At 42.4% G+C, this 72,089-nt stretch overlaps 1 protein-coding gene across 1 annotated transcript; it reads left to right on the top strand.

The window, feature by feature from the left end:
- The first annotated feature begins 47,951 nt into the window (after nucleotides 1–47,951).
- Nucleotides 47,952–50,744, top strand: LOC145417801 (uncharacterized). Its single transcript, XM_080286415.1, has 4 exons — nucleotides 47,952–47,976; nucleotides 48,541–48,632; nucleotides 49,013–49,192; nucleotides 50,301–50,744. The coding sequence occupies exons 1-4, from the start codon at nucleotides 47,952–47,954 to the stop codon at nucleotides 50,370–50,372; spliced, it is 369 nt and encodes a 122-aa protein (XP_080142541.1). The 3' UTR covers nucleotides 50,373–50,744.
- The last annotated feature ends 21,345 nt before the right edge of the window (nucleotides 50,745–72,089 follow it).

Raw genomic sequence — 72,089 nt, 5'->3', positions numbered from 1 at the left:
ACCCAACAGTGTTATTTACATTGTAAACCTAAGGTTATTATAGAAAAAATATATAAAAACTTATCATTTCCCCATGCTGGCTTCAAAGGGTTAAACTCAGTATGTCCAGACATCTCAAAATTATCAGATCTTGAATATGGTGTTCCATTATCTTTATATTTTTTCTTAGAGGAAGTTTTCTGGTTTCTAGCCTTTGGTTCCTTCTTCCTTGCATAACACACACACACACACACACACACACACACACACACACACACACACACACACACACACACACGCTGGCTCAGTGGTAGCGTTCTCGCTTGCCATCTGGTAGATGGGAGTTCGAGCCTCGCTCAGGTTGCGAAAAGTTTCACTGACGAAATGGGCGGTTACTGTCCCCCTTGAGCAAGGGGACGGGTGTGTGCGTGTGTGAAGGCCACAGCCTTGCCCTTAGATCGGACTATATGAGCTCTCAGCTCCCTTCCGGGAGGGTAAAAGCTGACGATCACGACCATCCAGTGATCCTGACCGACCCGGTGAATTACAAGTATGTAAAAACAGTTCATCATTCACACTAAACCCCTGAAACACTGTGACTTTCTTTACAGGCAACTTTGTTCAAATCTGGATGAATCTCTACTAAATGACAGGCAAATTGACGCGATATTCATCATTCGACTCTTTAATCTGTTCAGGACAGTAAGACCTTTTTATTCTAACTGGGCTTCTGCCAAACGATTCTGTACAACTCTGGATAGATCTCCAATAGTGAAGGGGTTTATGAAGGCTGTATATAACCCCTCATGTTGAACAATACGTACCTAAAGACTGATAACATTGTCAAGGGACACCATAAACAAGTTACTAATTACGCCACTGGACTGAAAGTTCAGGGATGCAACGAATAAGCTTCTAAATATATCACTGGACTGAAGGGTCAGGGATACCACGAATAAGCTACTAATTACATCATTGAAATAATCTATCTATCTATCTATTGCCAGACGCCTCAATCCCGTTTGGGGTGGCCACAAACAAATCGCCTCCAAGTCGCCCTGTCCCCCGCCATTTCACTGCCCTGCTCCCAACTCACACCCCCCTCTCTCATATACCTCTCCACCCCATCTCTCCATCTCATCCTCGGCCTCCCCCTCCCTCTTTCCCCCTCCACCTCACTCACATACACTCTCTTCGTCAGTCTTTCACCCTCCATCCTCTCCACATGGCCAAATCACCTCAGTGTGTTCCTCATAACGCTTCCTATCACATCCACATCAACACCACAATGCTCCTTTATATCCTCATTCGTCAGCCTGTCTCTCCATGTGACTCCACAGGCTCCTCTTAAATAACTCATTTCCACGGCTCTCACTCTTGACTTGTGTCATTCCAACAACGTCCACGCTTCACTTCCGTACGTTAGAGTTGGTATCACAATACTGTCATGTAGTAACTTTTTCACTTCCATGCTCACTTCCCTGTTTCTTATCACTGCTTTCAAAGAACCAGCAACCTTTCTTCCCTGCTGTACCCTTTCAAGCACTTCACCCTCCAAACCTCCATCCTTACTCATCACACTACCCAAATACTTAAACGTACTCACATTTTCCAATTCCTCACCAAATAATGAGGATAATAATTATGAACTGCCCAGTCTCGATACCTTAGGACATGATCATCTTTACCCCAGTATGTTAGTTACCTTAACTCCTTCAGCCCGGTTAAGTGGTTTCAATTTATTCTTGTTGTATGAAGACGATTTTGTTTAGCAGATAAGAGAGATTTTAACTGGAAGGATTACATATGCCCTTCAGTAGCCACATCCTAGTTAGAGGTCTTCTCTACATTAAAATTAATATCAAAGCATTGAGACGGCAAGAAGAAAACAGAGAAAAAAAAATGTATCTACGCAGTGAAGGGAATTTCAACAAATTTTCCCCTAACTGAATAAAATCATCGAGCGGCTGCAAAAATAAGAAATGAACACTACGCCAGGGAGACGGAAAACTGTGATACCTATTCCAGCCATAAGGAGTACAGATTATTCCCACAGGACGGTACTCAGTATTCAGTACGTCACGAGTAACGTATCACTGCCACGTAACGCTCTTTAGTGATTCCCACCTCATGAGGCTGATGGACAGTTGACAAGAAAATTCCTGTCGCCTCTACTGTTTTCTTTCCATCGACTTAGCCACTTTGGCAAAAGTTGGATTGAAACAAGGATGTGTCATGTCTCCATGGTTGTTCAATCTGTATATGGATGGGGTTATAAAAGAGATACAAGGTAGGGCAGTGGATGTTGAAGCGGCCCTAGTGAGAGAGGGCAGTGTTTGGAAACTACCTGTACTGTTGTTTGCAGATGATACTGTGTTGTTTAAGTGAAGGCGAAGGGGAGCCGCAAGGCTTGGTGGATGAGTTTGGGAGAGTGCGTAAGAAATGGAATCTAAAGGTGAATTTAGGGAAGAGTAAAGTTACGGTCTTCGAGAGAAGTGAAGTCAGTGAATGTACGGTGAGGCTGGATGAGTAAGAAATGCAAAATGTGATTGCGTTTAAGTACTTGGGTAGTGTGATAAGTAAGGATGGAAGTTTAGAGGGTGAAGTGCTTGAAATGGTACAACAGGGGAGAAAGGTTACTAGTTCCTTGAAAGCAGTGATAGGAAACAGGGAAGTGAGCATGGAAGTGAAAAAGCTACCACATGACAGTATTGTGATACCAACTCTAACGTATGGAAGTGAAGCTTGGACCTTGTTTGAAAGACATAAGTCTGGACTGAGAGCAGTGGAAATAAGTTATTTGAGAGAAGCCCGTAGAGTCACTTGGAGAGACAGACTGAAGTGAAGGAGTGTTGTGGTGTGGATGTGAATGTGACAGGAAGCGTTAGGAGAAACACACTGAGGTGGTTTGGACATGTGGAGAGGATGGAGAATGAAAGACTGACGAGGAGAGTGTATGTGAGTCAGATGGAGGGGGAGAGAGGGAGGTGGAGCCCAAGGATGAGATGGAGGGATGGAGTTGAGAGGTATATGAGAGAGGGGGGAGTGAGCTGGGAACACGACAATGAAATGACGGGGACAGGGCGACATGGAGGATTTTTGTTTGTGGCCATCCCTTACGGGATTAAGGCGTCTGTCAATAGACAGATAGATAGTTTGCCAATAAGCTTCTTGGATCCGCAACGACACTGGTGACTTTATTTAACCATAGGTCATTTGTCGTTGGTGTCGCTTGCATAGGATTCATTAAACCACTTTTCAGAGTTCACGGAGGGATAATCAGAAGTGGCAGAACTTATGTTGCACGCTTTTACAGTCGCCTGCACTTCCCCGTTAACAGTCAGGCATCTAATCTGGAGCAATGTAGCAGCGCTGCGTCTGTTTATTCGACTGGATGGACTTATTTATAGGAAACATAGCTAATGTGGAATCTAGATGGCTTAGAAACTATAGGACATCAGGTGGTGCCAGGCACAACAAACCTCGCCTTACATCAGTTATTTTATTTTCAACCGTTTTCAAGTTATAGCCCTCCAAAAGTCCGTGATCTTGCTTTTGACCTTTCAACATCACTCAAGGTCAAAGGTCATGGTGCCAAGTGAAAGCCCATATGAGACTTCCTATATCATGATTAATAGTAAATATCTTTATGTTCAATCAGTTTAGAGTTATAGCAACCTGAATATCCGTGACTTTGACCTTTCAAGGTCATTTAAGGTCAAAAGGTCATGGTACCAATTAAAAACTCATATGGGACTTCCTATAAGTCGATAATAGTAAATATCTGTCTGCAGCCAGTTTCGAGTTATAGCCCCTGAATATCCGTGACCTTGAATTTGATCTTTCAGGGTCACTCAAGGTCAAAGGACTTGGTGTGAAATTAAAACCCATATGGGAGTTCCTGTATGTTGATAGTAAATATCTCTTTCTTCAACCGGTTTCAAGTTATAGCCCTCTGAAAATCCGTGACCTTCATTTTGACCTTTCAGGGTCACTCGATTAACTCCAAAATTTAATAATTTCCTTTTGGGACCAGTATCCGCATAGTCTGAAAGTTTCATGTAATTTCATACAGCCTTTTTTCCGTAATATTGCTAACAAACAAAGACACAACCCAAGAAACAAAGAAACTCGACCGAAAATAATACCTCGCCGGAATCCGTCCGGTAGAGGTAAATGTTCTGGATTACAGATATTGCCCGAACCTTGAAGCCTGCGTGTAAACAAGGAATTGGGGGAGGGGGAAGGCGTGACAGTGCATAAGTGAGAAGAGTGTCTGTGAATGTCCAACGTACTTGTATTGTTGTGAAATACTGTGGCTGATAAGGATAAACAAATACAGAATGTTAAAAAAAAAAACAAGTCGTTGTGAAGTAGAAAAAACTACCACATCATACACACTACCACACTAAGCACACTGTCACACTACACAGTCACAGTACACGCTGCCATACCACACAGCCATACCATGAACTATCACACCAGACACAGCAAACTTCACACCACCAAGCAATATTCTGTCACAGTACACACTGCCATGCCACAACACTGGTCGTATTCTAAGCTGCTTTAAGGATTTTATAGCACCTCCCGTATGCTATTTTTTCTGTACAGTATCGTTTTATATGCTACTGACGCAAGCTGTGTCGATATCACGGCAATACAGATTATATAAGACTATTAACCCATTAGCTCCCAGAGTTCCTGTGCGAGGGATTTTGCTGGAAAGGTCCTGGGCTTTCCGCCCTCCGCCTATCGGCTCATAGTCGCGAAGCTCATAGGTCCGTACCCCGGGGTTCCCGTCTTCATCAGATTTTGAATACGCCCAGGTCCGTCCTATATTGAGGACACTGGGCACTAATGGGATAAAGTATAATAAGCAAAATAACAACTAAGAAGGATGTGTTACGAAGCCTCTTATGATACTTAGAATACGGGCTCAGGTCACGCCACACACTACGCTGTGACACCACACCACACCACACACAACGCTGCCACACGCACACACACACACACACACACACACACACACACACACACACACACACACACACACACACACACACACACACACACACAAATTCCATAATACGTACAGTTTTTTTTTTTTTTTTTTTCCAGTTTACGAGACTCTTCGAACTGCAGATGTTAGACGTAGAGTTCAGTTCATTCGTCTCCTTTGTTAAGGGAATTCTCTTAAACTCATTAAAATCGTCTAGAAACAGTGACAAAAGAAACTGGAAAAATGCGTACTCAGATTCAACAGAGTGAAATTTCCTACGGTACGTCCCCAATATGTTTCGAGAGCGACCCCATCTAGAAACATTCATATTATTTTTTTTCCCTACAAGATTCGGTCCCTAATTAAGTACACATGAGCGCGTAGTGACACCTGTAGCTTATATATTTATCTGGAAATCACCTCACCCTGGCTTACAATTCATGACCATTATTAATCCGGAATTCATGGCATTCCCACTATGGCCTTAATTAACATCTGGTGGCACCGAGAAACTGGGAGAGGCTGGTGTGCTGTGTGTGTGTGTGTGTGAGAGAGAGAGAGAGAGAGCAAATTAAAGGAGACAGAGAAGTGGGCAGAGCGGGTCAAGAATGTAAGCTTTTGCCAGTGTGAGAGTGTTTGAATGACAGGAAACACTGAGGCCTAAGTGGACCAGAGAGGGATGATGATAATGATGATGATGATGATGGAGGTGACTAGAGGCTGGATAAATGGAGTCAAGTGAGAGATAAGAAAAAAATAATAATTGAGGTATGATGTGTTACTTAGCCTTTCAGCTCGTGGATGTCTCTTACCGGTTTATTTTACTGCTACCGGACACCTTTTTTTTTTTTTTTTCTTTTTTTCATACTAAACTAATATCCTGACAGTGACAGGATTTAAAAAAAAAAAAAGATCCGTATATCTCATCTCCAGGTCGACTGTCCATCCAATATTGAATAAAATGTTGGGGAGATGGCAAGAGAATATGACGTCCCTGGGTAGAATGGAGCTTTCTTTACTATGAAGATGTGTTTTCCTTTCATTCTTGCCCTACCATGACAGCCATATTCAGATTAGAGGAAACATATCAAACTGAAGAAGTTAGCTATAGCTTTTATTAAATGTTGTACTACTAAACGTCCTTCCAAACTTCACCAGTATCATCCGAGGTGGTAAGGATAAATAACGGACATCTTCGGCTCGAAAGGACTTAAAAAAGGCTTTATGTAACTCCTACAGTGAAAAATGTTTCTTATCCGTCAGGAGGTGGCAAGAATAGAATTGAAAAGACTACGTCGTGTTGCAGGGGATAAATCTGTATGAGGAAGGAGAAGCAGCAGGAACCGGAGTCGTAAATACCTGCATATATTGTCGTTGCGGCCACAGGAAATTAAAAGTAAAAGAAGTACTGGAAATCTTAGCGATATGCTGCTTTTTGACGTTTTTTGTCTACTGATTTATCTATCTGTATTTCTTAACGTCAATTATTATTTATTTATTGATTGAGTCGCTAATAATTCCATCAATCAATCAATCAGTCATTTCCTGTGGCACCCCAAGGGATGCACAGGGCCTCGATGAACTCTCTCCACCAATATTGATTTTGTGTCTTGCCATCTCTTTCAGGTCCCACCAACACTCCTCTCCTGCTTCTCTTTTCATTGTCCTCAACAAGGTTTCCGGCCTACTCTGCCTCTTCTTCCTCTAGCAGTCCACTCTGGTACATTCTGTATTAAGTTAGCTTCATTTCTATATATGTGCCCCAGCCCTTTCCAGCGAGACAGTCTCACATATTCATCAACTGGATCCACTCTCGTAATATCCCTTACTCTTGCATTTGTAACTCTGTCTTGCCACTTTACCCCAAGAATCCTACTCGGTATTTTTTCTCAAATCCTAATACTTTCTGATCTGTTGCAATTGTACTGTACCATGACTTATGCCCATAAATTAAAACTGGTCTAACTATGGACTTGTAAATTTTTAATTTAGTATGTACCGAAAGCATACGATTATTCCAAACAGATTTCAACATCCCAACAGCTCGCCAAGCTTGTCCAATCCACTCCTCAATTTTATTGTTTAATGATCTATTAGATGATACAATCGTTCCGAGATATTTAAAATTTTCTACATTCTTCGCCACATTATTTCCAATTACACAATCGATTTGGTTCTCCACGTTCATATTAATAATTTCAGTCATTCCACAATTTATTACCAATCTCACTTTTTCTCCTTACTCCACCAGACAATCAAGCACCCTCTGCATCTCGTACATACGTCCGCAAAAGAGTACAATATCATCAGCATAGTCCAAATCCATCAGCCTCTTATTTTCTTTCCCGTTAATTCCTGCACCTGTTCTCCTTACAACCTTACTCATAACATAATCCATAACCAAATCAAACAGCAAAGGCGAAAGAACTCCTCCTTGAATCACTCCTGACCTAACTTCAAATGGATCACTCAAAGAACCACCTACCATTACCTTACAAAAAGTACCTTCATGTAGGCTTCTAATAATATTTACAAACTTTTCTGATATACCATAGATTCTCATAATTTTCAACATAGTTCCACGTGAAACACTATCAAACGCCTTTTCAAAATCCACAAAACACATACTAAGCGGTATTTTCATCTCATTAGCTTGTTGCATTGGACGCCCTACAGTAAAAATCTGATCATTACAACCTCGACCCTTTCTAAATCCCGATTGTCTTCTCTTAAAATTTTATCAATTACTGGCTCTATTCTGTTGAACAAGATTTTGGAAAATACTTTTGCAACTATAGGTTTCAACAAGTGTTCGTGGGCCCTTCGGGCCCTCTTGCACTTGCTCCTGCAGAGGGCTCTCGCGCTGCGCGCTCGCTTTCTCATGCCTCGCACTCGTTTCCTCATGCTTCTCACTCATTTCCTCATGCTTCTCACTCGTTTCCTCATGCTTTGCACGCGTGTTGTGATCATTTCAGGTAATCCGAGTCACGTTTATGTGCTGTTCTAGTCTAATGTTGTCACTATCAGCCATCAAGGTGACATCGATGGGCCCATGAGGGTTCGTTTATGTGCTGTTCTAGTCTAATGTCGTCACTTCCAGTCTATAACTGCTCGATTGGTAATTTTTTAAAACCTGAAATGATGACAGAAAATTCATCTCACCTTTTTATGAAAAAGTGCGCCTGTCTTCGATGCTTTTCGCCGTAGCATATTAACAACCACCAAGGCAACAGCACAGGAAATGCACAGTAAAACTCTCATTTCAGCAGCTCTGATCTTCTAAAAAGTATAGGGTCGTGGCACATGGCTCGAGTAGACTCGATTTCTGAAAGTCCCAGTACTGAATGAACTGTTTTCTGAACCAAACTTTGATCGCTCTAAACTCTAATAAAAAATTATCAATCGAGATGGGACCAAGTTTTTCGACATCAGCGAATTTTCTGCGATTTTCATGCCAATTTTGGTGCACCAGGACGCCTCCGTACCGAAGAAAGGCACCTTCACCTCGCTTCGGGAATGGAACCCAAGTTGTCCGCACGCAAGTCCGAAATATTAACCACTCGGCCACCGCAACCGACCGGGCGCCAGGAGCGGCGTTATTAATCAAAATTTAATCACTCATTAAATATAGTAAAAGTTTTTCAATCGTGATGGGACCAATTTTTTTCACATCAACAAATTTTTTGCGATTTTTGTGCCAATTTTGGTGTGATTTGAATGTGTAGTTTTGGCTGCCCAAAATACACACACACACACACAGCTACTGCTATAGTATATTAGAAGTTATCCCCCTCCAATTTCCAAATATACTTAAATCTCCCTTTTTTGGTATTTCTATAATCATTCCGTTTTTCCACTAGGGGGAGGCGGTGGCTCAATCGGTAAAGAGGTGGCCTGCAGTCCTGCTGGACACCGGTTCAAATCCCCGCTGGGGCAGAGAACAGTTTAAGGATTTGACTTTCATTAAATCAGACTTTACTGATCTACCAGAAGACCCGCCGACATGTCGTATCCCCGCTAATACCAATACACCAGTCCTGTATGAGACAGCCCCAGCTGTATTCAATATGGACGGTGGGTGTTAGCGCCGAAGTGGTGGCATGTAGAGGTGTATGGAATGTAGGAGGACTACTGGGCCTTGGGAGCAGGCTGTAAAGCCTATGCCCAGAGTCGGACACATTAAAAAAAAAAAAAAAAAAAGGCTGGAATTCCACATTATCCCAAGCCACATTCAAAAGTTTCAAAAGTGCATTCATCAGCTCATCATTTCGCACCTTAAGCATTTCGGGAAATATTCCATCCTCTCCTGGGGCCTTAAAATTCTTTAATTCCTTTATAGATTTTGCTACCTCCTCCAAGGTTATATCCCCTGTTTCAATCTGCAAATATCTCTCAGCTAGCATAATGTCCTCTTCAGCTGGAACTGGTCAATTTAGAACAGATTCAAAATGCCCTTTCCACCTTCCTTTTATATCCAGATCTTTAGTCATCAAGTTACCATTTCTGTCTCGGACAGGTATTTCCTTCCTTTTCTTTTCAGTCCCAGTTAACTCCTTCATGACCTGATACGCTGCACTTGTGCTCTGATTGTCATTTTTTACTTAATTTGTGTCTCTGTTGCCTTTTCATCGTATAGCCTCCTCTTATTACGTCTAACAAGTCTTTTTACTTCAGAATGTACTTTGCTCTATGTACTTCAACTACCTGGCCATCAACATGTTGTTCTTCACTTCTTAACTTTGCCTCTTTCCTTTTCTGAATTGCATTCCATGTTTCATCTGGCATCCACTTTTTCCTTCTCGTTTTTCTTTTTGTCTTAATAGCAACCTTAGCACTCTCATGCAAAACCTATTTTACCTCTCTCCATATTTGATTAATATCATTGTCTTCAGATTCCATCAAAGTCTGCAGGACTAGAAACCTGTTCGTACATTCCCACCGAAACTTTTCCTTCGTGTTCTCATCATTTTTCAGCTCATCAAAATCATATTTATTGCCCATAGTGCTGTAAAAATGTCTACCATACCTAAGGTGCCGTCTATAAAGCTGATTGGCAACTTATCCTAAATTTCAACACCAAATTTCCGGAGAATGGTTATACATAGTATTCGAAGCGGCGGAGAAGAAGACTTGTTATGAATGCTTGTTAACTGTTCGAAGGTCATTAACCCATTATCTCCCAAGGTTCCTGTGTGAGGAACTGTGCTGGAAGGGTTCTGGGCGTATTGCCCTCTGCCTTTCAGTTCATAGCCTCTAAGCTCATAGGCCCCCACTCCGGGGTTCCCTTCTTTATTAACTTTTAAAAATGCCCAGTTCCGTCCTGTATTGAAGACACTAGGTGCAAATGGGTTAATGCAGACAGTCAACTTTGCCAGGTCATAATATTCACCAAGAATATGACATGCAACAGTCTAATTTACCTGTGCTGGGTGAACATACACAGAAGGAAAGCAAGTTTCATCCGCGAATCTACCCGGTCCGGGTATTGAACTTGGATTTATCCAGTGTCGGATTATATGTGTCAACCATTACTCTTTCGGCACCGCTAAAAGAAACTCGTATCTCATCGAATGTTTATACTCCGCAAACACACAATGCCTCTGTTGCGTAAGCGTGAGTGTGATGTCGGCTTCGTCACTCCTTTATATCTGCCCAACATATTTTTCAAGGACTGACATTAGGATCAACAAATGGACACTGTGGTTTTTTACGAACTGCCATAAACTGCTGCAACAAGTGGATCGTCAGAATACAAAAGTAAGGGATTTTCATGCAATTAACAGAACCTAGGGGGGGAAAAAAATCTGCAGAAACAGCTCTCAGGATGCATTAGTCTTTTGTCACCCTCCCTCTATGGCATGGTTTTGGGATACGAAACCCCTGTGGAACTGGAAATATGGATGAAAAACGTCGAAGGGAAAGTATTGTTTTAGTCTCTATCTCCAGTTTGGTTGTGAAGTCCGGCATAACACGTCCCTTTTCCTCAGTACAAGTACATAGATTTTTTTTTTTTTTTTTTTTTTTTTGTGCCTGCACTGAGACATGCCCTTGTGACACAGAGTTCCCCTTAGAAGCACATCACTCCTGGTCGCCATAGCCAACCTTATGACAGAAATGAAAATAGTACTTAGGTTGTTAGGTTTTCAATAATACTTCCAATTCTGTAAGGCTCTTATATCCCAAACCAGGGGAAAGGGTTATCTGTTCTATAAAAAAAAAAAAAAAAAAAAAAAAATGTAGCAATAACCCAGCTGTTTTAATGGTGATAGGTTTTGCAAAATCACAATAAAGATGGGAAATATTAGTGTCCAGGTGGTGAAACTGGATGCCTCTGAGTTTGTTTTTTTTTCCCCAATTACTCTATAGACTTATTTGTCACTATTAAGGGATGAGAAATAAGCAGTATAAAGTGAAACTGAAATATTTCATCCCTTGTACAACGTAACCCTGTCAGAACAGTGACTTTTTTTTTCAGGTGTTCCTTGTTATCTCCAGCCTATTTATTTTAACTCATAGGCCTAGTAATGGCAAAAACTGGCAGATTTTAACCTCTCCGGTTCGAAAAAGTTTCTAGCACGCTGAATGACATCGGCTAACAGTAGCAACAATAAGACGAAAAGTACGTTGTCGCACTGAAGATATTAAGTATATAAATAATTCACAATGAAATATATACATTTGACGTGAACATTAAGGAAGCGAAATAATCAGTAAATGCAATAACTTATAGTATGATGGAACAATGCGTTGTCAAAGATTATTAGATTAAGGCATTAGGTACATCGAAGTCTCATAATACTTGGCTACATCTGCAGTAAAGAGGAATATGAAATAATGAACAAGGAAGCGAAGAGGTGGATAAATGTTACATAATTATAATTGTATGATGGAACGATGGGTGATCAAAGATGATACAAGACCAGTTAGATTAAGACAATGCATAGATGAAAGCCTGTAACAGCTTGCCCATACCTGCAGTAAAGAGTATAATATTATAATGGACTTCAGGGTACTGATGATATTTTTAACGGGGAAGCAAGGAGTAAGAGATCAAATGGCTACTCCAAGACAATGTTGTTTTTATTGTTGTTTTTGTTGTTGTTGTACTATCCATGTCTGTCTGAGCAAGCCACCGCCTCTGTAGAGCCATTCTCTGCAGTGAACCGATGTTCCCATGTTACTTACGGCGCCTTGCCACAGAGGCATGGAGACTAGTGTGGAGGTTCGGTTCCTGGGTGGACGCCACATGTGCGTCCCCACCCAGTTAAAGAGGGCAACATAGCAGGCTCCACGTCACCTTATTACTTGGTTATATGGTTATCACTCGGTGCTGTAAATGGTTTCCTGAGTTGCAAGAGACCATTTGGCTTGCCACTCAGTGTAGAGCCACGTGAAGTGGAAAGACGAGTAGTAAATAGTAACAGGAAGGAAGGGAGAAATAGGAAGAAAGGAGGACAGAGACAGAGAATGAATGATAGACATGAAGGAAACAGTAGGCGGCACTACATCGAATAAGTAGATGATGGTCGTCCCCACATTTGAGCTTCAAAAATAATGTAGACAGACATGCGAGACAGTCAACTTGGCAAGAAAGAAAAGGAAAAAAAAAAAAAAATCGTTCGTTAGACGAAGGTCTTTATTTTGAAATTTTTCGCGATTTCTTTGAGAGCATTCAAAAGATAAGTCTTATTTCTGCCACTGAAACTATGTAATTCCTGATACAGTAATAGAATGTTTATCTGATTTTTGATAAGATAATGATAAATTTGATCTGTTTTAAATAATACTTGTAAAAAATATTTTCTCTGCGAAATTTGAACAGAAAAATTTTCTGGTTCCCTTGAAGATTTGTTTTTTCATATTTTATTATACTGTTATGAAAATTGTATGATTTCTACTGGATCAACAAGATAGTACTGGAGGGAGAAAGTGCCAGAATATATAGGTGAGGATGGTGCGTTTGTCTCGGCAAAAGGAAACGTTACTGAGGAGGGACAGTAATGTCTGCAGATGTTTCAAGTGAAGGCCACTCCTTACAGGATGGGCGTCAAGGAGTGCATAGATAGCCGAATAGAATGGTTGAGTAGCTATTTGATTGATTGACTGATTGATTCATTGGCAGACAGACAAACAGACAGACAGATAGATCAATACATAGAGAGACAGATGGATGTAGTGAGGTGAATCAGACTCTCAAAGAATTTACACCATGTATTCTGACCTGGTGTATCCAGAGCTGCACTCACATTAGTACCCAAAGTTCTACGTACTAAAACACCATCTCACGCTACCAATATTTTCAGCTGTGGGCAGACTTGAATCAACTTGCGTGTCACCACCAACACCATCACCACCACCATCACCATCATCATCATTATTATTATCATCATCACCATCATCATCATCATCTCATCTTTTTCTCCCGCCTTAGAATACGTATGGCTTCCACATATTTTTTAAGCTATGTACGCCTAAGAGGCATTTCCTATTCTTTTCTCTTTCATTCCTGGTAGAGAAACAGGATTTCCGGGACTTGACTGATGTGTGAATGACTGTATGGTCCAATTCACAAGACATACCGTTGATAGTTCGCACACCTTTGTGTATATTCTCTATTCTAGTTTCTGGATCTTGGATCATCCCATCTTTAAGTGGGAATAAGGGTTAAGTTGATGATGATGACGATGATGATTTTATTGTAGGTCGCCGCACGTAGCATACTTTTCCTTTTCATCCCATCGTACGAAATGTTCTTGTCAGTTCTTATCTACACTGCATGCTGTTTCTTCTCAATTTTTCCTCTTAGTCCTGATTGAAGGGCATAATTACTATGGCGTAGCCTTCTTTGTGCTCGCTATTTCCTAGTGAGGGCAGACCCTCGGAAAGGGGCTGCCTAGCATGTGTCAGCCAACAGTCTTATCTTATCTACACTGCATGCTGACTAATAAACTGACATCAAAAGGACAGTCTACTGACTAATTTGTAGGTATTTGGGGATTGACTGCCGCACTGAGCAACCAATGATTTATTTTATTGATGATGTTTTGGATATAACTATACATAATTGAATATTTATTTCATTGCTTTGAGTACTCTTTAGGGTGTGGCATGAGCAAATAGAGCTACCGTGCCCTTTGAATAATTGGTTATAACTGAATATTTCTCTGTGCCCTTCAAATTTTAATTTGCAGTACTCAAATTTAGAAATGCCTATATAATACATTTGTGACAACAACAGATTCGGCCTTCGCAAGGACCCCCTTCAGATGTAAGGGGCGGGGAGAACAGGAGGTAGGTAAGGCACAAAGCTGTAGATGTGGAATTTTACAACTATTATGCAATATGTCTGCCTTTTCAAGCATTTCTCTCCTCTACATCTACCTCCTTGTGCTTCATCTACCTCCTGTTCTCCCCGGCCCTTTCTCACTTGCCATCCATTTGTATAATAAAGGTCTACCTGTTCCTCATTCCTTAGTTACACGTGAAGTGGGTCCATGAGAAGGTCGAGTCTGTTTTGTTCTCAAGAACAGGTTATATTTCACACAAACACAATCCTTACACAATACCACCTCCCTCACACAACACCACAGTACACACCAACACAATCCTCACACACTATCACAATCCCCACACACCACCACAGTCCTCACACACCAGCACAATCCTCACACTCCACCACAATCCTCACACACCAACACAATCGTCACACACCACCACAGTCCTCACACACCACCACAGTACATACCAACACAGTCCTCACACACCACCACAGTACATACCAACACAGTCCTCACACACCACCACAGTACATACCAACACAGTCCTCACACACCACCACAATCCTCATACACCACCACAGTCCTCATACACCTCCACAGTCCTCACACAACACCACAGTCCTTACACACCACCACAATCCTCACACACCACCACAGTCCTCACACACCACCACAGTCCTCACACACCAACACAGTCCTCACACACCACTACAGTCCTCACACACCGCTACAGTCCTCACACACCAACACAGTCCTCACACACCAACATTGTCCTCACACAGCAAAACAGTCCTCCCACACCACCACAGTCCTCCCACACCATCGTTGTCCTCACACACCAAAACAGTCATCACTCACCACACACGTGTATAAATAATGAGAATAATCTTTTACTTTTATAATTCATTATTATATAGCAGTAATGACATTTGAAAAAAATAATGTAACCACTTTCTAAACTCTAAAGGGAGGAGGTTGGGGAAAGTGGTTGGTGGGATACCGTACATAACGAGTTGGATCCTCGCCCCGTATCCTGGTAACACTTTTGAGTGTGGCTGAAACTCGCTTAGCTAAATATTATATTCAATCATTAGAAACAAATATATGGTAGCATTCTCATCATCATCATTATGTACTTTTCATTTTTAGTCCACTGCAGGACTGGACTCTTCACTTAGGGAGGTTTTAGTCAGGAAGCCCTAACCCATGGCCCTGCACAGTCGTTGACTTAATTCACGGGTATTATTCGCCCCTGTGTAGAGCACAGCTCTCATGTGTGGGGAGGCTTTTCACACACAGTTCTCAACAGGGTGGAGTGGAAGGCTTTTCGTCTCATTAACTCTCCTCCTCATACTGGCTCCCTTCAACCTCTGTCTCTTCGCGGCACTGTTGCATCAATGTCTCTTTTCCATCGCTACTTCAGTGGTCACTGCTTCTCTGAACTGTCTGCTTGCATCCCTCCACCACTACAGTGGGCACGTAGCACCCGTTTAGCAACAAACTCATCCCTTTTCTGTCCAACTCTCTAACGCAAGAGCTAACCGTTGCTCCCAGTCATTCATATATGCAACATGTCAACTCTAGAATTGTCTCCATCTCTGTTTTTCTTGCTGCCTACGGTCTCCAGTCTCATACGCAGTGTGTCCAGGCATCTCGAAATGAATGGATCTTGAATTTGGCTCTGCTGTCTTGTTTTTGCTTATTCTTGCTGGGAGCAATTTGCAGGCCCCTGGCCTTTGGTTCCTTCATCCTTGCATTAAAGAAAAAACAATAATAATAACTGCATGTATAACCAGTTATTGTTTGGCACTGAATACTTACTGATTAAAGAAATAACTACCTATATCATTTACAAGCTTACATTATTAGACTTCCTTGACTAATACCTCTTTCTCCATCAACTAGCCTATCTAGTAGTGGGAAAAGTAAATCCACTGAAAGTGGGTTTAGGAGTTATGATGGTGAGGGAGAAAAGGAGAGTATTAGTGGTGGAGAGTTAGGGAGAGAGATGGTGGTGAAAAAAAAGCGGTGGTGGTGAGACAGGGAGAGTAGGGTAGAAGGGAATATAATGGTGAGTGAAATGCGTAGATATGAACAACATAGTGCCCCCAGAAACACAGTAAGAGAGAGACAGGCAGAACAACGTAGTGCCCCCAGAAACACAGTGACAAAGAAACAGTGTAGTGCCCCCAGAAATACACCAACACCCCTACCCGGACCCCACGGAGTAGCCACGCCTACACCAGGAGATCCAATACGACAACGGCATAAGCCAGCCCGGGCCGTGTGCCCTTATCACACTCAGCCGTCGCAACGCCACCATAGCAGACGGGGGACACTACCTTCGGAAAGTAGGACTGCCGGATCAGACTGGGGTGGAACTGAGATTTCAGTTCCCGTCAGCGCCCCTCTGGAGACGGCCAATTGCCGCTCCCGCCTTTGTCAGTTGGCCAAGCATCGCACTGAAGGTGTTTCTGCCGAGATGGCCTATTGCCGCTCATCTCTTCTGTCCCCAGAGATGGCCTATTGCTGCTCCACTCTCCTGCCGAAGGAGACGGCCGATTGCCCCACTGGAAGCGCCTCCCCTGAGATGGCCTATTGCCACTCACCCCTCCTGCTGAAGGAGACGGCGATAGCCGCTGTGGAAGTGCCACCCCTGAGACAGCCTATTGCCGCTCACCCCTCCTGCCAAAGGAGACGGCCAATTGCCACTCTGGAAGTGCCGCCCTTGAGACGGCCTATTGCCACTCACCCCTCCTGCTGAAGGAGATGACCGTTTGCCGCTCCAGAGGTGCTGCCCCTGAGACAGCCGATTGCCACTCCCTCCTCCTGCCGAAGGAGACGGCCGATTGCCGCTCTGGAAGCACTGCCCCTGAGACGGCCTATTGCCGCTCACCCCTCCTGCTGAAGGAGACGCCCTATTGCCGCTCACCCCTCCTGCCGAAGGAGACGCCCTATTGCCGCTCCATAGGTGCTGCCCCTGAGACGGCCGATTGCTGCTCCACCCTCCTGTTGAAGGAGACAGCCGATTGCTGCTCTGGAAGCGTCTCCCCTGAGACGGCCTATTGCCGCTCACCCTTCCTGCCAGAGGAGATGGCCGATTGCCGCTCTGGAAGTGCCATCCTTGAGATGGCCTATTGCCGCTCACCCCTCTTGCCGAAGGAGACGGCCGATTGCCGCCCTGGAGGTGCTGCCCCTGAGACGGCTGATTGCCACTCACCCCCTCCTGCTGAAGGAGACGGCCGATTGCCGCTCACCCCTCCTGCCAAAGGAGACGGCCGATTGCCGCTCCAGAGGTGCTGCCCCTGAGATGGCCGATTGCCGGTCCCTCCTCCTGCCGAAGGAGACGGCCGATTGCCGCTCTGGAAGCACTGCCCCCGAGACGGCCTATTGCCGCTCACCTCTCCTGCTGAAGGAGACAGCCTATTGCTGCTCCATAGGCGCTGCCCCCGAGACGGCCGATTGCCGCTCCCCCCTCCTGCAGAAGAGATGAGCCAACGGCCTCTGGAGAGACGACCAGAGGTGTGCTGACTCCCCCACAGAGCCACGGCCTATTGCCGGGCCCCACGGCCAGACAGAGGTGCCGACATCGCCCCTGCGTGAGACAGGCGCCCAGCTCCCCAGCACCAGAGAGACCCCACGAGGCCTGACGGCTTCACCTGGCCTCTGGTCCCTATGCCTGGCCCTAGAGAAACATTCACCTGTCGGGCCCCAGTACGAGACGGTGCCGCAGCCCTTCCCTGACGGCGCCCCTTGATCTTGGGGACCGCAGCCCTCAGCCTTCTCGGGCCCTCCCCCGGACTCCTGGGCGCAACCTCTCCACGCCCAAGAGACGGCGACGGACCTCCACCTCTGGCTGCGACAGGAGCCAGAGACTCCTAGACCTCTTTGGCCCCAGCCCTGAGGGTCACACCCCTAACCCCAGCCCGGAGACTATGGGCCTGTACGCCACGTGCAGCCCTGGACGAGAGACGACGCCCTTGCGAGCCGTCCCGTGCCCTCTCGGCACGCCTTTCCCTGGCGGTGCCCCTAGCCCGGCTAAATAGACGCCGACGTGTCTCCCAGCCGCCCCCACGACACGAGTGAATATATGTCAAGTGTGATATTGCCCTAAGACTAGTGACGGAAATTATATTAAGTGTGACGTTGCCCTAGAAAACAGGTTACAGTGGTATATGACTAAATGTATGTTCAGTAGCAGGGCGAGTGAAATCACGGGCGAGTGAGTAAGGGTGAGAACAGGGAGTGAATCCCGAGAACTCTGACTCATAAGTGACGCCCTCGTAAGAAACCAGTAAGAACTCTTCCCCTGAAGAAGTCTCTGTAGTGAAAGTATACATATGTCCCTTGCTGTCAGAAAACCATGGAAAGTGAGAATAATATCCGTCCCTTTGTATTACCGTAAATACAGTGAATATCCAGTGTCCCGCTATTCCCTCTCTCCCTCTAACCTCTCCTCCCCATAACTAACGTAATATAAACGAGTGATAGATCAAATGTCAAAACCCCTTTTCTATCAAATGATACTAAGAGTAACTTAGAAAGACGTATCCTTTCCCAATATTACTATAACCTAAGTCTAATAGATAAGGTCTCCCCTCGCGCAGCTTATCCGTGACGTCAGCAGAAGTGTGTGTGTGTGTGTGTGTGTGTGTGTGTGTGTGTGTGTGTGTGTGTGTGTGTGTGTGTGTGTGTGTGTGTGTGTGTGTGAGAGAGAGAGAGAGAGAGAGAGAGAGAGCAGAAAACGGGAATGAGAAAATTATACGCTACAGAGAAAACGAATATGGTGGACTATGTTTAAGGGGCAACTTTCATAACCATCACAATCCACTATCTCCAATCTCAGTCATTATCACTGCTATTAATCAGTATCACTCATCATTATCAGCATTACTATCAGGCCCATTTAAGTCATTATAACCACCAATAATTATTATGATAATTTCAGTTAAAACTACTAATGTTTGCAGGCTACTACTATCATTGTTACTTTTGACTCTTGTGCAACTCACCTACATATATTATGTCAATACATCACTCAAAGTGTTATTAGGAAAGTGGAATTCTTCAATAAGAAACAGGTGAGAATGTGAGTTTTACTTGACCAATTTTTTTATCTTGTTTCTTATTTTACATGATGAATATGCTATCTTTCTATTTAATATTCTTAGTCTAAAAAATACCCTACACCGAACAAAAAAGTGTATTATATCAGCTGGTAAACTGACATATTTAGTCATCTCCTCTGACAACCTTTTCATGGAGTGTATTTCTGGCTTTAAGGTGTCTTTTTCCATGGTAACAAAGAAATAGCTTCTCCATTAGTCTTAAATCTTTAAAAAAATCATTTGTTGGTGTCATGAGAGCTTGATCTTTTCTACACATTGCTCCTGTCCAGGTTTTGTCTCCTTTCTCCACATGACTTCCTAGAAATGAGTATTGAGGAAACTTTTTTGCAATGTATCCCCCAATATATTTCAAGCCTTCTGTTTCCACTGAGTCCTCTAGGCTTTGTTCTGATTCACTGCTAAAATCTCTATCTACATTTTCAACATCAGTTGCAACACTCTCAGCCCCTGTATCCTCAATGTCCAAAGAAGAAAACAACATGGCCGACATCATTAACTCAGAATTGAGTTCTTCTTCTACATTGTTATTGGGAGTTGGACATAGATCCTTCTCAGAAAAAGATGCCTCTGTAAGAGATGTGTCATGGCTTTCTCTTTGTATGTTATTATTGTTTCCTACCAAATCACAATCCTTACCAAGAAGATATGATTTGATCCTGTATTTGACTTGGATAGGAGATGGGTGTTGGTAGCAACCTCCCATTTGTCTCAGACACCCAAAGAAATGTTCAAGGACATCTTGATTAAGCCGGTATGTCATAATGTCCTTGACATTAAATTCTTCATTCAAAAATTCATATAATCTGAGCAAAGACTGGGATGAAACAATGAGTCCTTTCTGGAAGGGATATAAGCTTCCTTTTCCACCAACTCTCACTGTTTTGGCAGAGTTTAGCATTTCATTAATCACTTTTTGCTGTTTTGGTAGGTGAATGCCATATGCAGATCTTAGGACTTTTGCATCATTAGGTGTTCTTGAATTAAATACATCAAACCAAGAATCAACTAATGCTACAAACTTGCTTGTATCATCCCAATCTTTACTCTTAAGGAGACCTTGCTTTCCAAAATGCTGTTGTCTCAGACATAAGCTGTGCAGCGAGTCTAACATTCATTCTCCTGGTTCTTGCAACATCAATATGTTTCTGAGACAAACGATGTGTTGTCTTACAGTTACTAACACTTCTCATAATCAGCTCCCGAACACTGCCACTAGTTATATTTAGTAATTCACTGTTTAATGCAAAACCCATGATCTAGGAAGTTGTTTCTAATAAGCTTTAGCAGATGTGGGGCATCGGCAAATGCATAAGATTTTGCGATCAGAAGCAGCTGGATTTATGAAAGAAGAATTGTGAATATCAACACCCAGAGAATTCCACAGCTTTACATTAGTAGGGCACAGATCATTCACTATAGCAACTATCAGAAATCCAGCTGCCTCTAATCTTACAATAAAATCAAATATGTCCTTTGTCATGTCTGTGTCAAAATTGTAGAAAACAAGCTGTTTCCATGCCCTCGTTAACCCTCTGATCATTGCACACTGATATTTGTTCTTAGGTGCATAAATGGTGTCAGTGGCTTTGTCATACGACCATTCATGTGCAACACTCACTTCATCAAAAGATAAAACACAGAGACGATCAAATTCTGACAGTCTGAGCTTTTTGTTGCAGAAAATGAATGACCGAATGCAAAACCCCTGGTTCCACATTAAGTTTTGACACCCAACGGTTAATGGTAGTTAAAGAGGGCAAGGGAAAAAATGCCTGTTTTCTTAGGTATGTAAATGTTTTTGTGCTTAAGCTTCTTAGAGTAACTGCCCGACTTATGTCTTCCTCATGCCACTTTGTTACTTGTTTACCTGTGAGCATTGCTTCAATTTGTGTATTGGAAAAGTATGAACTTAGATTTTTTCTTATGTCGGCACAAAACTTTAGATTAGCAATGTCCAGTTGTTTTCTCAAGTTAGCTATAAGTTCTTCACATTTTTTCTTTTCCACAAGAATTCTTTCTTTCTCCTTTTTTCTTTTTCCAGTTCACACTGTAAATGTCTTATTATGCACTGTAAAGCACCAACATCTTCAGCATCTGTTTGGGGTCGTTCACTTGTCACCACAACATCAATTTCTTCATGGCATCTTTTTGTTCCCCTTTTTTGGCCGCTCAGTGTAACCGTCGATTGGCCTGTGGTAAAAAAAAAAAAAAAAAAAAAAGTGTTTACCTAATCTCTCACTCTAACTCAAATTATATATATATATATATATATATATATATATATATATATATATATATATAGACACGGAGAGAGAGAGAGAGAGAGAGAGAGAGAGAGAAAGCGCACAAACTGCCAACATAAATATTGACACCAAATTTTTATCTAACTTTACAGTATTTTTGAGTGCAAGGAAATTATATGAAAATGAATACAATAAGAATATGAAGTTCTCATTGGCCGAACATATAAGCCTAAGGATGCAAAGCTTGGATAAATGGGCAAAATATTTCTTCTAAACTTCCAATATTTTTTTGGCAACACTCATTCCCATGAAACGACATTACAGGTGGATTTCCTTAATTACTAAACTTCCACGGTTAGCACCAACGTGACTAAGTTCTAGTGTGCATCCTTGAATACTAGATTTTCATTTTATGATGTTGCTATTAATATATATATTTCTTACCTCTCTGATCAAAAGAATCTAGTCTGTCTCCAGTAACATGGGCCCCCTCCAGTTCTCTCTGGCTACCTTCATTGCTATTTCCCGCTGCCTCTGGGAGGTCTGCAATATTTGATTTTTTTTTTTTTTTTTGCTTGAGTTCACACACACACACACACACACACACACACACACAAATATATATATATATATATATATATATATATATATATATATATATATATATATATATATGTTACATAGAGAAATTAGTTGGAGAAGAACAGGGAGGCTTTAGGAAGGGAAGAGGTTGTGTAGATCAGATATTCATTCTTAGATCTTTAGTGGAAAAGTTTCTAGAGAAGGGAAAGAAGTTGTATGCGGCTTTCATGGATTTGGAGAAAGCATATGACAGGGTGGATAGACAAGGATTGTGGAAAGTGTTAAGAATATATGGAGTAGATGGGAAGTTGTTGAATGCTGTGAAGAGTATGTACGATGGTGCGAAGGCTGCAGTGCGTGTGGATGGTGAACTAAGTGAATTTTTCTCTTTGAAAGTTGGTTTGAAACAGGGATGTGTCATGTCTCCATGGTTGTTCAATCTGTACATGGATGGGGTAATAATAAAAGAGGTACAAGGTAGGGTAGTGGATGTTGGAGTGGCCCTGGTGAGAGAGGATAGTGTTTGGAAACTCTCTGTACTGTTGTTTGCAGATGATACTGTGTTGTTGAGTGAAGACGAAGGGGAGCTGCAAGGCTTGGTGGATGAGTTTGGGAGAGTGTGTAAGAAACGGAACCTAAAGGTGAATGTAGGGAAGAGTAAAGTGATGGTCTTTGAGAGAGGTGAAGTCAGTGAATGTACAGCGAGGTTGGATGGTGAGGAATTGGAAAATGTGAGTACGTTTAAGTATTTGGGTAGTGTGATGAGTAAGGATGGAGGTTTGGAGGGTGAAGTGCTTGAAAGGGTACAGCAGGGAAGAAAGGTTGCTGGTTCCTTGAAAGCAGTGATAAGAAACAGGGAAGTGAGCATGGAAGTAAAAAAGTTACTACATGACAATATTGTGATACCAACTCTAACATACGGAAGTGAAGCTTGGACATTGTTGGAAGGACACAAGTCAAGAGTGAGAGCAGTGGAAATGAGTTATTTAAGAGGAGCCTGTGGAGTCACATGGAGAGACAGGCTGACGAATGAGGATATAAAGGAGCGTTGTGGTGTGGATGTGGATGTGATAGGAAGCGTTGTGAGGAACACATTGAGGTGGTTTGGCCATGTGGAGAGGATGGAGGGTGAAAGACTGACGAAGAGAGTGTATATGAGTGAGGTGGAGGGTGGAAGAGGGAGGGGGAGACCGAGGATGAGATGGAGGGATGGGGTGGAGAGGTATATGAGAGAGGGGGATGTGAGTTGGGAGCAGGGCAGTGAAATGGCGGGGGACAGGGCGACTTGGAGGCGATTTGTTTGTGGCCACCCCAAACGGGATTGAGGCGTCTGGCAATAGATAGACAGATAGATAGTTACATAGATATGATTTCATCATCCTTTGTGCAATTTTAGAGCACAGTATGCTGCATGTTTGATCACGAGCGTGTTCTGCCTCAGTCCCCCCCTTCTACCGTTATAGTAGAGTAAGTCGTCATTTCTGTTGTTGAGTGCGGGATTGTCAACTCTTTGTCCCCATGGCTTCATTTGCGCGTCCTTCTTACAAGTTGTATCAAGCTCTGCTGGCCCCTATATAATGAGCTCAGTCTCTGCATCATTGACACTTAGATCTGCTCCTCATTTTGTTCACATCTCTGTCCTCCCCTGTACAGTTATTATTATTGTGAGTGCTCAAGAAGTCTCCAAACATCTAGCAGCTGTGTGTAATTTGAGTATAACTGTTATTGCATTTTTTCTTGTACTGTGTAGCGCAAGGTTGATTCTTAGGCCTAGTGAGGTTTTTGATTAATGTTGGGTTTTATGTCAGTCATTTTTGATAATAGTTTGTATCTGTAATAATTTATCTGGCATTCACTGAGTATTATCTGGTATCTCATTTTATCAGGGCTGACTTAGATAAATTTACTCTTGCTAATTTCGTGTTAATAGAGGCTATTGCAGTTAACCATATATTTAACCTGTTTATTTGCCATTACATTATCCTTATGAGTCCTGAATGTTTTGTTGTTAGTTTGAGCATTAAACTTTAACTTGTAATTTTACCTAACTCTTTTGTTTTGAACCTGGAACTTTACGGGACAGTAGTGATTTTTTAGCATTCTCACTTAAAGTGTACATTATCTTTCTCTGTTCCGTAACATAAATTTGGCGACCTCGCCAGGATATTCAGGATATTATCATAAGGATATTGCTTGATATTTTGTGACTGTTACTTATTCATTATGTCTACTATTACTACACTTGATGAAGCCAAAGATTTTTTGTCAAATGTGCAAACAGTGTGTGATGTAGAAAACAGAAGAAAGAATGAACTTAAGCTTGTTGCTCAACAATTGGGAATTGCTGTTCGCTCTCATCATTCTAAAGATCAAGTTGTTGACATGATTAATGAAAGCTTGTTTAATGTAACTCCTCCAAATGAGCAAACGCAGATTGAATTAGCTATGTTACAGCTAGCCCTGCAGGAGGCTAAGGCTAAGGAGGCGGAGTCTCGTGTTAAGGAGGCTGAATATCAAGCACGTTCTAAGGAGGCTGAGGCACAAGTTGAAATTGCTAGGATTCAGGCAAACCATGAGTATCGCATGAAACAAGGTGGAACTGGATCATCTAGCTCTGATGATTTTGATGTGGCTAAAAATGTTAAACTTGTCCCTCCTTTTAATGAATCTGATTTAACAAAGTATTTTCAGTTGTTTGAGAGGGTAGCTACAGGTTTTAGTTGGCCCAAGGAGTATTGGCCAGTACTCCTTCAAACTGTTCTCACCAGTAAAGCTCAAGTAACTTATGCATCTTTGCCTCAGGATCAGTCTGATAATTATGATGTAGTTAAGAGCTTGATTCTTAAGGCCTATGAGCTTGTTCCTGAAGCCTATAGAGTAAAATTTAGGACAACTTACAAGCAAGATAAGCAATCCCATGTTGAGTATGCAAAAATCAAAGAAGATCTGTTAGAGCAGTGGTTAAATTCTAAGAATGTGGATTCTGATTTTGACAAATTTAAGCAGATGCTTTTGCTGGAGGACTTCAAAAGGTGTATTAGTAAAGATGTATGCCTATATCTTGATGAGAAAAGAATAGATAATTTGTCTGATGCTGCAGTTTTAGCTGATGAGTATGTTCTCACTCACAAGAGATATTCTAGAGAAAAAGGGATAGCTGAAAGTAAGTACGTTGCCTCTACTCAGAGTACAGGTAACAGGAAAGAGAATAGGGATGATGTTTCTCAGGAAGTAAATACCAGCTTCACCTCTAGATTTCAGAAAAGTAAATGTACTTATTGTAGTAAGCTTGGTCATACTACGGAGAGATGTTTCAGGAGACAGCGTGATGTGAACAAAAAGGAGTCTTTAAATATTCAGTCAATTGGTCTAGTGTCCATTCTTGAGAGTTCCCAGAATTCTTTAACTGAGTTAACTGAACCTGCTTTGAGGGGTAACTTAAATTCTCATGATGGAGCTCCTCTTTTGAGCAGTAACGTGGGTGACACTCTCAAGAGTTCATGTGCTAATTTCCTGTCTGATGCTTTTGTCAGTCCTCTGGACAGTAATGACAGGAAATCAGTTCAAATATATCGTGATACAGGTGCTTGCCAATCACTTATGCTGACCAGTGTTCTAGGCTCTAATGTTAATTCCTCTGATGAAACTGTAATCTTACAAGGTGTAGGGAATAATTACTTCTCTGTCCCTCTGTGCAGAGTGAATTTAGAGTCTGGTTTTGTTAATGGTTCCGTTATGGTTGGGTTGGTTGAGACACTCCCAATGTCAGGTGTAACTTTCTTACTTGGAAATGATATTGGTGGAAGTCAAGTGTGTCCAGCTCCTCAGTTGTCTAGTGAGCCAGTGGCTGCGACCCAGGACTGTGATGTCCCTGATGTGTTCCCTGCATGTGCTGTCACTAGGGCTAAGTCTAAAGTTACTGGTGATTTAGAGGATAATGATGATGATGATGTTATCCTAGCTTACACTTTTCTTGCTAATTTGGACCACTCACCAGATGAGGCAGTACCCCGTAGTGTTGATAATTTGTCTCGTCAAGAGTTGGTTGAGTTGCAGGTTGCTGACCCTGAGTTGAAAGGTCTAGCTAACTCTGCTTACAGTGAAGAAGAGTCAGCCGGTGCTTCTACTTGTTATTATGTAAAGTCAGGAGTACTTATGAGGAAGTGGAGACCCCCAACAGCATCAGCCGACTGTGAATGGGAGGTTGTACATCAAGTTGTCATCCCTCGTGTTAGTAGGCAGGATATCATTCGAGTGGCTCATGATTCCATTTTGGCAGGACACCTTGGAGTGAGGAAGACTGTGGCACGCATTTTGAAACACTTCTACTGGCCAGGTATCTTCAGGGATGTTTCCTGGTATTGTAAGTCTTGTCACACCTGTCAAGTTGTGGGGAAGTGTAATCAGACTGAAAGGGTTGCACCTCTAGTTCCCATTCCTCCTTTTGAGGCACCTTTCACCCGTGTGTTGGTGGATATTGTGGGCCCTCTTCCTAAGACTTCTTCAGGATTTTCTTATGTGTTGACCCTCATTGATATGGCTACTCATTATCCTGAAGCCATTCCACTTAGAAATGTCTCAGCAAGGAGCGTGGTTGGGGAGATGCTAGGGTTCTTCACAAAGTTTGGTCTGCCCAAGGAGGTACAGTCAGACCGGGGAAGTGATTTCATGTCGAGCGTTTTCAACCAGTCTCTGAAAGAGTTGGGCATCACCCAGATCACGTCTTCAGCTTACCATCCCCAGACCCAAGGAGCGTTGGAGAGATGTCATCAAACACTCAAATCGATGCTCAAGAAATGCTGTTTGGAACATCGGAAAGACTGGGATAAGGGTCTTCCATTCGTTGTGTTTGCCGCAAGAGAATCTCCAAATGAATCACTGGGCTTCTCACCTTTTGAACTACTGTTTGGCCATGAAGTGAGAGGACCCCTTAAGCTACTCAAGGAATGCTGGCTGTCGGAGGAAGATGACGTCAACCTGCTGGAGTATGTGATGAAGTTCAGAGAGCGGCTGTCCACTGCTTTGCAGCTGGCGAGAGAGAATTTGGGAGCTGCTCAGGAGAAGATGAAGACGTGGTATGATAAGAAGTCTAGGTTGCACCACTTTCAGCCAGGAGATCAGGTTTTGATTCTGCTACCAGTTCATGGGCAGCCTCTTCAAGCCAAGTTTAGTGGTCCTTGTTTCGTGGAGAAGAAACTCAGTGATGTCAACTATGTCATCGCCACACCAGATCGTGGAAAGAGCAAGCAACTGTGTCACATCAACATGCTAAAGTTATATCACAGGCGGGACGAAAATAATCCAGTCTGCACTGTAGCTGTTCCACCCGAGTCTGCAAGTGAAGCTCTCCCATGCAGTATGAGCCTGAGTGATAGTTTGGGGAAGAATCCTGATATCATGAATGATCTCCAGACTAAGCTTTCTCATCTGCCTCCCAAGGAAAGGCAGGAGTTTTCGGCATTACTGCGGGAGTGCCCGCAAGTGTTCCGTGCTACTCCAGGAAGAACCGCTGTGTTGGTGCATGATGTCGATGTTGGAGACGCAAAGCCAGTTAAATTGCCTCCTTGCCGTGTGAACCCAGTGAAAGTTCCTCTCATCCAGAAGGAGCTTGGCTACCTGTTGGACCACAAGATGATTGAGCCCTGTCAGAGCGAGTGGAGTTCTCCTGTCACTCTAGTCCCTAAGCCAGGTGGGTCACAGCGGCTTTGCATCGACTACAGACGTGTTAATCAGATAACCAAAACAGACACTTACCCTCTCCCTCGCGTGGAAGATTGCATAGACAAGATCGGAAAGGCTGGGTACATAAGTAAGTTTGATTTGTTAAAGGGATACTGGCAAGTACCTATGACTCAACGTGCTAGGGAGATCTCATGTTTTGTAACACTAGGAAAGACTTTTGCATGTTCTGTAATGCCATATACAGATTGTTTTAGAGTAATAAGAAATTTCCTTTGTAAATTTCTTTTTTCTTTGTGGGGAGGTGTTACATAGATATGATTTCATCATCCTTTGTGTAATTTTAGAGCACAGTATGCTGCATGTTTGATCACGAGCGTGTTCTGCCTCAGTCCCCCCCTTCTACCGTTATAGTAGAGTAAGTCGTCATTTCTGTTGTTGAGTGCGGGATTGTCAACTCTTTGTCCCCATGGCTTCATTTGCGCGTCCTTCTTAAAAGTTGTATCAAGCTCTGCCGGCCCCTATATAATGAGCTCAGTCTCTGCATCATTGACACTTAGATCTGCTCCTCATATTGTTCACATCTCTGTCCTCCCCTGTACAGTTATTATTATTGTGAGTGCTCAAGAAGTCTCCAAACATCTAGCAGCTGTGTGTAATTAGAGTATAACTGTTATTGCATTTTTTCTTGTACTGTGTAGCGTAAGGTTGATTCTTAGGCCTAGTGAGGTTTTTGATTAATGTTGGGTTTTATGTCAGTCATGTTTGATAATAGATTGTATCTGTAATAATTTATCTGGCATTCACTGAGTATTATCTGGTATCTCATTTTATCAGGGCTGACTTAGATAAATTTACTCTTGCTAATTTCGTGTTAATAGAGGCTATTGCAGTTAACCATATATTTAACCTGTTTATTTGCCATTACATTATCCTTATGAGTCCTGAATGTTTTGTTGTTAGTTTGAGCATTAAACTTTAACTTGTAATTTTACCTAACTCTTTTGTTTTGAACCTGGAACTTTACGGGACAGTAGTGATTTTTAGCATTCTCACTTAAAGTGTACATTATCTTTCTTTGTTCCGTAACAATATATATATATATATATATATATATATATATATATATATATATATATATATATATATATATATATATATATATATATATATAATCACACCAGTTCTACCACACATTAAATAAAATTATTTGGCATGAATCACAGTCACATAATAAAACCGAGGTAGTTACTATGAGCGCTAATAAAGTTTGTATATTGCCCAGAGGTATCGGAATTTTTCTTTATCTGAAGAGAATTGTCATAAATAACACCAGTAATATGACTTACCTATTGTAGGTGCATGAAGAGTTGGTACTGCTCCAGGTTTGAACCTTTTCACACGTGGAGGTTCAGGTATCCCAAGCAATTCATACTTCAGGTTTCTCTCATATGCAGTTGTTTCAGTGCTTACTACATATGTAGGAATTGGCAGGATTAAAACAAGGATCTGTTTTTCTGCAGAACTTGACCCATTTATTTCTGATTTCCACATCCTTAGGAAATCTGTGGAAGCTTATATTAATGCCTTTAACCCGAGAAGTTCTACACCCATTTACTGCACAAAAAGTGGGTATTTTACCCCCCCAAAAAAATAAATAAATAAATAAATAAATAAATAAAAATAAAAGAAACCCTCCCTCAATATTTCGCGAATTCACAGAAAACGGAGATCCTTCTTGGTGTATGGGTCAGTGGAGACTGATGAACTGACTTCACTCAGGGCTTTAACTGACACTTCTTGTGACGTCATGCGCACAAGGGGTGAAAACTGGTACCTCGATGGGCAGACCTTATTTATTTCTAGACTATAGCTGTTCCGGCTTGTCACGAGTCTTCCCCCCCCCCCCGGGTGAACTCCCGCTCCCGCGCTCTCACGCGCGCCTGTGTTCTCTGTACACCTGTTCACTAGACTTTCTGTATTGGCAACCGTAGTGGTTAAGTCAGTATCCTGCGAGATACTAATATCCTAAGTAAGGTTTTACTTCTCTGTCACTTATCGTGTTGTAATATCTGTATTTTGTCCTGTGTCTGACTGTGGAGATATACGTGTAAAAGGTTATTGCCTAGAGTTTTTGTGTCCTGCCTCTCTTTCATTGCACTAAGCTCCGGTCACGAAAGAGGACCCCGCTACACGTTAGGTGTTTTAGGACCGAGGAGTCGGGCCTTTTTCACCTAGCAATACAGGAGTGTGAGGGTGATGGAGGGAGGAAAGGTGGTGGTGAGATAGGAAGGTGATGAGTGTGAGGGAGGAAGGGTGGTGATGGTGGTGGTGATGGTGATGGTGATGAAGATGTGTAAGCTGTCAACTTCTATGTTATGGACGGTGTGTGTGTGTGTGTGTGTGTGTGTGACGACAGTAAACAGTTTATTGACATTGCAGCCCTTAGACTGAAAATATAGCCTACAGCTATGATATATGGCAAACACGATAAACGCTGGTGATTGGTGAAAATATTTGGCCGTTTGATATTTACATTAATTTTAAATTTGATAAAAGTTAAACGTGTGTGTGTGTGTGTGTGTGTGTGTGTGTGTGTGTGTCAGTGCGCGCGGGTGCGGTACGATATGTTTGGTGGCGCTCGCCTTGCAACGGCGCCGACGTGTCCGAATGCGTTCGTTTCATTTCGTCATACAAATAACAATACCCAAGATCCTTTCACGATACCAGGATCGTGAGTGTGGGAAATCGCCAAGGGATGCATCGAACAGGGTTAAGAGGTAAACCGCATCTATATTTTTACCTTTTTTTTTTTTTTTTTTGCTTTTCAGACGATTTTATATAGTGGAAAACTTCCGGTGATTTGTTCTCTCTCTCTCTCTCTCTCTCTCTCTCTCTCTCTCTCTCTCTCTCTCTCTCTCTCTCTCTCAAGATGAATAAAATCGTCTGGTGGTAGCAGGACTGAAATAGGAAATACCTTAGGGGGGTAAGGGGAGGGCAGAGATCTGAGATGCTTATGACAGTATCCATTGTCTCGCTCACATTCTCACTTCTCACTGCCCACAACACACGTTCCCCCCCGCCTCACACTCGCTGGTATTTGCAATTTCTCGCTCTCACACTTTCCCTCTCTCACACTCACTCTAACGTTCCCTCACAATCACTCACTCTTTAATCTCTAACACACTCACTCTTCTGCACTCTCACACATTCACTTGGGCTCTCGTCCACTCTCCCTCTTTCACACACCGCTTTCAGTCATTCGCTCACCCTCAATCTCCGACACACCCACGCTCACTCTCCTGCTCTCTAACGCTCATTCACTTGCACTGTCGGGCACTCGAACACTCATCACTTTCACAGTAACTCACTTTCACACCCTCAAGCACACTCACTCATACTATCTCTCGCACTTTTTCTCACACTGATTTTCTCACAGTCTCATGTCATTCTGCTGTCTGTGAAGTGGGGAGCTGTTATCGTTGTATCACCCAGGCACGTCTTTGTCTCTGTGATGTGGTGGGCTGTGAGTAAAGGGTTAAGTCATACGAAGGGATTATGAGGAGGGTAGGACAGATACGAAGTACAAACAGTGAATTAGAAGATAGTGAGGACAAACAATGGTATGGAGTAGGTTTAGTTGTTTGATTATTGTGGGGTGGCATAACCTTGTGAGCATCCAGTCCCTTACCTCAGTGGCTCAATGGGACTCAAACCCACGCCAGAGCGACTTTAAAATACGAGGCAGTGCAATACCGACCATAATACGTAGCTGTCCCGGTGGTGTAAGACTTGCATACCGCCATGCACTAGTCAATAGTCTTATTTGATATATTTGCCTTCAATATGAGCCTTGTATCATTCATAATTATTTTTGTGTTACTGTACTGAAGTATACTTTGGAGTGATTTCATTATATATTATAGTATGATCATCATAAAACGTATGAGTGGACAATGCTGCGCCTGTCTCGGAGGAAGATGATAGTCTTGTTCATCTTCGTTACTACCATGGGTTGTCGCACTCTGTGTGGAGCTGGCGATATCTGGCAGCCGCCTAGGCATTCTAGGCTGCCATGTCTCGCTGGGAAGGAGTCTGACATAATCACGCGGAATTTAGTAGATGTGCGAGCTTACCTTCTCCCTTGTACTATTCTGAAATTTACGACTATTTTAAATCCACTGAACGTAGCTGTGAGTGTCAGTGTGTTAAGTTTTAGTGATGAAGTGTCTTAAATCCGGCTGACGGCTAAGCACTGTATAATGGTTGATATCGATGGGAAAAGTGGCCCCTCCCTGTACCGTCCTTGAGAATATCAGGGCCATTTCAACCCCAGTGGACGAAACAGTGAGAGTGGGGAACGTGCCTTGAGTCTGAGTGATGCTGTGTTTTAATGTTGATAACTGGACATGCTATATTTGCTGTTGTGTAACTGGCGCCTCCCATTGATTATCGCGATCGTTGCAAAACCACTGGACACTGCTGTGGGTATGTGTGCTTGGTGCGAGTGATATTCAGCGTTGCCATTCGCCAGACTGAAAATAACCCAGACAGCGACCAAAAAATCTGTAAGAAAAAAATAGACATAATTAAGTATTAGCTTCATCTCCTTTGTAACATCCAGGTTGTTCCTCCCTTGTAACATCCAGGTTGTCCCTCCTTTGTAACATCTAAGCTGTCCCTCTCTTGTAACACCCAGGTTGACCCTCCCTTGTAGCATCAAACTTGCCCCTCCCTTGTAACATCAAACTTGCCCCTAACTTGTAACATCCAGGCTGCTTGTGTGAGTGATTGATTTACAAATTTTATTGTGTAAGGTTTACATAATAAAAATTACACAAATGGCGCACCCCCTAGTAACACATACGTCGGGTGGATTGCCTTGATGGGTTGAACCATTGTAATAAACATATAAATAGATTAATAATCACAGATATAAAGTTACACGAATATAGTATGATTATATACACATTGTTTCTTAACAAGAAACAGGCAGTGGTAAATTTCCTATTATAAGATTGTGGAGATTGTGGTATGGTCACAGTGTAATGAGAGAGAGAGAGAGAGAGAGAGAGAGAGAGAGAGAGAGAGAGAGAGTGGATTATAACATATAGGTGAGAAGCAAGGGAGGGAAAGGAGGAGGAGGTAGGTCAGCAATTATAGAGGACTTTAGTCTGAGAACTGTCAGTAATTATAAGATTTAGAGGAGAGGTAAATTGGCAAACACAGATGGGAGAGAGAGAGAGAGAGAGAGAGAGAGAGAGAGAGAGAGAGAGAGAGAGAGAGAGAGAGAGAATTATAACATATAGGTGAGAAGCAAGGGAGGGAAAGGAGGAGGAGTAGGTCAGCAATTATAGAGGACTTTAGTCTGAGAACTGTCAGTAATTATAAGATTTAGAGGAGAGGTAAATTGGCAAACACAGGTGGAGAGAGAGAGAGAGAGAGAGAGAGAGAGAGAGAGAGAGCGTGGTTGCATACTGTTGTTGAAAAAGAATGATAGCATTAGACATTAAGTTACAAGAATATAGTATGACGACATGACGATACCTAAATAAATATTGAGTGATACTGTTACAAAACTGTCGTGCGGTTACATTGTTACAATTGGTAGTACATCATAATATGGTACCAAATACTGTATAGTATCTAAATATGCAGACTTGATGCAATATACTTAGTGATAAGTACATGGAGAGAAGAAAAGGTTACAGCAGTAGAGGTTGGTACGAACTTCAGTGAGATACCCATTAGGGAGAGGGAGGAGAGGAAGGTCAGTAATAATGGGATTTAGGAGGAGATTATTGGCAAACAAAGGTGTGGAGAGAGAGAGAGAGAGAGAGAGAGAGAGAGAGAGAGAGAGCAGTAGAAGCGGCTGTGTGGGGATATAACAGATAGGTGAGAAGCAGGGGAGGGGAAGGAGGAGGAGGTAGGTCAGTAATTACAGAGGATATTAGTTTGAGAACTGTCAGTAATTATAAGATTTAAACGAGAGGTAAGTTGGCAAACACAGGTGTGGAGAGAGAGAGAGAGAGAGAGAGAGAGAGAGTCGAGACTGGAGGGAAGAGAGTGGTAGTGATGGAGTAGTGTTGTTGCTGATGAATTACTGCTCTAATTGTGGAAGACGACGCCTTAATTATGTACTATTGCGGCCAGGAGTTCTTAGCCACTCTCGTTCAGCCAACCGGTGTATGTGGCAGTGTCGCATTCACGAGCACAGAAGTTGCCTTCGATGTATTTCTGTCGAAAAATATTCCTTCAGCTTTGGGCTTGTACTAATGGATAAAGCAATTGTAATATTTACTTTGAAGGTTTGACTCTGATAGCACAAATATATCACACTGATTATTTAATAACATGTTTCTCGTATAGAGCTAAGCAAGTGACAAATATGTATATTTGGTTCCACTCCACGACTTCCTTTTGGGTTGAACCTGCGAACACAGAGTGAACAAGTTCGAAGCATTCATTTGTTACCAGGAGAGAGAGAGAGAGAGAGAGAGAGAGAGAGAGAGAGAGAGAGAGTAGCGGGTGCCCGTGAATTTTAGAGGAATGAGGTGGAGAAATGAGGTGCTCAACACAGTTAAACAGGGATTTTTCCTTTCGTTTCGGTTGGCTTTCTATGCCTAAATAACTAAATGAAGGTAAATTATGAAATATAATAACTGGATGACGAAGTGGTAATAGGGTCTGGCTAATGGTTGTTTGGTCCAAGGTGTGCAGTGGTAAGCCTAATTCCAGGCAACGATCGCTGTTTAAAGTTGGATATATTAGGTCCCATTTATTGTAACTATCTCCATGTATGTTTACAGTACGTGTATGCCCCTGTGGACCTATTTTCACCCCATGAATATTTTCATCAATGGATATTTTCACCACTCGGAGCACAATCCCCCATGGACCTATTTTCCTTAATGCCTTTTTTTTTTTTCAAAAACGCTTACTTTTCTACGTAACCTATTTCCCCACGAACTAATTTTCCCCATTGATGTATTTTCTACTCACGGACCAATTTCTCCATTGACCTTGAATCTCTCCATGGATGCAGGTTTCCTACATGGACGTATACCCATGGATATATTTTTCATAATGAACCTATTTTCCCCATAAACCTGTTATCCGACGTGATAATATCGCCCACTGATGCGTGCAGTTGAAACACAGACCTCTTAAACAACAGACTTATTGCACGGTGGACCTGTTGTAACCCAGTGGATATACAGTACATACCTACTTAAGCATGATTCCAGAATAATATCCCCTGTGCACCTATTTTCCCACCTCAGACATTAACTCAGATCACCTAATCCCAGTGGCCTGTTTTCCCACAATCCGTCCATCCACCTACACACCCACCCATCAACGCACATACCCACAACCTTACTCGATACAGTATGTCTCAAAAGTAGGACGACACAAACCCGTCTCTTGCCTTGTCCTACAGGTAGCCCCACCACCCACCCCACTTGAACAATGCACGAACCCCACTCCACCCCACTTAACCAGCCCAACAGCCCTTTCCCTCCCTCTCGCCCACTCACTCCACCTAATCCGACTGTGAAACCACCAGCCTACACTAACCAATCCACCCACCCAGTCACCAACCTACCAACCCGCATACCATGCTCCACAAGTCAGATGACCCTCAATTCAACACACACACACACACACACACACACACACACACACACACACACACACACACACAGAGGCGGGGTGGATTTCCTTACACGAAAGATGAGTCTCACCGCTTAACTCAGTCTGTCGGTAGAAAATAGTACGGGGTACTCTTTACAGGGAGTTTGCCAGGCCGTAGATAAGGGGCTTCATTCCGGCTCCAGACACGTGATTTTATGCGATATGAGTAAATAAGGTGCTCGAGCTAAACAGGGAATTTTTCCTTTGGCTGATGACGGAGTTTATTTATCCCAGGATAACGTCTCGTCGGACATAATGAAAGATGGGTTTTATTCTGGGTAACGCCAGTTGACTTTGTCAAATAATTTGGCAGGCCGCGTAACTTGTTAAATGCCTTATGTTCGCATTTTTTTCTCTCTCTGGTGGTTGGCACCTGGAGATTTTTGGCAAACTCATGAGTATTTTTCTCATTAACTGGATATCTCTCTCTGGACAGAGAGGCAAATTACTTTCTTAAGCACAGCTTTTTGTTAAATCAACAGCATTTATCTCCTAATTCATTATTCTAACGAAAGCAATCATATATATATATATATATATATATTGTTACGGAACAGAGAAAGATAATGTACACTGTAAGTGAGAATACTAAAAATCACTACTGTCCCGTAAAGTTCCAGGTTCAAAACAAAAGAGTTAGGTAAAATTACAAGTTAAAGTTTAATGCTCAAACTAACAACAAAACATTCAGGACTCATAAGGATAATGTAATGGCAAATAAACAGGTTAAATATATGGTTAACTGCAATAGCCTCTATTAACACGAAATTAGCAAGAGTAAATTTATCTAAGTCAGCCCTGATAAAATGAAAATACACCTGGTAATGCTCAGTTAATGCAAGATAAATTATTACAGATAGAAACTATTATCAAAAATGACTGACATAAAACCCAACATTAATCAAAAACCTCACTAGGCCTAAGAATTAACCTTATGCTACACAGTACAAGAAAAAATGCAATAACACTTATACTCAAATTACACACAGCTGCTAGATGTTTGGAGATTTCTTGAGCACTCACAATAATAATATCTGTACAGGGGAGGACAGAGATGTGAACAAAATGAGGAGCAGATCTAAGTGGCAATGATGCAGAGACTGAGCTCATTATATAGGGGCCAGCAGAGCTTGATACAACTTGTAAGAAGGACGCGCAAATGAAGCCATGGGGACAAAGAGATGAAAATCCCGCACTGACAACAGAAAGGACGACTTACTCTACTATAACGGTAGAAGGGGGGGACTGAGGCAGAACACGCTCGTGATCAAACATGCAGCAACTGTGCGTTAAAATTACACAAAGGATGATGAAATCATAGGCTATGTAACACCTCCCCACAAAGAAAAAAGAAATTTACAAAGGAAATTTCTTATTACTCTAAAACAATCTGTATATGGCATTACAGAACATGCAAAAGTCTTTCCTAATGTTACAAAACATGAGATCTCCCTAGCACGTTCAGTCATAGGTACTTGCCAGTATCCCTTTAACAAATCAAACTTACTTATGTACCTAGCCTTTCCGATCTTGTCTATGCAATCTTCCACACGAGGGAGAGGGTAAGTGTCTGTTTTAGTTATCTGATTAACACGTCTGTAGTCGATGCAAAGCCTCTGTGACCCACCTGGCTTAGGGACTAGAGTGACAGGAGAACTCCACTCGCTCTGACAGGGCTCAATCATCTTGTGGTCCAACAGGTAGCCAAGCTCCTTCTGGATGAGAGGAACTTTCACTGGGTTCACACGGTAAGGAGGCAATTTAATTGGCTTTGCGTCTCCAACATCGACATCATGCATCAACACAGTAGTTCTTCCTGGAGTGGCACGGAACACTTGCGGGTACTCCTGCAGTAATGCCGAAAACTCCTGCCTTTCCTCGGGAGGTAGATGAGAAAGCTTAGTCTGGAGATCATTCATGATATCAGGATTCTTCCCCAAACTATCACTCAGGCTCATACTGCATGGGAGAGCTTCACTTGCAGACTCGGGTGGAACAGCTACAGTGCAGACTGGATTATTTTCGTCCCGCCTGTGATATAACTTTAGCATGTTGATGTGACATAGTTGCTTGCTCTTTCTACGATCTGGTGTGGCGATGACATAGTTGACATCACTGAGTTTCTTCTCCACGAAATAAGGGCCACTAAACTTGGCTTGAAGAGGTTCCCCATGAACTGGTAGCAGAATCAAAACCTGATCTCCTGGCTGAAAGTGGCGTAACCTGGACTTCTTATCATACCAAGTCTTCATCTTCTCCTGAGCAGCTCCTAAATTCTCTCTCGCCAGCTGTAAAGCAGTGGACAGCCGTTCTTTGAACTTCATCACATACTCCAGCAGGTTGACGTCAACTTCCTCCGACAGCCAGCATTCCTTGAGTAACTTAAGGGGTCCTCTTACTTCATGGCCAAACAGTAGTTCAAAAGGTGAGAAGCCCAGTGATTCATTTGGAGATTCTTTTGCGGCAAACACAACGAATGGAAGACCTTTATCCCAGTCTTTCTGATGTTCCAAACAGTATTTCTTGAGCATCGATTTGAGTGTTTGATGATATCTCTCCAACGCTCCTTGGGTCTGGGGATGGTAAGCTGAAGAGGTGATCTGGGTGATGCCCAACTCTTTCAGAGACTGCTTGAAAACATTTGACATGAAATTACTTCCTCGGTCTGACTGTACCTCCTTGGGCAGACCAAACTTTGTGAAGAACCCTAGCATTTCCTTAACCACGTTCTTTGCTGAGATATTTCTAAGTGGAATGGCTTCAGGATAACGAGTAGCCATATCAATCAGGGTCAACACATAAGAACATAAGAACATAAGAAGAGAGGATAACTGCAGTAGGCCGGTTGGCCCATGCTAGGCAGCTCCTAGAAGAGTAACTGAACTACTAGAATGAGATAAGGATAGCAAAGAAGAAGGCTCTCCCCCGCCCTCCAAACCCTCCAGCCGAAGCCGGCAGGAAAAAGTCAGAAAGAACACCACGCCGTATAGAAAAACTGGCGTGGACATTTTACAGGAAAGTGTGAAAGGAGAATAGAGACTATCATAGTGTAACCTGAAAAGAAAATTTATTTTTGAATTAGTATTGGTTATAATATTTTCTTTATTCTATATCCACCCCTTATTTGTCATATGCTTATCTAGCCTATGCTTGAAACTCTCAATGGAAGAGGCAGCAACTACTTTACTAGGTAGCTTATTCCATTCGTCTACTACTCTATTACCAAACCAATTTCTACCGATTTCCTTTCTGAAACGGAATTTTTCTAGTTTGAAACCATTATTTCTAGTTGTATCCTGTATGCTCACTTTAAGTACCTTGCTAATATCTCCCTTATTTATACCATTCATCCACTTAAAAACCTCAATTAAGTCTCCCCTTACTCTACGCCTCTCTAGCGAATGCAGACTTAGTCTTTTCAGTCTGTCTTCGTATGACAGGTTCCGGACGTCATGTATCATTTTAGTCATTCTTCTCTGTACATTTTCTAACGAATTAATATCCATTCTATAGTAAGGACACCAAAATTGTACTGCGTAGTCTAAATGTGGCCTTACTAATGCTAGATAAAGTTTCAATATTACTTTAGATGATCTATTGCTCACGCTTCTCGAAATAAATCCTAGGACCCTATTTGCTTTATTTCTCGCATTAATGCACTGTTGCCTAGGTTTAAGGTCGTTACTAATCATAACTCCTAGATCTCTCTCGCATTCAGATTTGCTAATTTCTTTGTTATCTAAGCTGTATTTAGTATCTCCAATGGTCTTGCCTACGTTAAGTACTTTAAATTTTTCAACGTTAAATTCCATTTGCCAAGTTTTAGACCATTTGGACAATGTATCGAGGTCTTTTTGTAAGTAATGGCAATCGTCAGTCGAGTTAATGATACGCCCTATTTTTGTATCGTCGGCAAATTTGCTGATTCTGCTATTGACTCCTAAGTCTAGATCATTTATATATATGATAAATAATAAGGGACCGAGTACTGAACCCTGTGGTACACCGCTAGTTACTAATCCCCAGTCCGACTTAGTTCCATTTATTAATACTCTCTGCTTTCGTCCTTTCAGCCAGGATTCTATCCATTTTAAGATATTGCCGTCTATACCGTGTGCTCGAACCTTTCTAACTAACCTTTCGTGTGAGACTCTATCAAAAGCTTTACTAAAGTCCAGATAAATAACATCGTAAGCTTTATCGCTATCTACTGCCTCATAGACCTCCGAGTAGAATGACAACAAATTTGTGAGGCAGGATCGTCCTTGCCTGAATCCGTGCTGACTTTCGTTTATAAGATTAAATCTTTCTAAGTGTTCTCTAATCCTATTTGCCAAAATTGACTCTAACATTTTTCCTACTATAGACGTTAGACTTATCGGACGATAATTCGACGCAGCTGATTTATCACCCTTTTTAAAGATGGGGACTACGTTTGCGGTTTTCCACGCCTCTGGAACTTCTCCTGAACTTAAAGAGTCATTAAATAACGTTAAAAGTGGCTGACATAATTCTTCTTTGGTTTCTTTTATAATTTTTGCATATATATCGTCCGGACCTGGCGATTTTTGAGGTTTTAACTTGTTAATTTCTTTCAATACGTCCTCCTTACTAATGGTTATTTTACTAAGAATATTTTCCGTATTCTCATGGTAAATATTTGCTGCTTGAGGGACCAGGCTTAGATTTTCCTTGGTGAATACTGATATGAAATAATTATTTAGGATGGAGCACATTTCTTTATCTTCACTGGTAATGTCACCTGATTCTGTTCTGAGTGGTCCTATCCTATCTTTATTTTTCGTTCGGTACATTTGATAAAAACCCTTGGGGTTTACTTTTGATTCACTTGCAACCTTAATTTCATAACTTCTCTTTGCTTTTCTTATCTCCCTCTTTACTTCTCTATTTAAAATTGTGTACCGGTTACGTAAGTGTTCCTCTCCACGTTTTATTTTTCTATATATTCCTTTCCTTTCCTTTGGCCTATGTGAAAGGCGCCTCAAAAGGAGGAATGGGAACTAGAGGTGCAACCTTTTCGGTCTGATTACACTTCCCCACAACTTGACAGGTGTGACAAGACTTACAATACCAGGAAACATCCCTGAAGATACCTGGCCAGTAGAAGTGTTTCAAAATGCGTGCCACAGTCTTCCTCACTCCAAGGTGTCCTGCCAAACTGGAATCATGAGCCACTCTAATGATATCCTGCCTACAAACACGAGGGATGACAACTTGATGTACAACCTCCCATTCACAGTCGGCTGCTGCTGTTGGGGGTCTCCACTTCCTCATAAGTACTCCTGACTTTACATAATAACAAGTAGAAGCACCGGCTGACTCTTCTTCACTGTAAGCAGAGTTAGCTAGACCTTTCAACTCAGGGTCAGCAACCTGCAACTCAACCAACTCTTGACGAGACAAATTATCAACACTACGGGGTACTGCCTCATCTGGTGAGTGGTCCAAATTAGCAAGAAAAGTGTCAGCTAGGATAACATCATCATCATCATCATTATGCTCTAAATCACCAGTAACTTTAGACTTAGCCCTAGTGACAGCACATGCAGGGAACACATCAGGGACATCACAATCCTGGGACACAGCCACTGGCTCACTAGACAACTGAGGAGCTGGACACACTTGACTTCCACCAATATCATTTCCAAGTAAGAAAGTTACACCTGACATTGGGAGTGTCTCAACCAACCCAACCATAACGGAACCATTAACAAAACCAGACTCTAAATTCACTCTGCACAGAGGGACAGAGAAGTAATTATTCCCTACACCTTGTAAGATTACAGTTTCATCAGAGGAATTAACATTAGAGCCTAGAACACTGGTCAGCATAAGGGATTGGCAAGCACCTGTATCACGATATATTTTAACTGATTTCCTGTCATTACTGTCCAGAGGACTGACAAAACCATCAGACAGGAAATTAGCACATGAACTCTTGAGAGTGTCACCCACGTTACTGCTCAAAGAGGAGCTCCATCATGAGAATTTAAGTTACCCCTCAAAGCAGGTTCAGTTAACTCAGTTAAAGAATTCTGGGAACTCTCAAGAGTGGACACTAGACCAATTGACTGAATATTTAAAGACTCCTTTTTGTTCACATCACGCTGTCTCCTGAAACATCTCTCCGTAGTATGACCAAGCTTACTACAATAAGTACATTTACTTTTTTGAAATCTAGAGGTGAAGCTGGTATTTACTTCCTGAGAAACATCATCCTTATTCTCTTTCCTGTTACCTGTACTCTGAGTAGAGGCAACGTACTTACTCTCAGCTTTCCCTATTTCTCTAGAATATCTCTTGTGAGTGAGAACATACTCATCAGCTAAAACTGCAGCATCAGACAAATTATCTATTCTTTTCTCATCAAGATATAGGCTTACATCTTTACTAATACACCTTTTGAAGTCCTCCAGCAAAATCATCTGCTTAAATTTGTCAAAATCAGAATCCACATTCTTAGAATTTAACCACTGCTCTAACAGATCTTCTTTGATTTTTGCATACTCAACATGGGATTGCTTATCTTGCTTGGAAGTTGTCCTAAATTTTACTCTATAGGCTTCAGGAACAAGCTCATAGGCCTTAAGAATCAAGCTCTTAACTACATCATAATTATCAGACTGATCCTGAGGCAAAGATGCATAAGTTACTTGAGCTTTACCGGTGAGAACAGTTTGAAGGAGTACTGGCCAATACTTTTTAGGCCAATTAAAACCTGTAGCTACCCTCTCAAACAACTGAAAATACTTAGTTAAATCAGATTCATTAAAAGGAGGGACAAGTTTAACATTTTTAGCCACATCAAAATCATCAGAGCTAGATGATCCAGTTCCACCTTGTTTCATGCGATACTCATGGTCTGCCTGAATCCTAGCAATTTCAACTTGTGCCTCAGCCTCTTTAGAACGGGCCTGAAATTCAGCCTCCTTAGCACGAGACTCCTGCAGGGCTAGCTGTAACTTAGCTAATTCAATCTGCGTTTGCTCATTTGGAGGAGTTACATTAAACAAGCTTTCATTAATCATGTCAACAATTTGATCTTTAGAATGATGAGAGCGAACAGCAATTCCCAATTGTTGAGCAACGAGCTTAAGTTCATTCTTTGTTCTGTTTTCTATATCACACACTGTTTGCACATTTGACAAAAAATCTTTGGCTTCATCAAGTGTAGTAATAGTAGACATCATGAATAAGTAACAGTCACAAAATATCAAGCAATATCCTTATGATAATATCCTGAATATCCTGATATGAGGTCGCCAAATTTATGTTACGGAACAGAGAAAGATAATGTACACTGTAAGTGAGAATACTAAAAATCACTACTGTCCCGTAAAGTTCCAGGTTCAAAACAAAAGAGTTAGGTAAAATTACAAGTTAAAGTTTAATGCTCAAACTAACAACAAAACATTCAGGACTCATAAGGATAATGTAATGGCAAATAAACAGGTTAAATATATGGTTAACTGCAATAGCCTCTATTAACACGAAATTAGCAAGAGTAAATTTATCTAAGTCAGCCCTGATAAAATGAAAATACACCTGGTAATGCTCAGTTAATGCAAGATAAATTATTACAGATAGAAACTATTATCAAAAATGACTGACATAAAACCCAACATTAATCAAAAACCTCACTAGGCCTAAGAATTAACCTTATGCTACACAGTACAAGAAAAAATGCAATAACACTTATACTCAAATTACACACAGCTGCTAGATGTTTGGAGATTTCTTGAGCACTCACAATAATAATATCTGTACAGGGGAGGACAGAGATGTGAACAAAATGAGGAGCAGATCTAAGTGGCAATGATGCAGAGACTGAGCTCATTATATAGGGGCCAGCAGAGCTTGATACAACTTGTAAGAAGGACGCGCAAATGAAGCCATGGGGACAAAGAGATGAAAATCCCGCACTGACAACAGAAAGGACGACTTACTCTACTATAAAGGTAGAAGGGGGACTGAGGCAGAACACGCTCGTGATCAAACATGCAGCAACTGTGCGTTAAAATTACACAAAGGATGATGAAATCATAGGCTATGTAACAATATATATATATATATATATATATATATATATATATATATATATATATATATATATATATATATATATATATCACAGAGCAAGGCAAGTTCTAGTGACTGATGGAAGAAATATTCACACTGTGGCCTGTTTTCAATGGATCACAGGAATCCAGGGTTTCTCATCCCTTGCTCGCCAGTCTGCCTCCACCTCATTATTCCAGAAATCACAGGCACCCACCATACAAACTCTCTCTCTCTCTCTCTCTCTCTCTCTCTCTCTCTCTCTCTCTCTCTCTCTCTCTCTCTTCTGTTAACAAACGAATGCTTCGAACTTGTTCACTCTGTGTTCGCTGGTTCAAACCTATAGGAAGTCGTGGAGTGGAACCAAATATACATATTTGTCACTTGCTTGGCTCTATACGAGAAACAAGTTATTAAATAATCAGTATGATATATTCGTGTTATCAGAGTCAAACCTTCAAAGTAAATATTACTATTGCTTTATCCATTAGTACAAGCCCAAAGCTGAAGGAATATTTTTCGATAGAAATACATGGAAGGCAACTTTTGTGCTCGTGAATGCGACGCTACCACATACACGGGTTGGCTGGACGGGGATGGCTAAGAACTCCTGGCCGCAATAGTACAACTACAGACTAGGGATCGTAACTGAGAATCTGTGGATACCGAGTCATACTAACTGTGGATATTTACATGTTTTAACTGTTGATAACTACACGTCCTAATCATGAACAGGAGGAGGAGCGGGCGACTTGGGTATGGTACTAGCTTCGTGTAAGGAGGACGCTCTTGCAGGAGTCTGAGTTTCCTGACTACCACCGAGACTGCTGGGTGGACACTCACAAGTTAACGTCTGATGCAACAATCAAATGACCGAACTTAATCCATATCGCTATCTGCCACCACTATCTTCTGTTTCACCGTCTGCTACCACTATTTTCTGTCTCACTTTTTACCTTGTATCTGTCCTACCCCCTCCTATTCAACACCAGACTACTGTTTACCACCACTGTCTCCTGTTTCACTGTCTGTGCCTTGTAAATTCTGTCCTACCCTCTTCCTAACCCCCAACAACTTGCCTTTTTAAGAAATGGGTTGTGGACGTGGGTGTGGGTGTGAGAGGGAGTATGGGCAGCCTCGCTGGGTGTTCAACCGCTGTCTCTGCTGTTCCCTACGCTGTGCTGTTGTCATCATCGGCATATTAGATCTGGTAAGTGGTCTGATATAAACTGTCCAATTATGTAGATCTGAGTATAAGTTGGAAGAACATCAGTTTTCCGAATTCTCTCCACTCTGGTGATGGCTATGTTGCCAGTCTATTGTTAAATATGTCTGTGATATTTACGGTACGTTTCTCACGGCGCTAGAGAGGGATGCCTGTACGTGGTAACATCGATATAACCGGCCAGCTCTACTGTTCAGTATACAAACGTCCTTCAACTCCTCTATTCCCCGCCAGTGATGATCGATTGCAATAGGACACCTTCAGCCCGCAGCCCACTGGATTTACGATCAAAAGAACCTGGGGCTACGACAGTTACTACTACCATACCTCTACTGAGAAGCCCATTTGACACATTTTTGATGTTTCTCCTTATCGTAACTGTTCATTTTAGAGGATTTAATCAATATTCCCCGTTACATTTGGCTCACCTCTCCATTTACTGGTAGATGAACCTGGTGAAGATGCTTATTTATTTATTTTTGTTTAATCCTTTACAGCTTATACCGCACCTTGCTTATATCCATGAACGTCTTGAAAAGAGTTCAAAACATACTGTTATGAAGGGAAATTTTGCCAGTTAGGTAGCCGAGATCTTTCGAGACGTTTCTGGTACCGTAAGTTCGGTACGAGTCAGAGTTGCCAGTTAGACTGCTGTTTGTGAGCGTAGTTATTTCGTAAGTTATGCATTAATTTAATGTGCTTTTTTCTCAGTAATGTTTTATTTAAGTAATTGTTTGTTAAATTATGTAATTTAAGTTCGTATGGTTAATGATTTAGAGTGTTATGTAATGTGAGACAACTCTAGCATGTTTTGCTGTCTCGTAGTTGGTAACTGTTGTTGCTAGGGGCTGATGCAAGACAGTAAGTATGTCCTAGACTGTTGGAGAAGTAGAAGTTTCGAGAGTAATGCAAGCTTATATAAGATGGGGTAGAGATTATTATAAGATTAGTGAGGTGTCAGTCAGTTTGGAGTTTTAGTCGGGTTTCAGGTCAGTTTGTGTGAAGTGCAGTCGGTGTCAGTGAAGATTGTATGTTTTTGGTACTTGTGAAAACAGTGACGGGTTATTGAAGTTTGTATATCAGTGGAACTTGAGAAGACAGTGAAGTGTATTAAGTGTAATTACTGTCAGTGAAGATTATTTTCAGTATTTGTGTAATAAGTGAAGTGTTAGCAGCATTAAGTGTACTAGCTGTGAAGTGTTGTTAAACATTAAGTGTAACTGCAATCAGTAAAGTGTGTATAGTTCCAGTGCTTGTAAGAACAGTGAAGTTGGAAAGCATTAAGTGGAATTATTTGGAAAATAAAGACAGTGAACTTAAGGAGCCAGTGTTTATTTTCGCCTCAGCTGATCTTGTGTACTGCACACCTAAAGGCTGACCATAAGAACAACAACTCACTGGGCAACGTCCTTCCTATACTGTACTACTGCTGTTGGAGCCTGTGGCAGTGTGGGACTGGGACGTAACAATACTGAATCTTTTTAGAGGGGGGAGCATCTCAAGGATCGAGGTTGTCAGTCAGTTGCTCATTATGGATGTTCGAAAATAAGTTGTTCAACCCCCGTAGAATTTAGCGATGCCCTGTTTTATGACTTAAGTTCCCGCTTCTTGTAAATAGTAACTGCTCTTGCAATAAAACGTTATGCTTAGTTAATCATTATTCTCGTGGGACTGGAGCATGGCAGAGCTGGTGATTTAGAGTATGATAGAGCTGGTGATTTAGAGTATGATAGAGCTGGTGATTTAGAGTATGATAGAGCTGGTGATTTAGAGTATGATAGAGCTGGTGATTTAGAGTATGATAGAGCCTGTACTTCTTTACTCTCCGTGGAGTGGGCGTGAGAGAAGGGAACCGAGGATGAGATGGAGGGATGGGGTGGAGAGGTATATGAAAGAGGATGTGTGTGTGAACTGGGGAGAGGGCAGCCAGATGGCAAGGGACGGAGTGGCGCGGACGTGATTCGTTAATGGCGATAGATATAACGATAGATATAGATAAACACATACATAAGACGCCAGATACATGCACGGAAGGACAAAGATAATGAGAAAAATATAGATAAATAGATAGATAGATGGATAGATGGACAGACAGACAGATAAACATGCTTCCCAATACTGATCCCTTGAATCCGGTGACAAATTTATATTGATTTACCTTTTTTGCCTCCAGACGATTTTGTTCACCTTGAGGACACGACGATTTTTTTAAGTTTGGGAGACACTCCAGACGATTTATTGAACTTCGGAGACACCAGATGATCTTAAGTTTTGGGGACACTCCAGACGATTTTTCAGTTTGGGAGACACTCCAGACGATTTTTTCAGCATGGAGGACACTCCAGACGATTTTCTCAAGCCTGGATACACTCACAAAATGATTTTATTCCTGACGATTTTATTCGGTTTGGGGAGACACCTCGTAAAGTGATGTGGCAAAGGAAGGCTATATCAAACCCCTTCAGTTCGAAAAATCTGCCCTACAGGATTAAGTCGTCTGGCTACAGATGCACCGAAGACTGGAGTAAAATCGTCTGGAAAAAGCGGTCCTCTAGAAACTCATTTGTCGGTATCCTAATGTGCTGCGAGGATGGCTGAGTCTGCTGGTGTGGGCGTGGGTGTGGCAGCAGGCGCGGGAAACATAGAGGTGATGCAGGATAGACGCTGACACCGCTGACTGAGTCGTACCCGCAACACACGAAATCGTCCGGTGGCGTGGAAGAGGGGCGCTATACATGGACCACCCTGGGGCATAATCGTCGTGGTGGTGAAGGGCTGGGTTTGGCTGCTTCATTCAGAGTTGTTCCTGTACACCTGAACTAAACCGTAAGCAGGTAGCAGGAACATAATATTAAAGGTGTTTATTTGCGAAGAAGTGGGGTGATGGTGATGATGATGATGATGATGATTGTGGTGGTGGTGGTGGTGGTGATGATGACGATGATGATGATGATAGTGGTGGTGGTGATGATGATGATAACAATGATGATGGTGGTGGTGATGATATTTCTTATGTTTCAGGTGTTCTGCCTGGGATGGGTCATTTCTTTATCGATTGTCATGTCAATCATCGGTCAGACTTCGGGTAAGCCTCTCTCTCTCTCTCTCTCTCTCTCTCTCTCTCTCTCTTGTTCTTACATTCCCTCAATCGATCTCATTACACCCCCCTCACAAAGCAAGAGCGGATGGTGGTGTGTGTGTGCGTGTGTGTGTGTGTGTGTGTGTGTGTGTGTGTGTGTGTGTGTGTGTGTGTGTGTGTGTGTGTGTGTGTGTGTGTGTGTGTGTGGTGGAGTGCTTGGCGGTGAATCACGGGAGGGCCTACTGTTTTAGAGAATAACAGCTGAAAATTAAGTCACAGGACTAGATAAAACTGTGACCTGTTAATGTCAGTTTAATCTGTTTTTATCCACTTTAGACCACTGTGAAGGGAATGGTTGAGAGTAAGACAAGAACACCCGCCCAAAGATTAAGGTCACATGTCAAAGTCACAAAGTCCAAAGTCCGGTCCTCACACTAATTAGCGAGCGAAGGTATTGTACAGTACTTGGTCATTGCTCCTTATTGTATTTTATTGTATTCTTTCAGCATTTAGATACAGTCACTCTATTAATTTCTCTCTCTCTCTCTCTCTCTCTCTCTCTCTTTGCAGACGGGCGTGGTCGTGGTAGCATTCTGACGGTCTTGCTCCAGTTCGCCGTCCACGCCTTCGTCGCCTGTGCTCTGCTACACGGTGCTCGGACGGTGAGTGTGGACGTGGAAGGGTTTTGTTTATGCCTATCAACTGCACGAGTCTCTCTCTCTCTCTCTCTCTCTCTCTCTCTCTCTCTCTCACACACACACACATTCATGCTTACCAGCCCTGCTGATGCAGGTGGTTCTGGTGACGGACGCCGTCATGTGGTGGCACCGATATAACCGGGTTGTGGAGCTGCCAGGTTATTCAAACGTCCCCTCCTTGTCCTCGAAAAGGAGGATGGTGGATTGCATAAGACGCTCAACCCTATTCTGCCGTTTCGGATGAACTTGGGGCTACTACTATCGCTACCACTACCACTACTACTACTACTATTGTTATTATTATTATTATCATTATTATTGACTGCGTTTTGGTGGGCGTGCAGGAGAGCCGTGGGGTGCTGTGGGCGTATATATGGGCGAGGTCCGTGGAACTATGCACAGATGTCAGCAGGATTTTGCTACTTGAGGCCGTCTTCGGATATGCTACTCCCTATCTCCTCTTCCTGATTCCCGTCGCTGCTCTCATCCTAGGACTGTTTGTGGTTCGGTCCTATGCGTATCAGGTGAGGTAATCCTAAACTAACTTAAACTTACATAATTTGACAACTTAAACTAGCTTAGCGTAGCCTAATCTAATCTTACCTCGCCAACCTTCATTTGCTTCACCTCACCCTGCCAACCCTAACCTAACCTAACCTATTCTAAAGTAACCTAAACTATCCCAACCTACCCTAACCTAACTTAACCTAACTTAACCTAACCTAACCTAATTTTACCTAACTTAACCTAACCTACCCTAATTCGACCTCACCTAACCTGCAAACTGTGTGTGGAGGACTGTTCTGTATAGATCTGTGATGTGGGCAGTTAATGATTCGAGTTTGCATTAAGTGGGGTATTACTGGATGAGATTACAGAACAGTAGCCTGACAGCAAAAGATAATGTACAGGAGATAACATTGTGAAAACTACGTGGAACTACTCGGCAAATGGGGTTTGTTACTAATATTCAAGGGAAGATGAAGTATATCTTTTTTACCCTAATTTGGCTCAGGTTTTCGTCCGTCTACAGCTTATTTCATGAAGCTCAGTGGCGGAAAAAGACAATACTACTGCTCTACGTTCTTTCCACAGCATTTCTTCATGACATGCATCACATTCTACTGCTAATGTATTCTTGCTACTAAGCATTCATAACAGGAGAGATGGCAATTTTAAGTTTTGTTAGTGCAAGGAAAGTACAGTATAGGAGTGTGAGTTAGCTGGTAGTGCTATTGCCAGCTAAAGTCCTGTCATCTCTTCTGCTTTCCTGTCTACGGTCTTTGAAAATTTGTCCCCTGAAACCGAAGCACAGGACACAGATGACACTGATCTTTGGCCAAATAAAGTAGCAGTATCAGTTGTTTCAGAATCACAGGACTGATTTTCAAAGTCCATGGAGAGAGAGAAGCAGGAGAGGCGACAGGACTCTTGATGTCGACTGTACATGGTGAATTAATGTGTGTTGTTGTGATGCAGGACTTTTGATGCTGACTGTATATGGTGGATTAATGTGTTGTTGTGATGCAGGAGTTTTGATGCTGACTGTACATAGTGAATTAGTGTATTGTGATACAGGACTTCTGATGCCGACTGTACATGATGAATTAATGACTCTTCTTGTGATTACAGCTGAAGGCCAAGGCTAACCTGAATGACCCAACAGTGGAATACACCCCTGGCACTGAGGAGGTTCAAGCCTGATGCAGTGCTCACGTGTACTCCCTTACCTGCCACAAACTTACTTCAGCATTACACTTCAATATTTCTAGTTTACCCATATAGCAGGTGGTGAGAAACAGCAGAAGAACTGAAGGTACACAAGGTTAAAAAAAAAAAAAAAAGTATTGGTGCACAATATGCGGGACACATTATGACTCTACAGAACGAAGTTGGTAGCTCTGCTGTTATGTGCATGCCATATATCGCCAGCCAGCTAATGTATACGGCAGGCATCTGACCCCTGCGCACCGATACTTTTGTTTTTACCTAGTGTACATGTCCTACAAAGATATTTTATCCTTTGACCAAACACTCTATTATACAACTGCAGAGTGTTGAACATGATACCAGATGTGAATGGGAAATCTGAATAAACTATATGAGGTAAATGAAATGTCATTTATCATTCATATCACAGCAAGTAAGAATTGTCCTTTTTCTCCGTATGTATAGTTATTAGATATAACCTATTTACACTGAAATTATAGAGATCAGGTTTTTCCACCCGGCAGTAGCAGAGGAGTGCATCTGTTTGAAGCACTGAGCGTTCATGGCAAACCTTTAAACATCTTCAGACACTAAGTTCTCGCATGTGATCGTCATTATTCAGTAAAAGCAGCCCCTACTAGGAACTGCTCTAGCAACAGAAGACAGAAACAAAGCAACTGATACATTATCAAGACATATTCGGATCAACAAAACCTTGAATACATACATGAAACAATCATGTAGGAAGCAAACGTCCTCTTGGATAGATAAGTCTATGTGATCAACCAAACCAAAGATCCAAAATTATGATACCCTCCAACAGTGTCCCACAGGGCCCAGTCTCTATTTCACACTTTTCAACCTTTTCCTCCACGATCTACCAACCACTTCTCCAGTAACACTACTGTCCTATGCTGACGATATGGCAACTGCGTCACTGCACTCCAAAACTGTACAAGCATCAAACCAGCTCCAACGATATCCACAACTAGGAGAAAGGCTGGCACAAATCACTCTAACTACCTCATTACAAAATCAACAATAACTTTTCACTTTATACAGACATGAATCTCAAGAACACTCCCAAGTCACCTTCTTTTAACAATATCCCAGAATTCGTATATTTATTTTGTATACACACAAGACCTCTCAGAACAGAAGCAACATCAGTGCAGAAGTCCTGTGGTAAACATGATGAAAACAATCATAACCACTACTTTTGAAACTGGCGTTGAAGAAGAGTCTACACGTGGTAACGTTGTGACCCCTGGGTGGAGCAATTAAGGCGTCCACCCGGAAGCCAATCCTCCTCATATTTCCCTGCATCTCGCCGTAGGACGGGCTCTGATCCGACCCTGGCTAGGCGCTGTCTACCCACATGGGCACGCTGGTTCACGGTGTATGTATAATACTGTACCAGCAGGGTAGCCCCATAAAAGCAGTTGTTTACCTGAGGTTGATGGATCTGCTTGGCTAGACAGACTGGGGTTATGCAACAACAACGACAACTTATGATATTACTAAAAACAGATTTCAACCAATTAATCTGCACATCAATAAATTACACGACACCAAGATGGGCCCCTCACCTTAGCTGTTGCATACATGGAAAAGCACAAACTATATCTTTAAGAATAGTACCAGGAACACACAAGGATCACCTTCACCAAGAAACAAAAATGCTCATAATAAAAACCCACAGGAACATAAGAACACGATCCATCGTCCACATCCAAGAATCATTCCACCGTTGTACTTTCCTAGTCCACCATATTTTAAGCAAAAAACGAACAACTTCCCTGCCCTACACAGAGTGGCTGAAGAACACCCATCCTTCTCCACCCAGCACAAACATAACATAAACACAGCCACCATAACCGAGTGCTTCAAGAACATCCCTCCTCCTCCACCCAGCACTAACACTAACATAAACACAACCAACATAGCCGAGTGCTTCAAGAACATCCCTCCTCCTCCACCCAGCACTAACGTAACATTAACACAGCCACCATAGCCGAGTGCTTCAAGTACATCTCTCCTCCTCCACCCAGCACTAACATAAACACAGCTACCATAGACATCCAAAATTTCAAGCCATGCGGTGTGACAGAGAAAAATCTGAGCAACAAGGACACCTGGGCAAAAGCCTTTCCCAGAGGAACAAGTAAGCCTAGCCAGACAACGATGTGGTCACCAGCTTCTCTGTCATGACCAAAACAAAATAAACTCACTAACAATCCACTTTGCCTGTAACCCAGTCCTCACACCACAACACGCTTACTTACCTCAGGTACCTTATTCTCGCAATAGTCAATCCTTCCACATAACCTAACAAAAAAGAAAAGAAGAAAAAAAAAGGATATCCCTGAGTGCGCAACTGAAGTGACCGGTTCCCTGCAGTCCACTGGGTTCATGTCCTGGTAAGTCAGGGACCACAACAACAACAAAAAGACTAATATCAACTGTAGTTAGTGACCCTTATGAGTACCCCGAGGTTACTGGGACTAATATCAACTGTAGTTAGTGACCCTTATGAGTACCCCGAGGTTACTGGGACTAATATCAACTGTAGTTAGTAACCCTTATGAGCACCCTGAGGTTACTGGGAGGGATTAGCTTGCCCTGTACCATATTTACGTGCATTAGTGTTCGATCCATTATTAATTTCAAATCAGTACTTAACCAGAAACACAGAGTAGAGCTGTTTGAAGGACTAGTAACTTCATCTTCATAAATCCCTACACGTACTACTAACAGGCTCAGTGCTGTTAATCCTTTCAATTCAATGACGTATTTTTTGTCTGGTGAAAAACAAGCGTTTGTTCATGAAATGCTTCGTTGGATGCCAGACTGTCTTGAGATTAAAGGTGGTTCTTGCCTCTACATTACCTAACCTATTACATACATATATATATCCATCCATCATCCAGTCCTACGTTGCCCAATGAGAAGCGTAGGAGTTCGGGGCTAGGCAAGTTGGTCCTGACATTTAAGATGAGAGTGACCAGCTTCATTCATCCCTGAGTGGTATTACGCGAGCAATACACTCCAACCACCTCGTGGATATAAACCTTCACCGGCTCAATCCGATTGGAGTGTCGTAATTACCCAATAAACCACCAGGCGCCATAATTTGGTTATATGGTTACCACCCAGAGTAGTAATTGGTTTCCTGGTGTATATGAAACCATTTTGCTTGTCACTCAGTGTACAGTCACCCATAGGCAGTAATTACCCACTAAACCACCAGGCGCCATAATTTGGTTATATGGTTACCACCCAGCGTAGTAAATGGTTTCCTGGTGTACAGGAAACCATCTGGCTTGTCACTCAGTGTACAGTCACCCATAGGCAGAAGTAAGAGGAAAGAATGAAGGAAAGATAGATAGAAGAGGGAGTGTGAAGTCATCCGTAGGCAGAAGGACGAAGAAAGAATAAGTAAAGAACGACAGAAGAGGAAGGAAAGAAAGAAGGCAGGAGGAAAGGAAGGGAGAGACTCGAGAGCAGCACTACATCGAGTGATGGTGAGCGTCCCCATCTACCACTATTATATATATATATATATATATATATATATATATATATATATATATATATATATATATATATATATATATATATATATATATATATACACACACACACACACACACACACACACCGGGAGAGAGAGAGAGAGAGAGAGAGAGGGATGCAATCAACAAAATAAACGTTATTTTCTTACTCTTGTTGTCGTTATTGTATCCCAGGTCCATCTGAACGTGAACCCAGTGGACTGCAGACTGAAGGTTCGTTTTCCCGCAGTTCACGTCCTTTATTTATTTATGTATTAATTGAGGGCAGAGCTGGGGGACGTTTGTAAGTAAGGGCAAGGCAGTTACTCCGCTATAAAGGTGCCACCGCGTGAAGACAACCCCTCCAACACCAACATTATCTTTAAAAAACATTAAGATGGTGAATAAGCACCAACATCATCTTGAAGGAGCAAGAAGATAGTGAATAAGACAGTGAATGACGCATCAGAACTATTTTTAAAACAAAACCAAAAATACAGTGAATTAGCACAAACATTTTCTTAAAGAAGCAAGAAAACAGTCAATAAGATAGTGAAAACGATAGTGAATAACGCACCAATATTATCTTAGAGGAGCAAGAAGATAGTGACTAAAATGGTGAATAATGCAACAATGTTATCTTTTAAAAAACAAGAAGTTAGTGAATGAGATGGTGAATAATGTTTTCTTAAAGGAGCAAGAAGGCAGTAAAAGAGATAGTAAATGAGATAGTGAATAAAATAGTAAATAAGATAGCGAATAAGATAGGAAATAAGATAGTAAATAAGATAATGAATAAGATAGCGAATAACGCACCTTCCGTACACCGTGTATCAGCTCGCAAATCAGCACAAAGTCAAGCAAGAACTGCAACAAATGAGTCACGCTGTTGATTCGGGGAGTGCTGTCTGAAAAGAGCATGTATCTATCTTAGGAATATATCTATCTGACTTTAATGGGTTGGTGAGGAGCATATATCTATTTGCTATAACTGGTGAGGAGCATACATCTATCTTGCTGTAACTGGTGAGGAACAAAGAGAGAAACCTGTACTGTACACAGGAAAAATCATCTGGTAAATTACCAATATGCTGGGAATTGAACCAGGGACTCCCTGGTTCCCTGGTTCGATTCCCAGCATATTGGTAATTTACCAGATGGTGAGGAACATCTATCTATCTTGATATAACTGGTGAGGAGCATATATCTATTTTGATATAACTGGTGAGGAGCATATATCTATCTTACTGTAAATGGTGAGGAGCATATATCTATCATACTATAACTGGTGAGGAGCATGTATCAGTCTTGCTATAACTGGTGAGGAGCATATATACATCTTACTATTGCTGGGTTGGTGAGGAGCATATATCTACCTTACAATATTTACAAAATACTTACAATACTTACAATACCTGTAATTCTTACAATACATACAATATCTACAATACTTACAATAGTTACAAGAGTTACAATACTTAAATAATAAAAGGGATTAAGCACAATAAACCGCATCATTAAAGCACCAAATACCAAGAACGACAGCTGAAAAGAAAAAACAATATCCATCTATCTATATACCAAGGCTGCTTCCCCCAAGGAAAGGGAGGTAGCCGAGACAGGTCGACACACTCCCGACTTGCTCATCCTTTCAAACACATTCATTCTCATCATAGCCCCAAAGGGGAGAAGGGACAGATCTTCATCGCACGCACCGCACGAAGGTCTACTTTTTATCTTTTTTTTTATGCGAGGAAGAAGGAACCAAAGGCCACGAGCCCGCAAAAACAGTTCCCTCCAAGAGAAAAACAAAATACAATAGAGAGCCAAATTCAAGATTCGATCATTTTGAGATGCCTGGACACACTGCGTTTGAAAGACTGGAGATCATAGGCAGCAGGAAATACGGACAGAGGGAGACAGTTCCAGAGCTGACCTGTTGCATAAATGAAAGACTGGGAGTAACGGTTAACTCTTGCATTAGAGAGTTGGACAGAAAAGGGATGAGAGTTTGCTGCCAGACGGGTGCTACGCGCCCGTCGTAGAGGTGGAGGAATGCAAGCAGACAGTTCAGAGGAGCAGTGACCATTAAAGTAGCGATAGAAAAGAGATAAAGATGCAACAGTGCGGCGAAGAGACAGAGGTTGAAGGGAGTCAGTAAGAGGAGGAGAGTTAATGAGACGAAAAGACTTTGACTCCACCCTATTGAGAAGAGCTGTATGTGGGGAGCCTGCCCACACATGAGAGTTGTACTCCACACAGGGGCGGATAAAACCCCTGTATAGAGTCAACAATTGTGCAGGGGTAAAGAAAAAGCGGAGTCGGCTTAGCACACCCAATCTCTAGGAAGCGCAGTGCAATCAGTGACATCCGCAGCAGGGCCCGACAGCAGAGCTGGTTTACCCCTGCCACATCATAATGGACCCATCCCCTTACCCCCACCTAACCTGATCAGCTGATCAGACAAAATGAGGGATAATATCCCCTCAGGGCTGCGTCATCATTTATTCATTCACAATTTCTCTCCATTCATTTCTATCATGCACAGCCACTCTTCCTTGTTCAATGGACATCCCTCTCGCATCCAATGCTCTCTTCACACTGTCCATCCATCCTATTCGTGGTCTTCCTCTCAGTCTTACACCTCTCACATCAGATCTAGTTACCGTCTTCACAAATCACTCATTGTCCATTCTCTCCACATGCGCAAACCATCGCAACACCCTCTGCTCAACTCGATCAGCCATCTCCCGAACAACTCCAGTTCTCTTTTGCACTTCCTCATTTCTCACTCGAACCATACGCGTCACTCCACACATACTCCTCAAACACCTCATCTCCATTACATTCAAACTTTCTTCTCTGCTACACCCATATTCCATGTTTCAGCCCCATATAATGCAGTTGGTACCACAACACCCTCATACAGCCTTCTTTTCACATCCATTTTAAGCAAGTGACATCTAAACACTTTTGTCATTCTTCCCAGCACCTTTCTTACTTCATTCATTCTAAATTTCACTTCTGCATCTATTCTTCCATCCACAGCAACATGTGACCCTAAATACTTAAAACACTCCACCTCCTCAAGCAACTCACCATTCAAAACTATATTCATCCCCCCAACCATCTACCAGCCTCGTACACTTCATCACTTTACTCTTATTCACTTTTACTTTCAATTTCCTCCTCTCATACACCCTTCCAAACTCCTCTACCAAATCTCAATCTCTCCTCTGAATCAGCCACCGGTGCAGTATCATCTGCAAACAGCAGCTGCTTCAGATTCCACACTCTAATATCAACATTCAGACTCAAATTTCCACCCAGCAGTCTTGCATTCACCTCCCTTACAACACCATCCATATAAATATTAAACAACCTAGGCAACATCACACATCCCTGCCGCGGCCCCACTCTCATGGGAAACCAATCACTCACAGGATTTTCCACTCTTACGCATACACAACTATTTACATAAAAACTTTTCACTCCTTTTAGTAACCTACCATCAAGTCCATACAATCTTATCACAGTCCACAAAGTCTCCCTATCATTTCTATCATACGCTTTCTCTAAATTCAAGAACACCCAAAACACATCCTTATCTTTCGCTAAATACTTTTCACACACCTGTCTCACAGCAAACACCTGGTCTATGCATGCCCTCCCTCTCCTAAAGCCACACTGCTCATCACCAATCACTCCCTCTGTACCCTCTCTGACTCTCTTAATTAACACTCTACCATACTGTACACCTTACCTACGACACTCAGCAGACTTATACCCCTGAAGCTAGTACATTCATACTTATCACCCTTACCTTTATACAACGGGACCACACAAGCACTTGCCCAGTCAATTGGCACCGTACCTTGCACAAAGCACACATTCAACAACCTTATTAACCAGTCAACAATAGTCACTCCACCACCTTTCAGGCATTCCACAGCACACCCATCCATACTTGCAGCTTTTCCTGTTTTCATCTCCTTCACTGCCTCCTGCACTTCCTCCATCGTGATCAAAGAGTCATTCAACTCTCCCAACACATTTATTCCTTGCACCCTTCCACCCGCCACAGTTTCAGCCTCCCTTTCCTCCTCTACATTTAACAGTCTCTCAAAATACTCCGCCCATCTCTTCCTTACTGCATCCATCTCAGTTAACATCCTTCCATCCCCTGCTTTTACTCGCTTTTCCTTCCTAGACTCTCCCTTTCGCACCCTTTTCACGTCCTTCCAAACATTTTCTTATTCTGTTGAAAATTCTCATTCAACCACCTACCCAACCTCTCATCTGCTGCCACTTTAACATCACGCACAACCCTTCTCACCCTTTTCCTCTTTTCTTTATACCTCTCATATGACAGTTGCAGTGCCAAGGTGCGCTTGGAGGGTGTCCCTGCAGCTGTCCTGGCAGGGTGCCCCAAGGACACTACCACAGCCACTGGTAAGCTGGTGGGCTAGGGGTCCTAGATCCATTGCCTGGACATGGGACTGTGCAGAGTGGGGCCTGTGGTACAGTATGTCTATCCCCCTTTATTAATCCTGACTATGACAGAACACAAGAATAAGTTTCAAAGCAAGCCTGAGGACAGTAAATCACCCAGGGGGATGAGGGTGGGTTCATGGAATGTGGGATGTTTGAGGGGAAGAGCTGGGGAAGTCGTTGAGGAATTCAGTAGGAGGTGGGTGGATATGGCGTGTTTGCAGGAAGTCCGGTACAGGGGTGAATCAGCCAGAAAGATTGTTGGGAAGGACTGTTCCTATAAGTTGTTTTGGCAGGGGGGGGCAGACAGATATGGGGGTGTTGGTGTGATGGTTGCGGAGAAATGGGTGGAATATGTTATGAATGTTATGCAAGTAAGCGATTGGATATTAGTAGTGAAAATTCTATTCGGTAGAAAGATAGCTGCAGTTATATCGGCATATGCTCCACAGGCAGGATTGGATGAAGCAGAGAAAGATAGATTTTGGGATGATTTAATACTTGTAGTAGGTGGTATGCGGGATGATGAGATAGTGGTTTTGGGAGGGGACTTAAATGGTCATGTAGGTAATGCAGCACAAGATTATGAAGGAGTACATGGGGGATGTGCAAATGGTATAAGGAATGCGGAAGGGGAAAGGATACTCGAGTTTGGGGAGGCAACGGACATGATTGTGTGCATTACACATTTCAGGAAAAGAAAGAGTAGGTTAATTACATATGAGTCTGGGGGAAATAGCAGTCAGATAGATTATTTTCTGGTTAGGAGGGCTGATAGGAGATTAGTGAGGGATGTTAAAGTCATATTAAGTGAGGACTGTGTGCAGCTGCACAAACTATTGATTTGTGATATTGTGTTTAAAGAACGAGTGATGAAAAAGAGGACTTATGTACCTAGGAGGAAAGTATGGAAGCTGAAAAACCAAGTAGTAAGGGATGCTTTCTATTGGGAGATGAGGAGAGTGGTGGCTGAACGGGGAGCTGTAGACAGAGGCGTTAATGAACAGTACAGAGCCCTCAAGAACAATCTCTTGAGAGTTACTAATGTAACATGCGGTTGGACAAGAGGACCACCAAGACATAAAGTAACTTCGTGATGGGATGAGGGTGTAGAAGCTGCAGTTAAGGAGAAAAGAAAGCTTTTTCGGGAATGGAAGAAGAGTGGTAACAAGGAGGAATACTTGGCTGCCAAGCTCAGGGCTAGAAGAGAGGTATACAGGGTGAAGTCTGAGTCACAAATACTTTTACTTGATAACCTAAATCATGGGGAAAGGAAAAATATGAAATTTTAGGTGGCAAATCAGATGAAGAGGGATAATCGGGATATTATAGGTGAGCAGTGTGTGAAGAATGATGAGGGAAGGGTAGTGGTGAACAGTGAGGGTATTAAAGCTGCATGGAGAGAGCATTATAGCCGGTTGTTGAATGAGGAGTTTGACTGGGACAGGGAAGGTTTGGAGTCAGCAGATCCAGTGCTTGGCCCTTGGCCTTTGATTGATGCTGCTACTGTGAGTGAGGCAATAGGCAGGATAAAAGTGGGGAAGGCAGCAGGTGTGTCTGGGTTGACTGCCGAAATGTTGAAGGCCTCAGGAGCTATATGGGTGAGGTTAGTCACTGACCTGATAAATATGATTATTTATGAGTGTGTTGTCCCAGATGATTGGCTGAGGAGTGTAATTGTAAATGTGTATAAAGGAAAGGGTGATGCCCTGGAAGGAGGAAATTATAGAGGTATAAAGCTTTTAGATCAGATAATGAAGGTAATGGAGAGAGTTTTAGAAGGTATGATTAGAGAAAGAGTGAATATTGATGAGATGCAGTTTGGGTTTATGCCTTGTAAGGGGACCACTGATGCCATATTCATTGTTCGCCAGCTTCAGGATAAATATATTGGTAGGAGAAGGGATCTGTATTTCGTTTTTGTTGATTTGGAAAAAGCCTTTGACAGAGTCCCTAGAGATATGGTGAAGTGGGCAATGAGAAAGCTTGGCTTGGAGGGGTGGCTGGTTAGTGTGGTTATGTCTATGTATGTGGGTGCTCGCACCCAGGTAAGAGTGAATGGAGATTTGAGTAATGAGTCTGCTGATGATTTGGTGTTGATTGCAGAGAACGAAAGGGAGGCGGAGGAAAGGTTTAGGAAGTGGAGAGATGGTATGGGGCACAAGGGCTTAAGGGTAAATGCAGATAAAACAAAAGTGATGATATCTAGGGTTGGTAGCGGTACTGTCAAAGACAAGGGAGAGTGGCCATGTGCAGTTTGCCACAAGGGCGTGGGAAGTAATTCTATCTTGTGCGGTGTTTCTGATAAATGGGTGCACAAGAGATGTAGTGGTATCATAGGTAGACTGCGAGATAATGCTGATTTTATGTGTACTGCGTGTCGGGGAGAGTAGGTGGAGACTGTCAGGCATGAAAGAATTGAACTTGCTGGTAAATCTCTTGAGTGTGTGGAAGAGTTTTGTTATTTGGGAGACATGTTGTGTGCTGGAGGTGGGGCTGGAGTGAGTAGTGGTTGGAAGAAGTTTAGGGAGCTCTTGCCTCTTCTGACATTGAGAGGACTCTCCCTACGTGCTAAGGGGTCTTTGTATGCAGCATATGTTAGGAGTGTAATACTGTATAGTAGAGAGACCTGGGCAATAAAGGAGGAGGATATTCGCCGGTTCAGACGTACAGAAATGACAATGATTAGATGGATGTGTAGTGCGTCCTTGCGTGCAAGGTCCGGGGGGGCTGGGTTTACGATGGAAGAGTTGAGAGGTAGGATGGGACTGGAGTGTATTGGTGTTGTGATGAGAAGAGGTAGATTGAGATGGTTTGGACATATGGAGAGGATGGGGGATGATAATTGGGTGAGGAAGGTGAGAAGTGTTAATATTGGGGGTGGGGTTATGAGGGGTAGACCGAGAAAGACATGGGACGAGGTCATTAAGTGTGATCTCAGGGCTAAGAGACTGAACAGGGAGGCTGCAATGGATTGTGCAGCGTGAAAGCCGCCATTAGGTGACCAAGGCCGACGCATGCAAGCATGTTGGAGCCTTTAAAAATGAAACGAAATGAAACGATGACACCTCATTCTACCTCTGCAGACACCCTTCATATGCACGTCTCTTCTCAGCCACAGCCATACTTACTTCCTCGCACCACCATTCACTTCCCTTTCTTATGCCATATACTGTAGTAATTTAAAAAAAAAAAAAAAACATGATTTACCTTATTTATAGGTGGAATCGCAAGACTTTTTCTTTTTTTCGTTTTCTTTACTTTTGCTATCTCCACAAATAAGTTCTCTCTCTCTCTCTCTCTCTCTCTCTCTCTCTCTCTCTCTCTCTCTCTCTCTCTCTCTCTCTCTCTCTCTCTCTCTCTCTCTCTCTCTCTCATTTCTACAGGATCATGGCCTTACGACAGTATAAACAAAGCCAATGAGACAAACAAGAAAAAAGCACTGAACTCTATACAGATCTACACCAAAATAAAATAAAAAACAAATAAAACTAAATGTAACTACACGGAAATAAAACTATAGTGTCAGTAAAAGTAATGAGGCAAAAAAAAAAATCTATAAACATATCTAAATTTAAAGATAACTATAGTATGAGTGACAGGAACGAGAGACGAGTAAGAGAAATGTACATCTATATACATAATTACAATATGAGAGTGATTAATGAAAACTAAAAAAAAAAAAAAAAATGTTGGATTATATAACTCTACATGCGGTTAAATTAAATTATAACAATACTTTTTTTTATGCAAGGAAGAAGGAACCAAAGGCCAGAAACCCGCAAGGGTCTTCCCTCCAAGAAAAAAAAAAAAAAAAAAAGAGAGCCACATTCAATATCAGTTCACTCTGAGATGCCTGGACACACTGTGTTTGAAAGGCTGGAGGTCATAGGCAGTAGGAAGTTATAAGACCAATGACAATAAAAAAAAATAACTTCATATACATCATACCCGAATGTTAAGTTAAACTTGAATGTAACTACAGCAAAAATGAAGGTAATAGGGGAACTAAAAAAAAAAAAAAAGTGCAGGTGTATGTATGGTACATCTACAGAGGGTTACACAAGATTATGACTGTGGTGGTTTATTGGGTTTAGGCGCTCCAACTGGACGAGCTTGTAAGGGTTTATATTTAAGGGATGACTGGAGTTTAGTGTTCACATAATGCCATTCAGAGACGTATGAGGCTGGTTATTCTCGCCTCAAGCTTAACCTAGCCCTGGGTTCTTACGCTTATAATGGGTGAAAGCATTTGGCTGATGATGATGATGACGATGATGGTGATGGTGGTGATGGTGGAAGTGATGGTGATGGTGGTGGAAGTGCTGATGATGGTGATGATGCCGAAGAGAGAGAACTTGTTTGGCGAGGACAAAATGCCCTCACTGATTGATTACACGCCCACCACACTGACTGTCAACCCTCATAGTCCCATGAATTAATTTATTTCTTAGATGCAGGAGGTTCTCTCTCGGAGCGGCCCTGTCTGTCAGTCGCTCCCTAAGGATTTTCGGACGCATGGTGGTTTACTCCCATATACTTTAGCAAATCCCCTTCCTACATCCCTCTTGGTCCAGCATCTTTTGTACATTTGTTCTTGTTCTGTTCTATTCTCGCTGGTGCTAAGGAGGGACGCCTTCACGTGGTGGCACCGATATGACCGAGTGGTTCCTGTGCCTGATTATCCAAACATCCCTCAGGTTCCTTCTCTATCTCCCAAAAGGAGGATGTCAGATGGCAGGATAAGGGTAATTTTAGCCAACAGGCCACTGGGTTCACGTTCAGACGAGCCTGGGGGTTGCAACTGCTACTACTACTACTACTACTACTACTACTACTACCACTTCTACTACTATACTAATACTATTCTGTTACACTGACCTCTTTTAGCTTTCTTTTTTGGCAATGAAATTGATGTTAGTACATATACGTTGTGGAGTGGAAATTGTTGCCATGGATGTATGGTGTATGTGTTATTGTGTATATATAATGCGAGAGGAAATTAGCTGATACTTATGTGCGGCGCAAATGGAAAAATTTTGGCACTTATTAATGGTATGGAAGGAAAACTGTTGCGAAAGGAAAATTGTTGCTACTTAGGTACGGTGAGGAGAAAATTGTTCGTAGGAATTAATGGAGAAGAAAAATTGTTCGTAAGTAGGGTGGGGAAGGAAAATTGTTACTAGGAATGCCACGAAAATTGTTGCTATATACATCTAAGGATAAGTGTTGCTGTATGCTGAAGGAAAATCGCTGCTCTATATGGAAGGAAAGTTACTGTTCGGTGCGAAATGAAAACTCTTGCTACGTAAGGAAAGAAAATCGTTACTTATGGGAAGAAATTAACTTAGGTAGAAGAAAATATTAGTAAACTCAAGGAAAGTCATTAAGGTAGGAAAATTATTAACACTCAAGGAAACCATTAAGAAAAGAACATTATCAATACACTCAAGGCAAACCACGAAGTTAGGAAAATAATTACTACACTTCAGGAAAAATCACGAAGGGAGGAAAATTATTACTACACTCCAGGAAAATCAAAAAATAAATAAATAAATGAATACAGTCACCATCTGCAAGACGACAACGATGACGGCATCAGACCGCAGGGAACAACACAGGCGGGAGGTGAGTAGACAGTGGGGTTTGCCTTGCGCATTACGGAGGTTATTCTCTCGGGCATGGAAGCATACATTCCTTTCTCATATCCTTTGACTAACGCAAGAAAGCCTTGGTTTAATCACGCTTGTTCTAATGCTGTCCGCAACAAGGAGAGGGCCTACAAAAGGTACCGGAGCCAACCCACCCCTGAATCACATCATCTTTACGTTTCTGCCCGGAATCGTGCTAAGTCTGTTCTTCGCTCTGCTAAGAATAATTTCATCCGTACTAAATGCTCTCAACTCTCCAACTCGAATTCTTCCCGCTCCTTCTGGCACCTTGCCAAAAACCTTTCTAACAACTTTACCTCATCATCCTTCCCTCCTCTTTTCTACTCTGATGATTCTGTAGCTATTTCTTCTACTGATAAAGCAGATCTCTTCACACAGACTTTTTCCTCCAATTCCACCTTAGACGATTCCGGTGCTGTTCCTCCATCACTTCCCCCTCTGACTTCCTCATGGCTGACATTAAAATTTCTTCAGCTGATGTATTTTCTGCCATCACTGGCCTCAGTACTAACAAGGCATATGGGCCTGATGGGGTCCCTCCTGTTGTTCTCAAGAACTGTGCTTCTGTGCTTACACCCTGCCCAGGCAAACTCTTTCGCCTTTGTCTGTCAACTTGTACCTTTCCTTCTTGCTGGAAGTTTGCTCTCATTCAGCCAGTCCCAAAGAAGGGTGACCACTCCCAACCCTCCAACTATCGTCCAATTGCTTTAACGTCCTGTATTTCAAAAGTTTTCGAGTCAATTTTAAGGCATCTTTCCTATCACAACCTTCTTTGCGATCGTCAGTACGGGTTCCGTCAGGGGACGCGCCACTGGCGATCTTCTCACCTACCTTTCAGACTCCTGGTCATCCTCCTTTCGGGACTTTGGCGAAAGCTTTGCCATTGCACTTGACATCTCAAAGGCTTTCGATCAAGTCCGGCATAAGTCTTTAATTTCCAAACTGCCCTCCTACGGTTTCTATCCTTCTATCTGTGCCTTCATTGCTAGCTTCCTTTCTGGTCGTTCTATAGCCACTGTTGTAGACGGCCATCGTTCTTCTCGTAGATCTATCAACAGTGGTGTTCCTCAGGGCTCTGTCCTATCACCAACTCTCTTCCTTTTATTCATCAATGACCTAACCTGTACATCTAACCCTATCCACTCATACGCTGATGACTCCACCCTTCACCTTTCCATTCAGTTCCTGCAACGCCCATCTCAACAGTTACTTCTACAAACAAGAGATGAGGCTAAGGCACACCTAATGTCTGACTTGGCTCGTATCTGTGACTGGGGTAAAAATAATATGGTTGTTTTTAATGCATCTAAGACTCAGTTCTTACACCTATCAACCCGACAAAATCTTCCACAGGTATACCCATTAATGTTTAATAATATTCAACTTAATCCTGCATCATCCTTGAACATGCTTGGGGTTTCATTTACTCGGGACTTATCTTGGAAAGATCATATTACATCTCTTGTAAAATCTGCTTCTAAGAGATTGGGTGTGCTAAGCCGACTCCGCTCTTTCTTTACCCCTGCACAATTGTTGACTCTATACAGGGGTTTTATCCGCCCCTGTGTGGAGTACAACTCTCATGTGTGGGGAGGTTCCCCACATACAGCTCTTCTCAATAGGGTGGAGTCAAAGGCTTTTCGTCTCATTAACTCTCCTCCTCTTACTGACTCCCTTCAACCTCTGTCTCTTCGCCGCACTGTTGCATTTTTATCTCTTTTCTATCGCTACTTTAATGGTCACTGCTCCTCTGAACTGTCTGCTTGCATTCCTCCACCTCTACGACGGGCACGTAGCACCCGTCTGGCAGCAAACTCTCATCCCTTTTCTGTCCAACTCTCTAATGCAAGATTTAACCGTTACTCCCAGTCTTTCATTTATGCAACAGGTCAACTCCGGAACTGTCTCCCTCTGTCTGTATTTCCTGCTGCCTATGATCTCCAGTCTTTCAAACGCAGTGTGTCCAGGCATCTCAAAATGATCGGATCTTGAATTTGGCTCTCTATTGTATTTTGTTTTTCTCTTGGAGGGAACTGTTTTTGCGGGCTCATGGCCTTTGGTTCCTTCTTCCTCGCATAAAAAAAAAAAAAATCCCCTTTTTTGCACATTCGACATCCCATCCTCCTCTCGCTTCAGCAAGGGGGTATTGACACTCTCGGATGGATTATAATACAGGCCTGAAATGTTTTACATAATAACTTCACAAAAACTCATTTAAACTATCATTTCTAAATCTTATCGCATCTAACGCGGTAAAGGATAGAAAGAGAGAGAGGGGGGGGAGGGAAGAGAGAAAGAGAGCGCAAGAGGGAAAGAGAGACACAAGGATGCTTACACGATGTTTACATGGTTTATATACGGTCACGTAAGCATAACATCCATCAGCATGGCGATAATGAACATCAGGCCTTAGAATAGATGTTATGGGTGACTGTGGGTCAGTGTGGGTCTGTGTGTGGGTAGCCGGGGACGAGTGAGGGACGAAGGACTGTTGATCCTGTGGATTTACTAGACAGAGACTCCAAAGGGTGGAGTTCAAGCGCAATGTGTGACTCCACTACCATCCTGTGAAGGTGTTATCGCTGTGAGGATATTACGCCCATGAGGAACTAGTGTTGTGTACTTCACACCCCTACCCACACACTGATACTGTAAGATGATGAAAATTAGACCCGCCACAAGTGAGTTGCCCTTGCTTACTTTTAAGAATATTTATTAATCTGCACGTGGTTGATGTCACGACGTAACCCGATTATAAATGTAGGAAAGTAAGGACGAAAATTTAAAGCAATATGTGTATAAGAAGCAAACTGTGGTATAACACAGCATATTGAGAGAGTAATATTGCAATTCCAGGTATGACCGAATAAATAGTCGAGTCCAGCTGGGCGGGTTTCATTACCCCGTTTCCCCCTCCATGAGTGCAGGCGGTTACAGTCATACTTGGGGTCCACTGGTGGGGGAGCGGGCCCAACCACGACAGACGACAGCGGTGGGTGGTGCTAAAGTCTACGGAGGCGGCCTACCTACGATCGGCGACACCGTCACTCAGGACATCTTGGGTTGTGAATGGGTAGACTCCGCAGGACTGGAGTGTTGATAAATAACTTTACTCAGGCGACTGAAAGCTGGGAGCTGATACACTACGTCTGGTTCATTGTGAAGAAAATACAACGTTAATTTACATACTGGGGAAGGAGTTTATTGCCTGTGCCGGATAGTGCTAAAAAATTGATACATCAAATGTGAGAGATGTGAGTGAAATATTCAGGAAGATGATACTGATATCGCGACATCGTGTATATGCTATAAAGTAGTGAAGTAAAACTAAGTAGTGTACCTTGGATATTAAGAGTTTTGATTGATCTTGACTATGCTAATGATATTGTACTGGTTTGTGGATGGAAGTATTTACAAGATGCAGAGGGTGCTTGATTGTCTGGTGGAGGAAGGAGAAAAGATGGGATTGGTAATAAATTGTGGAAGGACTGAAACTATTAATATGAACGTGGAGAACCAAATCGATTGTGTAACTGGGGATTATGTGGTGAAGAATGTAGAAAAATTTAAATATCTGGGAACAAATGTATCATCTAATGAATCATTAAACAATGAAATTGAGGAGAGGATTAGACAGGCTTGGCAAGCTGTTGGAATGTTGAAATCTGTTTGGAATAATAATATGCTTTCGGGACATACTAAAGTTATAATTTACAAGTCCATGGTTAGACCAGTTTTAATTTATGGGCATGAGTCATGGTTCAGTACAATTGCAACAGATCAGAGAGTATTAGGATTTGAGAATAAAATACTGAGAAGGATACTTGGGATAAAGTGGCAAGACAGAGTTACAAATGAAAGAGTAAGGGATATTACGAGAGTGGAACCAGTTGATGAATATGTGAGACTGTCTCGCTGGAGATGGCAAGAGACAAACATTGGTGGAGAGAGTTCACCGAGGCCTTATGCATCCCGTGGGGTGCCACAGGAAATGATTGATTGATTGATTGATTAATTGATACTGGGCTGTCATTGAGAAGGTTCTGGTGTGTCACCGTACTTTAAAGGCTAAACTCAGTGCTCGCTGTCTGGCTGCTTGGGTGTATGATGGGATAAACACTGCATGAATGGGAGTGTGACTAAGAGAGTTTAACAAAAAAAAAGAAAAAAAAAAGCAGAACCTAACATATCAGGTGGAACCTAACCCGAACATACCGGGCGGAACCCAAGCTAACATACCAGGCTGAACCCAACCTAACATACCGGGTGGAACCCAACCTAACATACCCGGCGGAATCCAAGCTAACATACCAGGCAGAACCCAACCAATAACATACCAGGCGGAACCTAACCTGAACATACCGGGCAGAACCCAACCTAACATACCGGGCGGGACCTAACCTATAACATGCCAGGCAGAATATATCAGCATGGACAACCCAGAGGGAAAGGAATGGGCGGAATATGATGGGCAGAACGTAACCCACGGAACAGCCCAAAGGATAGTCGAGGAGGCCGGGGAAGCAACGGAGGGAGAGGAGTACGAGAGGGATGCTGTGGGGGTGGTGATAGAACAAAGAGAAGAGGAAAGGGCCGAATCTGGGCTGCAAGAATGCTTAGAGAAGTGGCTAGCAGTTGAAAGTAGACAGGATGAGGCACACGAGAACGTGTACATGAGGGTCCTCATACCGGCTTTGCAAACCCTGCAAGAACAGAACAAGGCAGTCCATGATCACCTGACACAGTTGGAGAGCACGATGGAAATGGAAGGGAGGAACGAAATGAGCTTGAGGTCGCAGGTACAGCCAGAGACAGTAGGGGTATGCTAAGGACCGGCAAAGAGGCCAAGATATAGTGATGGCACGGGATACAAACAAATGTGGGAGACTAGGGAACCCCAGCGGGGGAGCGAGAACAGACGCAAGAGGCCATGACTTTACACCAAGAAGAGTCGACAGTTAGCAGGCAAAGGAGTGGCAGAGGTCGAAAATAAAAAAAATCCGGAACTGACTAGATGGGGAACGGAAGAGCCGACACACTCTACCCCTATGGTCATCGAGGTGATAGCCTCTGACTTGAAGAATTGATTGCCACTATGAGGTTGCCACAGACCTGACTACCAACCTTCGAAGGAAATAGCCGGAGGGAGTACTGGGGGTTCATCCGTGTATTTGAACGGCACATTGGGAAAGCTGCAGTCCCCAGATGAGTATAAGCTGCAGATGCTCATGCAAGCATGTGCAGGGCCTGTCAGGGACATCCTACAAATGTGCAACTATTTGGCCCCATGAGAGGGTTACAAGAAGGCGATGGCCATATTGGAGGACGGATACGGAGACAGATATCAGTACGTCCGAGAGATTGTGGGAGAAACACTTGAAAGGGTCCATGATCAGGGATGAGGATGAGGGTGGCCTTAGAAAATTTGCCGAGGAGTTAGGGTCATGTAATTTGAGTCTGGAGACCATTGGGAGATTACGGGAGTTGGACACTGCTCGCTCGATGGACACACTCTCTTGTCAGTTACCTGAAAGGGCACTTATGCAGTATGAGAACGAAACCTTTGCACACAACAAACGATATGGGTATTATCTTGGCATTAACCCGCGGCGTCCCGTCGACGTACTTCCACGTCCTCACGTTATGTCACTGCCAATCCCATTGACGTACTTCAACGTCCTGCAATTGCAAGGTTCATAATTTCCACAATTTTCAAAATTCGCGCGAGATTTTCGATTCGCCCACGTACCCAAGCCTCCCCTACCTGCCCCCAGGCGGGCAGCGTCCCAGACCCCGCGTGACCTGCGCTCGCCCTTGTCTCGGTCACTCACCTGTTAGCAGTGACCCAGGTCAGACATGGCGCGTAAAGGTCTCTCAGATGACAAAATACAATCCGCCCTGGATGCCTTCACTGGAGATAGTGATTCTCCACTTGATGTGGTGGATCAAGATTATGTGCAGCCTGTGGAGGAAATAACAAGCAGTGATGAGGAGGTCCCTTCGCCCCGGAAAAAGCGGTATGTCACGTATCGTAAGGCAAGGGAAGGCCAGCCTGCACCCAAAACACCTGCATGGACCTCTCTCCATCCCCTAGAGAGAGATTCTGATGAGGACGAGGATGAGGACGATGACGATGACGGCGGCTTAGGACGTGATGTTGCCTCGTGGTTGGGGAAGGAAAAAATCTCACCCCAAGGATCAGAAGGTGGGGCGAGAAGGCAAATAAAGTATGGCCTAGTGTTTTGTCTGGGGAAGGCGAAAGTGGTGTGGTGGGAGTGCGGGGTGAAAGGGAAGTGGTGTGAGGGAGGCAGCACGAGCACGTGGTGCACGTAGGCCTAGGGTAGAGGAGGTGGAGCCACTCCCCAGCACGTCTTTCGCCATACAATATTCCCAAACTTCCTCCACACAGCCCCAGGATGTGGGGAAAGGAAGGAAAGGGAAGGGAAAGGGTAAAGGAAAAGGGAGAGGGAAGAGAAGTGCAAGTGATGAAAGGTGCCGCTCTCCACCTCCCCCACCACCACCAATGTTGCGTTGTGCCTTCAGCCATGTTTCAGAGAGTACCATAACTTCCTACACTACTGAAACTGTGTGGGATGGCGATATGACGCTCAGTATAACGCTCAGTATAATGGTAAGGCCAGTCAGTATGTGCCAAGTCTTATATAAACTTGAAACGGGTGTAATGTTTGCAGGAAAGTAATGTATAAGTTGAGAAATAGTGTAAGTAGAACGAAGTGATATGAAAACTACACCCACTGTATAAATCTGCGAAAATATGACGCTCAGTATAACACTCTGGTCAGTAAATATGTGATAGCAAGAACATAAAGTGGAAACGGGTGTAATGTTAGCATGAATAAAACATATAAGTTGAAAAATACTGTAAGTTGTAATAATTGATGTCATGAGTACACCCACTGTGTAAATCTGCGAAAATATGACGCTCAGTATAACACTCTGGTCAGTAAATATGTGATAGCAAGAATATAAAGTGGAAACGGGTGTAATGTTAGCATGAATAAAACGTATAAGTTGAAAAATAGTGTAAGTTGTAATAATTGATGTCATGAGTACACCAACTGTGTAAATCTGCGAAAATATGACGCTCAGTATAACACTCTGGTCAGTAAATATGTGATAGCAAGAATATAAAGTGGAAACGGGTGTAATGTTAGCATGAATAAAACGTATAAGTTGAACAATAGTGTAAGTTGTAATAATTGATGTCACGAGTACACCCACATTCTGGTCAGTAAGTATGTGATAGGTTTTATATAAAGTGTTAGTAGTAAGGTATTTTATAAGTTGAATACTAGTGTAAGATGAAACAAATGATATCGTGATAACACTCCCTGTGTAAGTACGCGCTAATATGACGCTCAGTTGCATCGTAAGTTCTGAAATTATGTGATATCAATTATATCAAGTGTAAACATGTGCAATGTTAGTGGAGAATTATTATATAAGTACAAAAATAGGTTGTAAGTTGAAATATTAGTCATAGCGACTTCACCGTGTGTGTTATTATGCGCTATTATTACGCTATATATTTACGTAAGGCCTGAAATTATCTCAAAACAGTTCTATAAAAGAGTATAATGTTATTAGAAAAGTATTATGTAAGTAGAAAAAACACAATACGAGTTGAAACAACAGTCACAGCGAGTTCACTCACTATGTAAATAAGCGCTAACATTACGCTAAATGTTATCAAAAGGCCTGTGAATACGTAAAAACAGTTCAATAAAATGTAAAATGGTATAATGTTATTGTAGAAGTATTATGTAAGTAAAAAAAATGATATGTATCATGATTTTAGAATGTTAGCGATTCATCGTGACCAAGTTGCCCGATTTTGCTCGTTTCGCACGATGGTACAATGCTTATTTCTGCTCTATTTTTGTATAAAATCCAATATACTCTTTTATCACATGTTTTTATGTTTGTAATAAATACATATCTCCTTACTTTCATTGGTTTCCCAGACTTATAAT

The sequence above is a fragment of the Coenobita brevimanus genome, chromosome 111, assembly GCF_032717465.1.
Source record: "Coenobita brevimanus isolate Jiangsu-jjx chromosome 111, ASM3271746v2, whole genome shotgun sequence".
Classification (NCBI taxonomy): domain Eukaryota; kingdom Metazoa; phylum Arthropoda; class Malacostraca; order Decapoda; family Coenobitidae; genus Coenobita; species Coenobita brevimanus.
The sequence above is the reverse complement of the archived record's forward strand: the minus strand, read 5'-3'. Positions and strand labels throughout refer to the sequence as shown.

Bases quoted from the DNA above. Each gene is read 5' to 3' on its own strand.
- LOC145417801 (XM_080286415.1), top strand. From the start codon at position 47,952: ATGTCAATCATCGGTCAGACTTCGG. The intron at 48,633-49,012 runs GTGAGTGTGGAC...GTGGGCGTGCAG, and splicing joins TGCTACACGGTGCTCGGACG to GAGAGCCGTGGGGTGCTGTG. The intron at 49,193-50,300 runs GTGAGGTAATCC...TTGTGATTACAG, and splicing joins TTCGGTCCTATGCGTATCAG to CTGAAGGCCAAGGCTAACCT.